The sequence below is a fragment of the Micropterus salmoides genome, unplaced genomic scaffold (assembly GCF_014851395.1).
Source record: "Micropterus salmoides isolate LMB-PRFRI ecotype aquatic unplaced genomic scaffold, ASM1485139v1 Ms_hic_scaffold_3, whole genome shotgun sequence".
NCBI classification, from domain to species: Eukaryota; Metazoa; Chordata; class Actinopteri; order Centrarchiformes; family Centrarchidae; genus Micropterus; species Micropterus salmoides.
The window spans coordinates 11,016,291-11,073,938 of NW_024042261.1; the positions used below are offsets into that span (position 1 = coordinate 11,016,291).

At 40.2% G+C, this 57,648-nt stretch overlaps 3 protein-coding genes across 3 annotated transcripts; all 3 read right to left on the reverse strand.

Annotated features, from left to right (window-relative positions):
• Positions 1–6,366: 6,366 nt before the first annotated feature.
• Positions 6,367–18,604, reverse strand: rinl (Ras and Rab interactor-like). Its single transcript, XM_038693864.1, has 11 exons — positions 18,164–18,604; positions 17,735–17,900; positions 13,661–13,772; positions 13,023–13,095; positions 12,647–12,735; positions 12,451–12,530; positions 11,163–11,394; positions 9,800–10,507; positions 9,317–9,634; positions 9,061–9,192; positions 6,367–8,449 (listed from the first exon to the last, which is right to left on the reverse strand). Coding segments are annotated over exons 1-11 (2,379 nt in total). The 5' UTR covers positions 18,166–18,604; the 3' UTR covers positions 6,367–7,982.
• A 2,089-nt stretch (positions 18,605–20,693) lies between these two features.
• On the reverse strand, positions 20,694–27,658 carry sirt2 (sirtuin 2 (silent mating type information regulation 2, homolog) 2 (S. cerevisiae)). The gene is given in 17 exon segments (XM_038693630.1): positions 20,694–21,952; positions 23,372–23,438; positions 24,191–24,258; positions 24,360–24,411; positions 24,735–24,811; positions 24,907–24,962; positions 25,218–25,277; positions 25,386–25,484; positions 25,487–25,514; positions 25,600–25,668; positions 25,831–25,887; positions 26,357–26,463; positions 26,560–26,601; positions 26,732–26,842; positions 27,063–27,111; positions 27,317–27,363; positions 27,499–27,658. Coding segments are annotated over 17 exon segments (1,146 nt in total). The 5' UTR covers positions 27,515–27,658; the 3' UTR covers positions 20,694–21,811.
• A 667-nt stretch (positions 27,659–28,325) lies between these two features.
• On the reverse strand, positions 28,326–32,300 carry dmac2 (distal membrane arm assembly complex 2). The gene is made up of 6 exons (XM_038694116.1): positions 32,231–32,300; positions 31,437–31,627; positions 30,399–30,479; positions 29,544–29,683; positions 29,217–29,379; positions 28,326–29,123 (listed from the first exon to the last, which is right to left on the reverse strand). The coding sequence occupies exons 1-6, from the start codon at positions 32,246–32,248 to the stop codon at positions 28,949–28,951; spliced, it is 768 nt and encodes a 255-aa protein (XP_038550044.1). The 5' UTR covers positions 32,249–32,300; the 3' UTR covers positions 28,326–28,948.
• Positions 32,301–57,648: the final 25,348 nt, after the last annotated feature.

Genomic DNA, 57,648 nt, shown 5'->3' on the forward strand with positions numbered 1-57,648 from the left:
GGACCATGAACAGACATTCACTGAATTTGATAAAGAAAAGTGAATTGGATTAGAATCGCTGACTGCACCTTTAATTAGTTGGTTAGTTGGTTACTTAGGTCATTTTTCTTTTACATGTAACATTACAATGCAAACAAAGAACTTTGTCTTTTGTCCCAAGCTGAACAAATAAAATCTGCCACAAAGACGTTCCCTTCATATCAAAACTAAAAGGTTTTTTTTATAATCAGAAAACTGGAAGAAGTAATCAAAAATTACATTTTACTAAAAACAATACTCTTGAGCTATATATAGCTATATATAGCTATATAGCTATATATAGCTCAAGAGCTATAACCTTTGTTTAAACGGGTAGTAGATTCTAAATAATAATGGACCTAGTGCAGAATCTTTTGGTACCCACCTGGTTATAAAATGGGAGGCTGGTGTGAAACCATCAGTACAGATCATTATCTTTATTATCTTTATCGACTTTATTTTATCCCTTTTATGACTTTATTTTATCCCTTTTATTTTACTGTATTTTACTAATTTTTTATATTTATCTTAAACGTATTTTAGTCTTTTCAATGTTTTCCATGCTTTTAGCTTGTATTGTTTTTGTATTATTGTCTCGTGGGTATTATTGTCTTTACACTTGTTAAAGCACTTTGTAACTTGTTTTTGAAAAGTGCTCTACAAATAAAGATTATTATTATTATTATTATTATTATTATTATTATTATTATCAATAATTAGCAATTAAACATATGAAACATATGAAATAAACGTCAACTTCAGTCTCACCTACATCCCATTACAACAAAGTCTATGCTCTTCATGGAGACCATTACTGCTGCCTGTTTCAATAGTTAAAGGTAAAGTACTTGAGCGTAATAGTGCACATTTACTGTTGGTTACAAATAAGGCTTTAAAGGCTTTTTCATGAGACAATTATGTTTATAATAATTTGGAGGTTTCCATCCTGTATCGCCACTGATGCCCAAATCAGTGTAAGGTATGAACCGCCAGATTGAATTGTTCTGCAATATTATACTATGCAGTTTATACTGTATACGGTAAGTGGAGTGACTCTGATGGAGACCTCAGGCTGCGGTCACAGTGATCTGGAACACAGGCTCACAGTGAAGAAAGATCTTCAATGCTTTAATACTTCACAGCACAGACCAGAGCGCGTAAATATTTTCCAGTCCACACATCATTCCTCCCTACTTGCTTATCACCTGATGTAAGGATAATATCATGTGTCATACACTTACCAAAACTTAAACAACCTCTACGTTATCCCTCCAAACTTTTCCCATCACAGCTCCTGATGTACATGGCCTTACCCATAACCTTCACCTCTTCTCTGATCTACATCCTTTTAGCCGTCAAACATCCATACATAATTTCACCTTTTGCCACCCTACATCCACCAGCAACACCCCAAACACACAACAAATAGTGAATACCCTCCTCACCCTGCCCCCATTCGCCCTGGAGCAGGAAGGGGTCAGGGGCCAGAGTTTAAACAGAGGTCAACAGGAAATGGCTGTTCTCCCTGGCACTCAGGTCCTGACCTCAGCACCCCTCTACTTTTCATTTCTCTTTGTCCGTCCACACACTCACTCCAAAGACGTGTTGGTCAGGGTGGGCCCCTCACTTTTACTCTTTCACCTCTCCACTGCCATTTTTTTCACAACATGTAACATGTCTTGTAAAACAGTGCAACAATTTCAATGTAAACCTGAGTCACATGGAACACTCTACATGTATACGGTCCATAAGGATGTTGCTTTAGACCAGTCTGATCTGAAACATCAGTCACTTAAAATCTTTCCTCCAACTTTTTTCTGAAGCAACATAATATAAAGAAAAGTTCATATCTCTCTATTTCACTTTACTTACATAGAGCTCAATCGATAAATATGCATTTATGTTAAAATAAGACTAAGGGTATCAGTTACAGCAATCCATCTAATGGTGGTCAAGACACTCAATATCACAAATGTCAACCTTATGTTTGTGCTAGATGAAAAGTGAAAAGCTGAAATGGATCACCAGAGTTATTAGGAGTCATCCACAGGGCAACATCAACATTTCATTTTTGTTAAGCTATTTCAGTCGATACCAAAGTGGTGGACCGAACGACAGACAGACACTTCATTATTTGTGTTTATCCTTAATGTATCAGTAAAATGTTCACTGACAACATTTATCTTTTTTCCCCCAACATCTATTCGCACTGGTACAGCATTATGAAACTTTTTTTATGGATCTGTTTTGACACTTGTAGCACTTGGTTATGTTTCCGGAAAGATTGTGGTCTTGGTTCAGTACAGAGAAGGTTTAACATTTAACCAAAACAATGTACTTTCCCCAACTGGATCAGTCAGGCTCTGCTTTCTACACACAGATTCTTTATAAATACAACTGAACCTGTTTATCTAGATTCATAATGTCTGAACTCACCACTCTTGAAAGATTTTCTTTTTATCTCGAGCTATTTGAAAACAAGAATCCTAAAATGTATAATCCTGCAACTTCCTGACCCAGGCAGGGACCTAAGCAGAAAAATCAACAACACATACTTTATTCTTAGATCAGTGAACAGCCCTACTAACTGCAGTCACTAAAACACAGCATAATTCATAGCCATAGCCTCAGCTTATGATTGGTTCAGATAGATTGCCAGCCTTTTCTCTCACCAACACAAGACTCCATTAGACGGTGGGAATTACGCCTCATAAAATCTGCCTTTATGTCGACAAATAAAGAGGTGCAGGGGAAAGGGAGGGACAAGCGCTTGAATGTCTTTGTGTTTCAGTATTTGTGATTTGTAGAGAATACAGCGTAGGGAAGTGGAGCTTGTTGTTTAGCCTCCCAAATCAGAGGTGTATGGATTTGGCTTGCGAATAGCACATTTTTGTGGGAAATGTATTTTATAAAATTCGCAAATGTTGAAACATTTTGGTTAAAATGACAACAGTGTGATTGTCATTTAAAATGAGCTCCATTGCAGTACTTGTACAGTGTTGGCCTCGTGCAGGATGTCTTCATATATATTGCGCTCACTGAATTGCTACACTCCTTATAATGTCTCCATCATTTCAAGAGTCCCACTGGTTTGAATTTGACCATTTGGGCAATTGAAGCAAAATGAATACACATGTGTAATGTGGAAATGTGCACGCCTGCGTATGTCAGGGCATGAATATGTGTGTGCATAAATATGTACAATGCCATTTTAACATAAAGTGTGTGCCTGTGTGTGGGAGGGGTGGGTTCCTCTGCTGGTCATTAATCATTCAATTACACACCTGTCAGAGTTCAGACAAGTGGGAGAGAGGGAGGGGGAGGGACTGGGTGGAGGGGGAGAGTAAAAGAGAGGGAGGGGGAGAGAAAGAGAAAGGAATGGAGGAATGCAGGCGAAAGGAGGAAGAGCAGGGAGGAACTGAATGAAAAAGGACCAGGACTGTTAAAAAGAGAAAGAGAATGGGTGAAAGTTTTATTGTGCTGCAGTGTGTGAACGAGCCGTGACAGAGGCAAGCTGTTGGATGGCGACAGCCTCTGAAAGGCCACAGTAAAGACAAAGACACTAACATGTATTATAGAGGACAACTGACAGATGAGGACAAGGCAGGCCAGCACAGTAAAGACACAATCAATCTCCACACTTTCTCCAAACTAATTTAAGAGGATTTCTGAGCTGTAAGTGAAGCAGCGGAAGGCATCTTTAGGGTATTTAAAGCACAATGATCATTAATAAAATCGGGCATAGAATGCGCCAGGAAAGCAGAAATTTATTATGACATACAAAAGCAAATTGTAGTTATTTTATGTCTAATAATGTGTTTGTAATGGTTACATTCCTTTACATTTTCAGAAAGAAACATGCTCACGTACTAAAAACATATAACAGTCGTAATGATTTTCCTTTTTTGTTGGGGTATACTAATACTACATACTAATCTTCGAGGTTTTACGAGGGCTTAATTTACTTGACATTTTGCATTAACAGGAAAATATACAAGATGAGATGGAGAAAGTATTGAATTATATACTTTACTTAAGTAAAATATGAAAATAATTATTTATTATTATAATTAAAGTAAATTAAAGTCCTGCATTTAACTTCAGTAAAAGTACATTGGTATTATGCATTTTTACCTGTGCATTGATGTGTAAACAACCTTTTACTGTTGCAGCAGGTTGAGGTGGAGATTATCTGAATTACTTTATGTACTGTAGTTTAATCTATCACCTTGTATCATAAAGTATATTTTATATGCAACACCTTAATCTGTACAGTAACCAGTAACCACAGCCATCATGTAGTGGAGTCAAAAGTACAGTATTTAACTAAAGTCAAATTTGTACTGTAAGTGAGTGAATGTATTTAGTTACATAATGGTTATGAAGGTTTCTTGATTTCTGTGGACACTGTGGAAATAGAGACACTGTTGTACTGCATGTGGCTCTTTGTCTCCTGTTTCTCCTCCTTCTATACAGTATATGTTTAAGTGTTTGTATATGTGAGCACCCCACACACTAATCTTCTGTGTGTGTGTGTGTGTGTGTTGCAGTCTCCATGTTTAGCTGCAGTACCTCGAATGCCCCAGGCCACAGCCATCTGTGCCCCCCCCCCCACCCCCCTCCAAGCCCCGCCCCCCCATTTCAAATACACACAAATACACACACTCCTCTTCTCTTCTCTTCTCTTCTCTGCGGACCCCCTCCTCCACTGCCGCCACGACTGCCATATATCTAATTTATGGTCGTGGTGAGTGCGTTACACACACTCACGTATGCATAATATATCACATGTGTGAAAGAACTGTGTGTGACAGTGTGCATTGGCCAGCATAGTCTTAACCACAACTCCTTCCTCAACGCCTCAAGTGTTGCTGTGTGTTTGTGTGTGTGTGTGTGTGTGTGTGTGTGTGCCCAGTAAATGTGTGATCCGGCATGTATCACTTTGTTTCTTCCCACAGATCTGACAGCACTGATAAAGTGTGAGAGGAGAAAGGGAATATGTGTGTGTGTGTGTGTGTGTGTGTGTAAAGGCCCAGCTGTTTGTGTGAGTCCGACATCCACATGCAGGCAGAATGCCAGATGTCTCATTAGGCAAATTTGATTGGCTCGGCCATTTAAAATGCAGCGACGATACGGTTCCATATGTGTGTGCACATTAACATAAGAGGCCCCGCCGTATAACTATCTACATGTGTATGCATGTTCAGTGTATGTGCATTCATGAACTATTTTGGTAACATTTGAGTTTACTGCTAACTGTTATGACAAAATGTGGTCATATTAACTATCTCCTGCAACGATGTGAACTTGATAGAATAGAAAAATGTACTGCAAATTACAACATGTAAAATAGATGAAATGGCAAAAGCTTCCACTGAAATGTTGCTACTTCACTTCCTACGAACATTTCAACTGTCTCTTCTACTCCATTTTGTGCTTTTATCTCTGACAGACGCTTGAACCTTTCAAACTGCTTCAACTTCAACTCCTTTAACATTTCATTCACTTCTGCTATTTGTGTCCTTCAACCTCAACTGCCAATCGTTTTTAAATGGTTACTCTGCAACTATCACAAGTGCTTCAACTTCAGTCACTACTTCAACACCTTTTATTGCTTCATGCTCAACGGCTAACTCATCTTCTCATGTACTTTCACCTCTTTTGTTGCGTCACCTGTTACATATAGTAAAAAAGAGCAGGAAACAGAGTGCATTAACGCAAACAAGAGCTGCTGGAGATGCGGCCGTGATCACCAAGTGGCTAAATGTACCCTTAAGACCGAGCGAAAACAGTGTGAAAAAAAAGCCCCTTGAGGTTTTCATGAGATCCATATCAGCCAAAATGCTGCAGCATCTGCTAAACCCAAAGCGACTGAAGAAAGCACTTGCTTGCTAAGTTTCTTCTCAGAGACACTGTTCCTAGATCGGCCAACAGGTGGCAGCCATGTGTTACTCGAGTTAAGTCGTGTTATCCTCCAAAGCGGCAACAAAGGTACTAGAGACGTGCGCTATAGTGGATGATGGTTCAAGAGCGCATCATACGCTGCTCATGCGCTGATCGATTAGGCCTGCACGAGGAAGCTGAAGACCTGGCACTCTAATTTCAATTGCCAATTCAACTTGTAAAAAAGTGCTTATTACTCCGCTGTAATTAAATTTCAGTGTTTCATCTTGACCTGCAACTTTATTTGTGTTCTGTGCCTCATTTGCTGCCTACTGCATGTTTAACTCATTCAGTTGCTAGACTGCTTCTTAAATAATTTTTTAAGTTTTTCAACCTCAACTCCCCTCGGCACAAATTCTATTAAGTAAGGCTCACAGTGACATAAAGAAAGAAAAGAGCAGACAATTTAACAAAAACATAAAATATGAAAATGCATTTAATAAAAGGAGGGAGGTAAAATGATAAACATGCATTTCAGACTCATTTACAGTAACTGACTTCAGCTACTACTTGACGTTCAAATACTTTAACAACGTTCGGTGCTTCAGCGTTAACTTCCCTTTCAACAAGATTTTGTGATTCAACTTCAACTTAATTGCTTTAACATCAACTTTAACTTTATCACTGCAACATCTTTTAAAATCTTTACACTGCAACTGGCATTGCTACTATCAGCGCTAACGTGAGGAACCACAACTGCTCGTTCAACTCCTTTAATTTCAGCTGCAATTTTATATTTTCAGAGCCTTAACTTTATCTCCTACACGTGCAATCCTGTTCCTACTTCGAGGCAGCCTTAAACCTACTCCATGTGAGCTACAGTATTTATAGTATTGTGTGGGTAATGCATGCAATGTCACTTTGTGTGTGTGTGCGCATTATGTGTGAGAACAAAAAAACATCTGCAGGGACCCACCAGCTGCACAGCTGTTGCTGCATGCAGTGACATTGTCTCTCAGTATTTTTGAAAATTCCATAAACCAATACAGATTTTATATATTTTTTCTTTTTACTATATTCCCCAGTAAAAATGCAGTGCTATCTTATTCCATCAATTAAAAATCAATACTGTGTATATTCTGCAAACTGTAAATAAAACTTTTAATAGGCTAAAAGCTATACATCTCACAGGAGGTTTAATGCTGCCCTCTAGTGGTCCAAAGAGGAAAACATGTTTATGTTTTGAGATTTCTTGTGAAGCACAAAGTGAGCTTGTCTTTGTAAAGTCCTGATGCACTTTGGCTTTATAAATAAAATTTCAAAGATGGAACAGTGTATAAATAAAAGAGAAAAGCTCAAGGGGTAGTTCAACAGCATTATATTCAGTCTTGGTAAATCAGAAAGAGCGTCACTGAGTTAGAGAGGAACAGAAAGACATGCCCCTGAAGTAAAAGGCTTTATAGCACTAAAACAAAGATACCATGATATCCGGCAAAATAGGTAACGATTATTTTAAGCTTAAATTATTGATTTTCTGGCCACTTTCAGGGCAGAAGAACGCCACGTCAAGCCGAAAATACACACCTATCAGATAACTAATGTGTTATGGCTAACATGTTAGCAAACAGTAGACACAGAGCAACATATTCTCTCTCCTTTTTAATCTGCTTTGGTCTCCACCAACTCCTGAGGGAAATATCTGGCATTTAGCAGCTTTAGGTGCTAAATGCAAAATAAAAATCTCTTCATCCCTTTAAACAATTCCTTTAAATTTATCTTAGGACCCCTGGAGGACTCCTGACCCCCAGGTTGGCGACCACTAACTCAGGCAACAGTATAATGAGTACCGGCATGTTCATAATATAACTGAGACCAGCGTGTTAATGACACTGATCAAAAGCTTTTCTTGCCCTCTATAGAAGATGAATCTGAGCATGACATGTTTATGGGTTATGTGGCAGCTTTTGGGAGGGTTTGTCTGAGAAGATTTTGAGGTAGCCTAATTTGACATTCTCTAATTGGATCAAAAATGTGTGGCCGCCATTCATTGCTTGTCAGGTCCATTCTTCTTCTTCTCTCCATTACAGTCCTCTGTGGTTCTCTTCTCCTGCCATACATAGAGCCTGTCTCTCCTCCTGTTTGCTCCTTATTACGTCTTGCTGATTACAGTCTGATGCGAGAGTGGACGTCTGTGACTCGTCCTCAGCTCCTTGTCCATTCTCTTCCTTCAGCAGCTGCAGAGCCTCTTTGGGGCTTTCTGTCTGCTGCTGTGACTCATCAGTACTAACAGAGTCAGATTGTTTCCCACTTTCCCCTTTACTCCCAGTTTCTGTCTCAGAGTTCTCTGTAGCCCTCTCCCGACACGCCTGCCTGCGAATGGTCCGTCGGTGATTGCTGCGGCGGGATTGGTTGCAGTGCAGGGTGCGCCTACGGTGCCATTGGTTAAGAGAGTTTTGGGCTTCGACGCTGAGCTGACGAGCGGCCACTCGTGGCTGGAAGCTGCTGATGTAGTAAAGAGAGGCGTATAGAGTTGTAAGGTAGTAGCCACCTGTTGATATGGGGAATGCAGAAAAGGAGACGGTCTGTGACTTGTAATTAAACAGTACTTAAATCTCTAAAATCATCTACTAAATGAAGTTGGGAGTCAAACTCATTTGGAGACGAGAACTGAGTTGCACCAGCTATTCATAGATCCTTCCTAAGTTCTTCCTCAGTTACTACAAGCTAGTTTCAAACTAGGAATTTACTTAATCTGGAGGCAATTTATTACACTTTGTGTTTTTGTACATGCATACATAGAGAGTGTGTTTTGTTGAGATAAAAGTATTCATGCCGTTTTGAATGAGTGGGAAACATCCGATTATGTTAATCTAGCTGATGTTATTTGGTCATTTCAATAAAGGTTATTGGGATATTGGTGTGTTGTGCTATTTTCATGAAATGTAACAGAACTACAGGTACACCTGGCAGTGACTGGGTGAAAATATTTAGTTACAACTAATCTTTACTTAAGAACTAATTTGTGCTGTGAAAACTGTTTTAACTGAGTGTTCTGTAAATCTCCACACAAGTGCTGGTGCAACAGGGTCCAGAAAACAAGGCAACTAAAGAATCAGCCAAACTGCCCACGGCAGTGTGTTATTATTGTATCTGCCTTACCCTCTCCCTGTAGCTGTGTGGGGTCCAGCAGCTCCATCATGTAGTCCGTGTCTAGCTGTAAGGTGACAACGGGGCTACGGAGCAGCACCCACGTCAGGCACGGCAGGAAATCATCTGCTCCAAATACTGTACCTGCAGGAGAGGAGATGAGAATGTGAATTTAAAGGTCAATTAACAGACAAACAAGGTGCCAGTCCAGACAGCCTTGCAGCCGAGCTAAAGATATAATAATCATAAAAGCAAAACGCCTGCCTACCTGAGCTAGCATTAGTGCTCATGCTGTGATAGATGGTCTTGCAGACTTTGAGCAGGATCTGGACCTTCCTGTTCGGGGAGTAGGCCTCATGTATACTAGTCCACCTCTGCTGGATCCGCTCCAGGGTAAGAGATTCGGGAACACCAACTCCAGCCGAACCCCCCAGGTCGTCTATCCCTTTCCTTTCCAGCACACGCAGGTTTCTCTGGAGGCGCTCAAAGGTGCCGTCGGTGGTCCGGGAGGCATGAATGCAGGAGTAGAGGTGTGCTGAGACGGGCTTCAGAGCCACCTTGTGGAGGGAAAGCTCTACCAGGGAGTCTACAGGAGGGTCGAGAGGTATGGAAGGAGAAATTAAAAGGAGCTCTAACCATTGATCTACTGAGCTGCAAGATAATGACACATTTTCTGTTAATTATGTTAATACTTCATTGAATTTTACAGTTTTATTAATCTATTGTCAAACCTCACTGTCAGCTCACTCACCGATATCTGAGTCATTTATGTCAGTAATGCTTTCCAACAATGTCTGGATGTCTGGATGGTCCAACAGTGTCTCCCTCAGTGACGTGAGCGATGACCTCACTTCCTGTAAGAATTCGGTCCCCCTGACCCCGTCGGGATCAGTCCCTCTCTTCAGTGTCATCTCCACAAATCCTTTCACAGCCTCTGCAAACGCCCCACCTTTGCGCTCGCTCAGCTCCTGCACACGATTGGTTAGTCTTTTCCTCTGACTTACCAGTCCACCAAGAGCCTGACCAACCGCTGAGAGCCGGTGTATGACCTTGTCAGCCAGCCGTTGCGCCGACTGGTGGTGCGTGGTAGGGCTTGATGTTTGGGACTCCTGCTCTTCCTCTATGCTGCTGATTGACAGCGAGTCGAGCTCTAGTGATGGGGGCTGGAGTAAAGAGGAAGGCCTGGGCGGGGGAAGCCAGACTCCATCTTCTATCCAGGACACCCTGTGAGGGGACTGAGGCACGGGGCTGCCATGGCGAGGCGGCTCAAACAACGAGCGATTTGAACTTTCAGGAGTGGAGGGAGGAGATGGAGGAAGGCTCCCCGTGCTCACTCTGTCAAGGTTGCTGGAGCCAGAATCTCTGCTGGGCCTCCTGAGAACCACCCCTGCTGGAGTAGCTGGTGTTGACGGGGTGGGGGGACAATGTGGTGAATCAGCTGACTTTGCTCGGGTTAGACCTGGACAAGGAAAACATGGATTATGAACACCATGTTGGCAATGAATTCAGCTGAACCCACTTTAAAATCACTTATGGAGCATAGTGAAGACAGACGGGACCCACTTTTACCACAATAAAAATACCCCACATAGTTTCAGGTGAAACTGTGTGGGTGAGTTTGCCGTTGCGTTTACAGGGTCAATTCAGAATTACACAAATACTGACTTTTCTACTCTAGTGGATCCCTCTCCCCCCGGTTTTTGTCTGGGTTAAACAAATTAGATAACCTGTTAATTAGCTAGGCTAGCTGTTTCCCCCTGCTTCCAGATTATATGCTAAATTAAGATAACTGACTCTCTGGCTGTAGATCTATGTTTAAACAGAAAGTTATGAAAATGGAATCAATCTTCTCACCTAACTCTGCAAGAAAGCAAATAAGCGTGGTTCCCAAAATGTCAAAGTGTTCCTTTAAACTGTTTTTCACTTGATTTTTTTAAAGAGCACTGGACCTCATATACCCAACATATAGAAGCAAATATCTCAAAACCTGGGAAAGTGAAATTAAAACTGCATTGTCAATCATCACTACTGGCAATTGAGAAAGTATGTTTTTCATAATTTTGGTGAAGTGGCCCTCTAAAGTCAGAGTAGCAAATTTCTCAACAAATTCTCACCAGAACTCTCAATACTGGCAGCAGAGGGTTCCTGTTCCAGCGAGATGGCTCGTTTATTTTGTAACGCCGCCCCTGTCCATGTTCTGCTGGTGCTGAGGCGTCGGCCTTGTCTGAGAGTTGATGACTGGGTGGGGCACTTCACGGCAGTCGGCCTGTTGGTCAGCCAATCATCTCCGTGTTCACGTAGGTAGAGGGGATTGATGATACACAGTGCCCCGTTGGTGGAGGTCAGCTAAGGAAAACACAAAGGCAAGGCAAGTTTATTTGTATAGCACATTTCAACAACAAGGTAATTCAAAGTGCTTTACATCAAACATAAAAGCAACACAGGGAAACACATTAAAATATAATTTTGAAAAGGGTGAAATAGAAAATAAAAACAGGATAATAAAAAATACAGGGTAAAACAGGACAGTAAAAGTTACAGTGCAGTGTACAATCAGGGTTAAATAAAAACAGGCTGAGGGGTTGAGCAAATAGCTGAGTTACAATTATTTTTTGTTTTTGAAAAGAGAATAAGCAGAGAAGTATCTACTCTCTCTAGCTAGTCTGTACTCTGGTCCATAGCAATATTTGGGTCTACTGAGTTTGGTTATGTCTGAGGCTACGCGCTGAAAAACCCAACTTATCAGCTAGAAACCCCATAAACCTTTGGACACCACAGAGAAACCAGGACATGTCTGTCCGCAGGCCACTTTGATCCAGTTATACTCTGGACCCACTTGCGCGTTTACAGGTGAGCAGAGGGTCGTGCAAATCACACTGAGATTTAAGACCACTTCCTTCACTCTGTTCAACCTTACTCTCTTTATCTTTTCACTCAATTACCTACTCATTTCTCACCGTGTAAATAGTGTTCCCTGAAAATCTAAAAACAAAGAAAAAGAAAACAGGACGTTACAGTGCAGTGAAAGTTACCAATCTACGATTGATTTAACTGAAGGAAAAGTCTTCAGTCTTAATTTAAAAGCACTGACAGTTTCAGTAGACCTGCAGTTATCTGGGAGTTTGTTCCAGATATACGGGGGATAATAACTAAACGCTTCTCCATGTTTAGTTTTGATTCTGGGAACAGAAAGCAGACCTGCCCAAGATGACCTGAGAGGTCTGGATGGTAATAGAAAGAAATAGGATGGCGTGAGGGAAACTGGTAAATCTCTGTGGTTTTGACATAGTGGTTTGATCCAATGTTAATATTGAAATAAATTAGTGCAACTTTAAAGTCCTGAGACACATGCTGCATTTTTGCGCACGCACACACACACACACAGTGTCGCACAGTATATACCTGTATGGAGCACATTAAATTGCTTGTCTCCCCGTGGGTCATTTCATCAGTCTGTTGGTCAGGTGGTGAGAGCCAAGTTTCTGCATTAGAGAGGTGTTATAAATAAGTTTTTGAACATATCTTTCTGGTTTCGTCTTTCTGACGTAACTTCTGGGAGAGGATATGAGACAGAAAGTCACAGAGATGGAAGACTCACCCGGTTCAAGTTGAGAGAGACAATCTTTGCTCTTCTCGGTTACACTGTAGATCCAGTGAGGAATGGAAAGACAAACAGCCACCACATCCCTGACAAAGAGGAAGAATAAAATACATTTGGGTCAAGAGGTTTGGCCACAGTTCAGTCAACGTACAAGCATGTGTTGCTCAGGATTTCAACTGAATATAAAATATGAAAATCAAAAGGTTTAGGAGTGCCATGCACTGTTTACTGCGGAGGATTGTTCACTTGTTAGCTCTAATATGCAGTAATATGGTTATTTATGTATCTGCTGACAAAATGGTAGAGAAGTTTAAATGAAAGTTCAATCACACACAATAAACAAAAAGGCCTCAGTGATACAGCAGGTTCTTACCTGGTCAGAGAGTAGAAGAGCACGAGCTGAGCCAACTCAGAGAAAGACAGACGAGACTCAGACAGCTGGAAGACTGACACAGTGATATAGAGAAAGAGCAGGCAGAATTAACTATTGAATTATACATTCCTGGAAACACACTGATGCTTGAACCAGGAAGATTAAAAGGGGACTTCTAAAGATAAGGCAGTGCAACCAGTTCATACATTTTATTTTCACATTAGCTTCACTAGCCATCAAGTCTGATATAGTGTGGTTTCTAACTCTGACAGGTCCAAAGGGTTACCTGTCTCTTCTCTCTTAGTAATAGTAGCACTAATTCACAGTGTAAGGAACCAGTTTTTGCAGTTTGAAAGTGACCAGTCCGTATCTGATTACCTCCGCTCACCTGTAACAACTTTGACCTGTTTGTACTGCTGGTACATTCAAGCTCAACAGCAGAAAGTTTTACTACTAACATGTGACATTATTGAGTTACCGCCACAGTTTATCAGTTGATCTGTCAGTTTGACTTAATGATTCATAGAATAACCCCTAAAAGTGAAAACGTAGTGACAGAATCATACACATACACACACAAACACAGAAAGAGAATGAAGTAGGTGGTAGAAGTAGGTTACCATGCAGTTAGTCCATACCTGTGCCTGTGCTTCTGATATTGTAGTCAAGAACTGCTTCATTCTTTCCTCCAGCAGACACGCACAGCAGGCTGGGCTGAGACGTTACAGAGTCCCGCACAACCAGGAAACTCTGGAGAGAGAGACACACAGTGACTCATTTCAGTGGCTGAAGTGTTAACGGAAGCATGTTGAGCAGGAAGATGGTTTCTCTTAAATATTAAGCTACTTCTAAAGTGAGAGTAACACTGGGTCATTGTTTCTACGAAAAGACTGGATTGATCTGATCTTGAAAATTGGTCATGATGACAGGTTGTAACCAAACTAAAAGTCACGTCAACAGCAAATTCCCCAGGGCTCGCAAGGGCTGATAAGTGCTGCATAGCCTTTTGTTCACTCACAACACTGATATGACGCACACATACGCATACATTCAATGCTTTTGTCAATGGCTCTTGATGATGTTCGTACCAACATTTCATAGCAGGATTTGATCCATCTTCATGATATTTCCATCTGCTGATGAAAACTATGTGATATAATTTGAAAGCTAGGAAAAAAAATTCTGAGTGGACCTTGAGTAGAGATCAAATGACTAAATCCAAGTTCAAGAATGACCTTTGATGCTTAGGATTTGGACAGTTTTTCCAAGCCTCCATGCAGATACTCTTAAACTCTGTATGATTTGAAGCTGTGAAGTCTGAAGATTTTCTTTATGGCCCACCTGAGCTCTGTTCAGCGTCAACACCCAACAACTGTACTTTGTTGTTTAGCCCTAATCAGCAAATGTTAAGCATGTGCCCAGGCTATACTAAGATGGCAAACATGATAAAAAATTATACCTGCTACACAGGAGCGTATTTGCATTACCATTGTGAGCATATTAGCATACTGACATTAGCATTTAGCACAAAGCTGTTCAGACTCACAGAGCTGCTAGAGTTGTTATTAGCTATTGCTCTTGCATTCAGGTTCACATGCACATACCAAACTCCCACTGTCTCTGATTGTGACTCATGGGTTTCCTTTCCATCATAATGGCATGACTAATGCAGTACTGCAGAGATATTTGTCAATCTGTATTTGAATTTTAAATACATTTGAAAAGATTCCTCAATCATTAAAAGCCCTAAAAATGTTTCCCCCACCATCTTCTTGCTATGACTAATCAGGTGCAACATGAACACGCAATTTTAGCCAAAGTTGGAACAGTTTTGGTTATTTCACACAAACGATTTCTCTGTTTTTTGTTCCTGAAGTAGGCAGGGCTTTGGAAAAAGGTAATGCCACGTATTTCCATTTACATCAAAGTCAGATGCCAGTAAGTGTGCCTATGCTGTCAGGCCACTGCCAATTAAATGTGATTAAACCACACCAACAGTCCTGATGATGCAGAGTAGCTGAGCTTTTATAAAGAAAAAATGAATACCTGAATTCATTTATAACATATCATTTTCAATTATACATAAGACATAAAAAACATAAAACATATTATCAACAGCCAAAACACCATGCATTGTTTTTTTACACTGACAGCTTTAACTGCATAGATGCTCCATCTGTGGAGACTACAGGTCTGATCACACTGCCTTCTTTGGAAACAGTAACTACAACAGAAGAGGCAGTTTGCTAGTTGAGACATACTTAACTTGGGTAAAACAAAGCAAACCAACGGTTCAGTCATGTAGCTACAACTAAATTCAGAGGTGCTCTCAGACGCCACCACACCATTATACACACACGCACACGGGAAGTGGCTTTCATGCTCTGTGTGCACAGAAATAGAGACAGAGACATAGATGGAGAAAATGTTCACTCCAAGTCATTACACTTTGAAACACAGTCACGCAGCAGGGCGTTGGAGATGTTATATCAATAAGCTGTCTGTTGGTTCACAACACCAACATTTAATCACTCATGCATTTGATTCGTGGAAACACATACTGGAAACCATTCAAGCAGAAATGAACAAATTAGCATTTTTGTATAGCATTTCAAATCAATGAAATCCGCTGGCCTACAACCACCATGAGGTACCATGTTTCACCGGGCACTGTTTTAATTTAATATTTATGAAACGCTTAGCTTTTCTGTGAGACTTTCTGTAGTAAAAAACCTTCCCCATGAACAAATACTCACATGTCAATGACTTGTTGCTGCCAGTTAGAGTTTTGCATGCATATTCCCTTTGATATATAGTTTTCTGACCTACTCACATTCTCTCTCTGCCACAGAGGTATCCACTTAGTAATGTCATTTCCCTGATAGGCGCACGCTTTTATTCAACACTACTTCTGCATTTCAATAAGAAGTGCTTGTTGTATTATCGGATGTCAAATAAAAAAGGAACTACTTTCATGTCGCAGAGATATGCATGTCAGTGTTCAGGCTGGCTAAGTGACACATGCAGACATTCCTACAGTGAGGAAGCCCGAGAGGATCAGCCATAGGATATGCAGAGAGTTGGGGAAAGTAGAAAGACTTATGGTCAGAAATGGAATTAGATGGACACAAAAAGATCCCCTCAAATTTGCTGAAAGAATTTTAAAAGTAGAAGAACAGCAATATGTCAAAGAGAAATAACACTGTAAGTAAATGTACAACTCTTCCTGGGAATCAGCATCACAGAGAACATGACATGGTCATCTCACATCTCCACGCTGGTGAGGAAAGCTCAGAAACAGCTGCATTTCTTAAGTAACTTAGGAAGGCTCAATTCCTGTGCCAAATTCTTGTCAGCTTTTACAGAGGAGCAACAGAAAGCATCCTGACTGGAAACATCACAAACTGGGCTGTTCACGGCCCAGGACAAGAGAAGATCAGAAGATCTTTGATACACATTTTCTGAACATCGGTGATATCGGCAGAACCCAAGGGACACTAAAAGACAGCACCCACAAAGCCACAGCCTGTACACCCTGCTGCCATCTGGTAAGAGATAAAGAAGTATCCGCTGTCGTACCACCAGACTTCCTCTCTATGCTCAGCTGAGGCAGCTCAGGAGCGCTTTCAGCCACAGACTCATCCAGCTCTGACTCTCAAAGCACTTAGGAGGCTCATTTGTGCCATCTGCCATCAGACCTCACAACGCCACAGCACCCAACATCTCTCATCTCCATCCATCTTATTCCGCTTATCCGGGGTCGGGTCGAGGGCTCCCATCTCCACTGATAGACTATTTCAGTTCTATTCATCTGTATTTTTATTGTACATAATTGTTAATGTTATCATTGCTATTTTATTTGAGTGTATATAGTGTGAATAATATAGAATCTATTCGCTCATCTACGTAGAATGCTAACTGATTCTACAGTGGTTTTATTGTATTTTGTTCCTCTTTCTTTACATTCCTCTATACTGCTTAATAAAGGAATAGCTTATCTTAGAGCAGCTTCTTCCCCCAGGCTGTGAGACTAGTTTTATTTCTTGCTTATTATGTATTCACCTGTTTATTGCATATCATTTTGTATACAATGTTTGCTTTTGTGAGTAGCATAAAGGGAACTACAACTTAATCTTGTTATACAACCCTGTGTTGTGAAATGATAAATAAATCTACCTTACAAGTCAATACAGTTGAAAGTAAATATATTCACCCCTTGTTTTGCTGCAAGATATGTGTCAAAAGGTAACAAATAATAAAAATAAAGCTAGTGGACAAAGCCCGAGACAACTGGCCCATTTAGGATCAGCAGATTAGATTTAGGTGATTTCTGTCATAGTAATACTAGTTAAGTTAAGTCCAAAATCTGGGATTTATTGCATGGCGATAAAAATATAACCAGAATGGGGGCTACAGCTTTTTCCAAAAAGGAGAATTATTCATTATTGGAGGAGGTTTGCTTTATACCCTATTTGCTAGTTAAACAATCTTACAGTTTTTTTTAGTTTAAAGGGCATTTTGAACATTTGTAAAAGCCATGGATTTCCTTGAATGTGTGGATCAGCGATCTGACCTGCTTCAGTGAATCCTCTAAACAAGTAAAACATTATTAGATGTAATTCATCATACTGACAAGTTGATGTAAAATTACACAATAAAAGGTAAGACTCCTTGACTGATTGATTTTTTCAGTGAGGAGGAGGACAGCTCACCCCCGCAGGTGTTCCACAGAGAGCAGCGTGGGCCCCCTCTCTATCCCAGGGTGCCCCGGGGCACCAGGCCTCCTGACATCCCCTCAGCTGCTGCAGCAGCGACAGCCTCCTCCTGCTGCCCTTCCACGGGATGGCCGTTGTCCCATTAACTGAACTGTGAACCGCCCTGCACGCAAACATATGGACACGTTTATGTGCATGTACAAACATCTAAATGCACATAAACAGCAGATCAGTGTGTAATTGCTGCTGCTGACGCCCTCATGCTCAAAGATTGAGACAAAGTTGAGGTTAGAATTATGATCTTTCTGGTGGACATTTTGAGTTTCTTGTGAGATTAGGCTTTTTGAACATTCATTTTCAATAATCAGACATAAAAATCAATAAATATTTAGAGAAAGACTTAAACACAAGCTTGAAAATACTTACATGTGTTGGTTTGGTTCAGTTAGTTCATGTAGATTTTCTGCTCTGCTCTAGCTTAGCACATATCTCCGCATGATGCAATGTTCTCTCCTTTGAACTCTTCCTTTCTGCAGGGCGCAATATGTTGCTTAAGAGCTCAAAATACCATCAGGGGCACACACACAAAAAAAGGAAGCTCACTTGCTGCTCAGAAATACATCCCCAAGACGTTTCCTGTTGCCATGTGCAGAACAGTTTGTTTCAAAATTCAGGTAACTTGTTGTAAGGCTGCCACATATGACTTCATCTGTCACTTGTGCATGCTGGCCTATAATACACTTTCACTTGTCATGTGAAACTGCTCAGCTGATGAAGGCAGCTCCCCTCCTCCGAAATCTGCATGTGGTTAACCCGGCTCTAAAAGACGCTGCCTGTTTTCTAAAATGCTACATGTGCTTATTTTCTCTCTCTGCAGCACCGTCTCTGACTCCTGCTCAGAAATTAAAAATGGTAAAAGTGAATATTCTGAGATTATCTGTGTTCTTAAATTTTACAGATTGTATCTTGCGGCTGTAGAAGAAATGAGATCCATACACTCTGGATTACAGATGTTAATATACATAAAAGTTAGTAGAGAGACAGAGCGGAGGATGCATGAGGGGGAGGTGGGGGGGTTGTCTCTCATGTGTGCGCGCGTTGATTTCCAGGCTGTCCAACTGTGTTGCTTTCACGGAAACTACATCAAGGTGTTGTTGATTGGTCAACATTTCCATGGCAAAATGACTCATGGTTTTCTTTTAGCATGAAGCTCCGTCACGTCTGTTTAAACCATTTCCTGCCAACACCACGAGTTATACAGTGGCAATGACCTATATGGCTGGCACCAATGAAGCCACATTAAGATGCCAAAACCAACTAATGGTCAGTCAGTCGGTCTGCTGTTGGACCCCTTTGATCCAGAATGGAATATCTCAACAACGATTAAATGGACTACCATGAAATTAATTCATGACAGTCTATTTTATGGCAGATCATTCAAACATTCATGATCCTCAGACAACACATCCTTCTGACTTTTCTTCTAGCCTAACATTTGGTTATGGGTTTCAGTGAAATGTCTTGAAATGAAAACGATTTGATGATCATGAAATCTGGCACACACATCCATGTCCCCTCAGAATAAATTACCGTAAAACTTTAAATAATAGCCTGGGATTTTTTTTACTCTCACCCTGCCTACATTTGAGAATGGTGTCTATAAGAGACAGGCTTTTAATGCCTTTCAAACAAAACTCTTGGTGAGCCATAATGGGAAATAGGCTACTATGAAAATGTTTATTTCAACCAGTATTACTTGTTGGGCTTTTTTCATCTCTTGTTACCATACCGGTAATTCAACGATTGAATCCAACCGATCTTACGGTGGTACATTTCAGCAGACATCTACGCAGCTTGGATCTGGCTCAAGCTGGCGACCCGGTGGGATTAACGTTTTATAATAACTTCTGTAAAAATCTGACTATGCTTCTAATTGTGGCCTGCGTTTATTTGTCAAAACGTGGAGCCACCCCAGGCCAGTAAAAGGGACAGGCGTGTCAAGTTTTACAGTATAATCAATTACAATCTGCCATGACTTTTCTTGTAGCACCATCAGGTTAAACATGTCCAATTCCTTGGTTAATGACTACATTAATGCAAAACCAATGACTGTCCCATCATCATCTTTACTTTGTGTTTAGTGCTAATTAGCAAATGTTAGCATACTAACATGCTAAACTAAGATGCTGAAAATGGTAAACGTTAAACCTTTTAGCTATGTCATTATCAGCATGTTAGCATGTCAGTGTCCACATTTAGCTCAAAGGCACAGCTGTGCCTCTTGTTTCTTTATCAAATGTATGCAACGTGTTTATCAGGGCAAAAACAAGGCTGAGACAAAGTAATCATTGTTTATGTTAATGACTTTGGTCTTTACAGACATTTGAAAATCTGGAAAACATGTAACACTACACTCACATTAAGCACTTCAAACACTAATTTAATGTTAGCATATTCCAGTGAATATAAATTCTGAGCCTGAGGACCTCAGCCAATCTGTTGACAACTTTCACAACTCCACCAGATTTCTCAAACTTTCCACTGTGAAGCTACTGTAAGTGGGAATATTTGATGAGAGGAGTACTTCAGATGGTGGTGCTGTGCATTGGTGTTTTTTTTTTCATTTCTCACTGGTTTAAAGTGGGCGACGCTCAGTTGGAAAATGTGATGTTATTTCTTTTTATGCACCAATCAGAGCAATATTTTAATCTAAAAAGTTGCGGGGGCTGCATGCTTATGTTTCCAAACCACTGTCAAGCGTAAAAAGCGTAAAACAGAGTAATTTGAACGGACTTGAAAATGGGCTTTCAGGGCTCTTCTACATTCACTTTTAGCCTGGTTTTACTTTAATTTTGGACCATCACAAAGTGGTATAACGTCATGCCAGCTTACCTCATAACCACATTTGGTACATGTGTACAATATATATCTGACACAGTCTCAACAAAAGTGAACATTATCAGTTTTACAAAGGTCAAATTTATTGCAGGATTGGTTGTATTGATTTTCATTATTATGTACAGATGGTAATGTAATTGTGTCCACCCACTATATTTTTGTATTTCATGGTGTAACAATTCATGCTTTTTCAGATACTAAAACCCAAATAGTTTCCTATGAAAATACTATTACCGGTAGTATTAACTGTATTGTACTTCATTATAACTTATTTTAGCAACTATTGTCTGTTTATCCTTCTTGTGTCTCTGCAGCACTTAATCTACCCCCAAAGTCATCAAACTCAACCAACTAAAGTCCTGGCTGCAGAAAGACAAAAAATGTATTAATATTTTGTGCAGTTTGTTGTTCAATAAACTTCTGAGAACAGTGTGTTAAAAGAAAGGAAAAAATCAATCAAACAGGAGCAGAAGGTTAATCTGAAAAGCACTGCTAATTTAAAACTTCTACATAAGCAATTATCCTATTGTTATATTTACAACTACCAGGAAGTACTTTTAAGAGGTCAATGACCAATCACGCCAACATATTTTGGCTCGAGGGAAAACATGACAGAAAAAATACAGACAAGCTGGCTATCTTATGTGTAAGCTTAGTCTGAAGAGAGTTGAGGTGGCTTGACCCAAGTCACTAAATTAGATGTGTGCAATAGTTGGTTTGGGGACAATGTTGTAGCTTGTCCTATAATGCAACAAAGTCATGATCACACTACCAGAGTATGGGAGATCTTAACAAACTTCCACACTCTGTGAGATCTGCAAACACATGTTGCTGAAATACAGGCATACTTGTCTACTGCAGTAAACTCTGCCCATGCATAAACTGCCTCAGGAAGAAATATACAGTTGAAACAAATGTAAGTCAATGCAATCAAATCTGGAAAGTAGGTTTAAGTGCAAACAGCTGATATAAACAGGAGCATTAAACACAGGGACGTCAGATGTCCTCCGAGCTTCTTCAGGAGATTAAATGGCCGCAGATGGAAAATGAGAGTGTGACAGACACTCGTTGAAGCCTCACTTCCAAACTCACACCATGGTATCATTATCTGCCAACGCCAAACCGCCACATCACTCCAGTAGCTTTTCTGGCATAAAAGGCAGCTTTTTTAATTAGTTACTCCTCCTTTGTGGTCTCTGGTGGCACTGATGCAGAGCTCGCCTTGGCTGCAGCTTCTTTGCTCTCACTGGTCTTCCCTTTCATGTCTTGACTGTCGATCCGGGCGTGCTCCTGCTTCACCAATTCTTCCAGCTCTGCCTGGAGAGAAGTGAAAGCAAACTTACAGACTCGACATGATGGAGGACAGACTGGTGAGCAGAAAGGTGACTGTAAGAAAACCAGATGTCCTTCCTTAGTGGTGACTTGAGACCACAACATCACACAGGAAAATCATAACACGTTACCCTGACATTTCAAAAGCTCTCACCTTTTTTTTTTTTGCTTCTGCTGCACCTCTGCAACGACAAGACTTTGTCTACTGCAGGTGCACCTTGTACCAAGTTGTTGTACTGTCTATTTAAGCACATCAGTGTGGTTCCATATCTCTAGATGAGTTCTATGGCCAATAAGTTGAGCTCTTGAAACTAGATAATTTACAAGCCAAACATCTTTAGTTTTCACTGAACATGACGCTCATTCACTTCCATTCTGAGACTTTGATGCGAGGATGGACACCACTCTCATGTTTGTATGAAACTTAAGCCAGCCAGTGTTTAGCTTAACTTAAGGTGGGAAATAGCTAGCCTTGGTCTCTCTAGAGTTAAAAACATAGCCAAAGCTCATAGATTAACACACTGTATCTATGTTTAATTCAAACACGATGTAAAAACATTTTGTGGTTATGTGATGCAGCATCTCTGCTGGTTGTCACAATAAGAACAAGACTCCAGGAAGTGGCTGTGTCAAGCTCCCTCAAAAAACAAAGTGAAAAATATTTCTATTTTTATACGGATTAAACAAACTAGATAGATCATGTTAATTAGTGAACTTTGGTGTGCTGGTAGGTAGAGGCAGCTTTTATTTCTTACAATGCTGAACTGTCCCCTTAACCCTCCATGGAGATGACCGTGTGAGTGGCAACAAGTGAGCAAGCTATTTGTTTTTAATTAAAGTACACATACAATATGGTGTGGTTTGCAGAAAAAGCTGTACCTCTGGAAAGAGAAAAAAAATCTCAAGATGATTTGTTAGTATGTTAAAAGCACATCTCGTGTACTCGATAGTATGGGAAGAGTCAAATAAGAAAATATTAACTGGAGCTTTAATCATACAGTATTTGAAAGGAGGGAGAAAATCTATGTTGCAGGATATGGTGAGAGCTTAAAGTAACGAAAATAAGAAATGCACCTTCAAATAAGAATCAAATGAAGTGAGAGCGAGAAAATGAGGAAAGAACATCTAACACAACAGTAACATACCATCAAAAATAAGGTTATGTAAAACTTGAATGCACTCTATGAAGGAAACAGTGATAGTATGTTCTGTTTGAATTACAGCTGTGGTTACGGTGGCCTCATTAGCTACAACCTGAAGTGATTACAGAATTCATGCACTACAGTCCGAGGCTATTTATCCTCACAATAATGTGCGGTTGTTCTGTGGTAAATGGACTGTGCTTAAAGACGAAGTACGGCCTTAACTGACACAGGATGTATGAAAGATGACTGTGTAACTTACCTTCCATCCCAACAGGTCAGCTAGAGCCAAACAGCCATCATCACATGTGCTAATGTGAGCCACATCTCTGGAGAGAAGAACAAAGGACACTAAGTTAGAACCAGGACATGGCTCAATACCAGTTCTTCATTTTCATTACAACACTGACTGTCAATGCCAATACAATATACATCCCCATTAACCCATTCCATACAATCCATCCCATTTTCAGTCTTTAACATCTATTAAAATCTTAATGTGCACTTTGCTAAAGCTATTAATCTGATGCAGCGTTTTGAATATTCTTCATCAGATGTTACAATGAAACTGTGTGAGACTGTAGCTTAACTTTTGCAGTTCAAATGTTCAGTCCATTTATTGTGCTCTTATATTCATGATATCAGACATTTGAGCATCAAACTGGTGCCTTATAAAATTCACTCAAATGAGTTGAATCACTCAAATGATCAGTATAGCACAAATGTAGTAAAGCACACAGTCTCTCAATTAATGATCATCATGGTAAATGCTTTGGCACCCCCTGGTGTTGAAAAGGCAAAGTGCATGATGTCTGTTAAAACACAGACTCCATGCACCTGTTTAATATATCAAATAGTTTATTAATACTTTTGACCCAGTTAATCATTCCAAAAACCATATTCCCTGTTATCTGATCTATATGTAACATCTTATACTGGATATTGGACTGATTCATCTGTACTGGATTCATTCAGATCATAATTTCTGAGATCAGATCAGTTTAGATAAAAGTTGCATTGAGAGGATAAAAGTAATATACTAATACAGCTGGAGGGCAAAGTAGCAGTATCTCTGTATCACCTGTACGCCTTCTCTGAGTCAAAGTCCATCCCTCCTCCAAAACCGAGTAAACCGAACAGAGGATCAGCCTGCACAGAAACAAACACACAAACAATGCTGCACATCTATGGCAGAAAAAAAAGAGTAAGGAAAAAAGCAAAAAAAGGTGGATGGAGGGGTAAAGGCTCACCTGCCCTGTCTTCTCCATGTTAATCAGCAGTCTGGGGCAACTTTTTGAAACCCTAAACAACAAAAGAAACACAGGCGAGAACAGAAAGAACAGGTGCAAACAAACAATTACTTAAACATTACTTTAGTAATTCAGCTGAAGCTCTAAATCAGAGCAATCTACAGCAAGTTCCAAAATGTGGGTAAGTGGGCCATCAGCATCTTCCTCACAGAGACTTCAACAAAACAAAATCATTACTGGACGCAAGCCTGAATCATTTTATAATGCAGAAGAGCCTCACTCGCTGCTAGACTGCTTCATAGTGCCAGGTTATTACTGCAGCAGTGTCTGTGGTCAACAGAAGATTTGGGGGAAATGAAACTGTATCTGCAGTACCTGCTGACTAGACTTGCAAATGGTTGGACCTGCAGAGACGTCCCCATTATGATGAGAAGATCACAGCGAGGAAAGTCCTGACAGGTGGATAAAGACGGTGAAAGAAGTTTATTTCTGAAGAGGTGTTGCATCACATTCTCTTCAATGTGCAAAAACACCACCATGTGCTCACCATCTTCATTGAAGTGAAGAACCGGACAGGTAGATTCTCTCCAAAGAAGACAATATCTGGGTGACAAGAAGCAGGAGACAGAGTCACTGAGATACTGTAGATGGCGACACAATTATTTGGCAGGTCATGTTTGTAAAGTTAGAGATAATAATAGTGTAAGAAAGTTTAAGAAATAGTGTGCAGAAAGTTTAGTAGGCCTTTTAGGAAGTGGAATTAATAAGAAAAATACATGAGAGAACTAAGAAAATGGTGACAGAACTAAAATGACATAGAAAAATAAAAACAAGACAAATAGACAAAGATCCACACACCTGGCTTCACCAAACTGCTGCACTTGTCACATCGGGGAATGTCATCAGAAAAGATTTTATCTACAAAGCAGAGGGAGGAGGTTCAAGTCCATTTGGCTGAAATCACAACAAGTGAATAATCCTGGGCTCCTTTTGTAACATCAAAAAAACACAAAGCAAAAAAAACACCTTTCATCCAGTCCAGGTTGTACTCCGTGCGGCAACAGAAGCTCACACAGTGAGACGTGTAGAACGTTCCATGAGCTTCAATTAGATCCTCACCCTCGAGCCGGCCACACGCTCCAGGGTGTCAATGTTCTGAATGAACACACATATTAATGTAAAAAAACAGTAGAAAGATTCATTGTAAAGATGTGAGAATCTAGCTGGGGTTTTTTCCTACCTGTGTGTAGCAGCGTCTCAGGTGCCCCTTGTCCTTCAGCAGCTTCATGAAGTAGTGACAGACTGTCGGCTAAACAGCAACAAAAGTCAGCCCCAAGAACAAACACCTGTGAGGCAGCTGATTGTTATCTGGAGTTACATTTTAGGCTTAAATGTTCTGATATATTTTAGATTTCACTACATTTTCAACAATGAATATGAGGACTACAAGGCAGCAAGACGTGTTTTGTACCTTAAACTGTCCTGGGTAAAGCTCTTTGGCCAAGGCGAAAAAAGGCTCTGGATGTTTCTGAGATAGACGTTAGAGAAAAATGTAACATTTTGTTGTAGTGACCAGACTTCAGCAAGCACTGCCTCAACTCACCAAACAGGATGGTCTTCAGATGACTGTACAAGGGCATACTAAGCAATTAGCCATATTAGCAAAGACATTTGACATGTGGAAAATAATATATGACTGAAAAATAGTCTGAATTGAACATGTTCCTGGGTTAAGGTTAAGGTCCCACCTAACTTGACTGTTAAACGACTTTCAGAACCTTTTCTTAAAAGTGACAACCTAAAACTGGCCCATTTTTGACATTTGGCAAAACAGAAATCCACAAGACTTGGCTTCTTAGTTAAAGTGATCGTGTTCTAGTATTAATAATCTAATTTAAATTAGAATAATTCAAACCTGTCAAAAACGTTTGAGCCCCCCTGAGAAAGCTGATAAGTGTCATTCTTCAAAATTTCAAACACAGTAATTTTTCACACACCTTAAAGTAGTCTATCTGGAAGATGGCCTCTGGGTAAGGCAAGTTATATTTTTGCAAGTTTGCATACAGGCCAGTTCCCGGTGAGCGGAAATCAGGGATCCCAGCCGCTGTGGATGGAGGGTTACAGATTAAAAATCAGACACACATAAACATAAAACAATGCTTATGGAACACTTGTCCTGTGATGTTAATGAAATACTCACATGTGGATATTCCTGCTCCAACCATGCAGATGATGTTTTTACCTGTGTGGATGCAGAGAAACTTCTGACTTAAATCAATAACGACTGCATTATGATAACAGTCTTTTTAACATTAAACCAATCAACTATGGTCAGCCACAATGGATAGGAAAGAAGCAGGCAAATGACTCACATTTTCCACTCTTTATGTAGCGTGCCACTCCGTCCAGAGTCAACTCATCCAGAACTTTGTCTGCTGAGCCAAGGCCCATGGTGCTGGAGAAGAGATTACGCAGGAAGTCCACTGGCGGGTACACAGAGGAGAACCAGATGATGTGTGAATAAACAAAATACTATGCATCCTGATGAATAATAATAGGATAAAAAATGTAAGCAATACATCTACAGTATAATGGCCTGTGTAGCAGAGACATGTTACATAAAACAGAACATATGACAGTGTAATAATGTACTAGATGGGGTATGAACTGGACAACAACAATTGAACCATTGTTTTCACATACTCTCTGTGTCTCCTGTAGCCTCTTCCTCACTGCTGTCGTCGGATTGCTCCTGCAAAGGAAACAATAAGTTACTGAAATTAAAACCGATGTCTTTCCGAGCAGTAAACATGTGAGTGGCTGCTTTGTTCATCTGAAATCTGCGTTATTAAGAGCTGCCATGTCAGAAGAGGACTGATTGTTCTGATATTACAAAGCTGACAACCAGCTACTTAGCAGCTAACATTCACTAGCTACAAATAAACTGTTTTTCTTACCTCTGGTTCAGGCGTAACCTCCTCTTCTTCTTCTTTTTTAGGAGGTTCTACAAAAGCAACATTAAATACCAACGTCAAAGTCTGCCTCAACAAATATTTCTTCGTGTGAATGTTAATATTATCACATAGCTAGCCAGACTAGGTAGCTCGGTGTAGCACCGTCAGCTTTCACGTCCTCCTACCTGATGTATCAGACATTTATCCGTCTACTGAAACCCTTCAACCACAAGAATCCGGATGACAATTTAAATCCCAGATTTTACGAAGTTACGACAGGTATCCTCGACAGTTTGCGCCTAGCTTGCCCGTCTTGTTGTTGTCCGTCAGAAACAAGGTTCGTGTATATTGTGACCGAATGTCCATGGCATCATTGGTTCCTACCGCAGATCTAACCACTTGATTATCCGTTAAGTGTCCCCTTTAAATCTGTATATTTAACGAACTTACTGTTAATAAACAAGGGTAACATAAGAAATTATTTTTAAAAGTAGGCAATACTACCCAACATGGGGTGTGAAGTAAAATTAGCTCATAAAATCATTTTCATCAGTAGGTATCCAACTAGGTTATTCTTCCTATATGACTATATCGTTTTAACCATCAATATGGCAGATACAGTATTACACAATAGAAATATGCCAATGTATGGTAGATGAAGAAACTTGCATATTTATTGCTTTCAATAAATAAGAATGTAACGCAGCCAGTGACCAGCAAAGGGGTACTAAATAACGAGCCGTTTGGGAGATGCTCCCTTCAAAGATCCCTAATTCCCATCACTATAAATGATATATTTACATACAAAAGGAGCAGGGATTATTTCCATTAACTGTTGTCTCCCAGTCTTACTGCTGTCTTCATCTGACCACTGTGGGCTCATACCAGGTTTAATTTCCTCACGTAAGCTTCCCCAGTGAAGATTAGAAATACAGATACTATGATGTGTTGCAACATGGCTTTCATTGTCTGTTAAACATGACTTGTGGATTCACAGGTAAAGGTCTAATAATCATGATATTCAACAATAAAACCTTTATTTACAATCATATTTACATTTCAGCAAATTAAATCATTACCACATAAACAGACAAAGTGTCATTGGCTTGAGGCAGACATATTTTTACATGTGTTTTGATTTACATCAGAAATGTGCTCACTCTTGACAGTGAGTGGATTCTTGTGGGAAGAAACACATGCAGACTGTGATAACTTATACCATAGATGACAATGCCAAATAACCAGCCAACTTGAGGAAGTACATTCTTCTTTTCCACATGCTTCTATGTAACTGGATGTTGCCAGTGTCCAATCACCTTTGAGCTGGTTCATACTGGTGGAGTGTGTCGAGTCTTATGCAGATGTCAGCTGAATAATCCACATTTTTCTCTGCTGAATCTTCTCTGTGATAACCAGACTGGTTTGATCCAATACTGAAAATAAGCTGTGACGGCTGTACTGCTGCAAAAATCAGACTTATCACCTCTCTTATGCCAAATGTCGCCTCTGCATGCTCTTTGTTCCACAAGCCCCCTTTATGTCAGACTGTGGTAAAATGACAGCAGAGCTTTCTCAGAGGACTGTTTCTCTTTCTGAAGTCCCTTGATTCCTCAGATTCCCGTCCATGCCCATTCCCTACCTCTGCCCATGCACACGCTCCTCTGTCCCCTCTCTTCCCTCCTGCCTCAGGCTGAGGTTGTAGCCAGTAGCGATGATCTGGCACTGTGGTAACATCTCCTCCAGCAAGATAATGACCAATCCAGGGCTTGAAATCCGAGGGAGGGACGACACGTCCAGACGCCGCAGTCCCCTGCACACACATAACACAAAGAGGGAGTGACTTAAAACAACAGCAGTGTTTAAGTAAAAATAACAACTAGGTTGTGAGTGTTTGGATCATTACTTGAGATTCCTGAGTGCAGCCAGGCCGCCTGTAGTGATCCGTGGACAGTGAGAGATGTCCAGTTCCTCCAGAGAGTCTTGCAACATATGGAGCCTAGCCAGGAACCAGTCGTCCACTTCAGGACATCCTTGTAACGACAGAGTACGCAATGATCGCTGCCCCTCTGAGGAAGGACAAAGCAGATCAACAACACTGAACTTAGATGCCAAATAGCATTCAAGTAAATTCACAGTACAGAAAGAGAAAGAGAAAATGAGGTTATAACAGAAGAAAAGTGATTTTCAAAGGAAAAAAGAAAAAGAGAAATGCTGAGTTAGAGCTCAGTACCCAGGTTCGCCAGTCCTGTGTAGTTGATGAGTGTGTAGCTCATGTTAACTTCCTCTAGAGGTGTGTCTTTGTGATCCAAGAACTGCCAATTAAACTTGCCCCTCTGGTCTGCACGGAACCACTCTGGCTGCCCAACAAACCTGAGGACACAACACAGATGTCCACATGAAAACTGGATTACACCGGCACATTTGAGACATGACTATTATATTGCCATCTTTGCTGCATTAATACAAATTATAGGCAAATACATTACATTACATAAACGAACACTGCACACAAATATCGTAATATGCTAATAAAACAGTCAGAAAACGTGATAGGCCAAAGAATCTTTTTTGAATGTTTTCAATGCATTTGAACTAATCTGAAGACATCAAATGCAAATATGCAGAGTCCTGACAGCCAGCTGATTGCATACTGGAAGTCAATTAGTCGATCAACAGAAAATCAATAGACAGTTTTAAAAATTGATTTTTTTTGCTGCTTCTCTCTGTTCATATCATTATAATTTCTATATCTTTGTTTTTTTTTACACAAAACAGTTATAATTGATTATTTGAGAAAATAATTGGCAGATTAATCAATAATAAAAACAATCATTAATTTCAGATCAACTTGAATTAAATGCTTGATGACCGTCAACTTACATGAACTGAGTTCATGCAGAAAAAACAGATATCACAATGCCAAACGCATGAACAGGTTCAGGAAACAGTAGCAGGTAACAGATCACCTAACAGCATATTTCCAATTAGAGCCTGAAGAGTCATTTTAAAACATAAGAAAGAAATTATCTTAAATCTACAGTGTATACATATGTAGTATGTAACAGTGAAGAGGCAAGGCACTTACCTAAATCCTCCCTTCATACTCAAGATATAATATGCTGCTGCTATGTCTGGCCCATAAAACCTCTGAGTGTAGCCATAGTAACTGTGAAAGACAACAGGGAAAAGTCAGAGATGGTCGTCTCGTCACAGCCATTATTTTAGAGCACTAAGTAACTGTATGATTATGACGATTCTTATAAATTTTGTATATATTGTCTCCTTTGTTCCAGAAGGAAACTACAAACTGCATTTCATTTTACAACCCTGTTATTATATGACCGCTAAATTTATCTTCTACCTTAATTAGCAATGCTTATTACAGGCAAGTTCTGTTCTTAATATATAAAAAATGTGTGATGTACTCAGTGGCAATTGTGGTGAACTTCTCCTCTGGGGCACTGTTTTTTAATTGAGCTATAATGCATAAAAATGTGTATTTATCAGTTACTTGACCATAGCTTTAAACTCACAGTATGATGAGGGGTCTCTCACATCAAACTAATCACGGGAGTTGTTGTCTTCATTGTCAAACAGCTGCCATTGCTAATGAAAATGTATCTGACGTGACCATAGACTGTATAAAGCACGTGACTCAGGCAGAAATCATGTTCACGGATGAGGTAAAGTTTTATCAACGTTAAGTTTAGTCACCGCTCTCTGTCTCTCACTTATCCCATGTTGCCCTGAACGTTATAGCAACTAGAGGAGGTAAAGTTATGTTCAGTTAAAAAAAAGGTAGAGGTAATATGAGGTCATTGCCAGACAACCAAATGAAATACACCGTTACCTTGAATAAAATTTTGGTTTTCTGTGGGTTTGAACATTGTTGTGGAAACATTTGGGATAATGTCACTACACAACTCAACAAAATAACATAGGTCTAGTAATATTTAGACATTTTAAAGTGTAAATGTTACATATTACAACTCAGTCAATCACACCTGAGGACTGCAGCCTTTCATTCACCCTGTTTTAACGAAAGTCTACAGAGCAACAGATACCAGCGGCAGCACTGTTAGGGATGCACCTCGACGTTCAAGTCAGCCAAAATGTTGCTTACGCATTCTTCTTTTCAATCCCCCTCCTCCTCCGCTGAAACCTCCAGCTCAGGAGCATCTCCACATCATAGAAACGCTGGGTGAGGAAGAGGAGAAGCCTCGTGTGCAGAGGAGGCGGAGACGCCGAGCTGGAGCTCCATGCTCGCTTAGCAGCCACGAGGAGAGCCCACCGCTGGCAACATCTGTGTACAGACTGTGCAGAGAGACATATTTCATATATATTGAGTTTGTTTTTGTCTTTCTTTTTAAAAAACAAAATCATTTTATTGTTTTTTTTTTTTTTTTATTGTTCACGTGTGACTTTCTGCTTTTGCATATTAAATTGACGGATCTATTTTGCTATATATATTGTTTTAAGTTAGTTTTTTTATTGTTTATATTTATATATTTTTATAATTATTTATTTGTGACTTTCTGCTTTGGCAACATTGTTTAATTGAAATGACAAGAGGTAGAGATTGTCCTCCTGTTCCTGTCAGCTAAAGTAGAAACACGAGCTGTCTGTAAAAATGCGAGAGATACCGCTGTTAGAAATTCTGAAAGAAAAGCTAGTGAATGGCAAACTAAACTCCAACGGATATCCAATTGGCCGCTTTACTAGGTAACAGTGTTAGTTCGCAAACAGTAGCTACATTCAGCACGTTGACTCAGTAAGTTACAGCCTTCTAGCAGAAACAAGCACAACGTTACGATATTACCCTATCAACTGACACGGCCTTGTAACATGCTATAACCTGCCAATTAAAACGAGCAAGGGAAATGTTCTTAATTAGTCGAAATTTCAAGGGTAGCTTACCATGAAGGGGGCCGACATGACAGTACCGTTCAACAGAAAGTCGTAAGGGACAAATGTTGCACTTGCGCGTTTGCGGTCTGTTGCAGTTCAACATCTCAACCGCAGCGTGTCGCTCCATGCACGTCTATGATGCTGACCAGATGAACCTGAGCTGACCTGAGATCCAAACCCAGGAGTCACAAATAAGAAGACAAGATGAGCAGTGGTGTAGCACTAATATCTACCCCATACATAAGCAGCCTCACTGGACCTCCTTTCCCTTTTAATGTATCCATTGTCACGCCTGAATCAGCATATGCATAGAGATTATTAGGGTCATCAGTAGCCTAGTAAAGTCTTCCGTAAAGCTATGTTTTATAATATAATAAATATAATGATATTTCAAAATTTTAGTTAAAAACAAAGTTTTTAGCCAGTGTCCAAGCTTTTTGAGTGCCCTTCACTAATGTGTACTACTGCTACACAATAGACTCTTTAAAGGTTTTCTGTGCAGAGTAATCAGGGAGGAAGGCAGAGTTGTACAGTGCAATTAAATGTTCTTTGCAATCATGGCACTGATCTACTGTAGATTGCGAGAAAAAAAAAATGGCCATACCACTACTGAAATGATTTCCCCTTAAAGGATGTAGTTTTAAGCGGCCACTAGTGGTGTGGTTTTAAGATTGCAACCAGGTGTGTGCTTGTAGGCGTGCTTGCTTGAACTCATGAGCGAGCATAAACCAAAACAAAACTGCTTTCATACAGAGATCCCACAATAAATGCAGAATCACTGGTGTGCCGACTGTGGCTTTTCACAAAGACACATTCAGGCTCTGTTACTTCAACATTCCCGGCTCAGAGGCAGATCAACACCAGCTCGAATATATAGACATATATATCCATCCATATATATATATATTAATCTTACACTAACTGAATCAACCACCCCATGGTGGCAGTCTACAGCCTCAGTCTCCAGGTATTGCTTGTTTATTAAATTTTCCTCCAAGCATTCTCTGGATTTTCTCTTTAATACCACAGGGACAGCTTGAAATACCACTCGTCTGACAGATGTCACACCGAAAAACAAGCAAACCAATACCACACCCACTTTGCTTCTATCACTGTTACACACACAAACATGCATACAAAGACCTCCACAAGCTCCCGCACTCAGTGAGTGAATGTGATGTGACAGACGGCTCACACCTGCTGGTAAAAACAATTAGCAAATGAGATCATTTGCGCTTCTCCTGTGTGTTTGCAGAGGATTGTCGCAGAAAGGAAGCAACAGTGGATTGTGAGCCGAACAGTGGTGGTTTAGTTTGATAGTCATTATGTTGAGTTTCCAGTGAGTAGTCTATATAATGCAGCAATGGTCAACATAAACAAAACATACTGTCAGAATTGTTTTCAAATATTGTTGTGTAACTTGTGTACATGTGTGACATTTAAAAGGTGGGTAACTACATGGTAAATACAAAGATGGGAAAACAGTTTACAGTTCATTAGTTCCTTGGGATTAGTAAATGCGATTGACAAAGGGATGAAAAGATGGAGGAAAATGGCAGTGAGACTTTGAAAGAGTCAAAGTCAAAGCAAATCACATTACTGAAGGGTTGCTAGAATAACCAGATGGACCAGTGAAGTAAAGGGTGACTGGCAGAGGGAATGAATGAATTGATTAGAGAATGGATGGTGGAGTAGATGGATTGCTTACTGAACCAGGATTTCAATGCGTCAACAGAACTGCCAGATGTTTGCATTGTCCTCATGGTGCCTACGTGTGTGTTTCTGTGCAGGTACGTTTGTGGGTGTTTGTCTTGGCTCCTGATCTGTTTGTGCTTTAGAAATTAAATATTCTGCATGCAGCTCTGATTGGAAACATTTACAAAACAAATGACAATGAGATGACATTTTTTTTTTATATCAACCCCCCAGAGAATATTCATGTTTTCAGATCAAAAGCATTTCTCTTTGAACTTCAACCTTACTGTATTTTTGATGGAATTTTTATTCATATCATTTACATGTGGTTTGATGCACTGTATTCATATATATTCATATGTTTGTTTATACTTGTGAATTTTTGATTGTGTCTTAATGGACTTTTGAAAAGCGAACCATGCAGTAGAGTTGTGTTTGAGGTCAACAAAGCGTAATATACACACATATAGATGGCAATTCTGTGCCATAAAGAGAAGCACTGTCTCTTAAATGCTGACATAAGCAAAAAGCTTTAATGCAGTAACTCTATCATCTTAAATATCACCAACAGTGTTGTTCAAAAGCCAAGAATAGTGGTGTTATATCAAATATGGCTTTCCTATCCTTTCCTACATGAACAAAAAAATATATATTGAGTGCTGAAAGACTATAGGGAGTGGGTAAATGTATTTGGAAATGTACGTACATCAACATGACATGCACATGACACCTCAGAGCTGTGGCACTTACCCACATCCCCGTGTTAACATGATTGAAAAGTGTTTTCCTTTTCTCTTGTTTCTCTCTGTGATTAGGATTCATTTTGGAGAAAATGTATGGGGTAAAATCACTGTCAATATCACTGTAAATGCATAGACAATGAGTCACAAATATACTCTACAATTTGTAAACACAAAACACAATTTACCAATGGATTCAAAATTCACAAACTCAATGACCCACAAATAGAAATCACTGACTAGTATCCTATTTATATGTCTGATTTAAACACTGGTTTACCACAGACAGTATGAATATAATCCACAAATGTAGTCAGTCAATCAGATGGATTGCTTCTTTGTGATGCCATGTCGCCTCAATAAGCCCTTCAAAATAAGAGCTGAAATGTGTCAGAACCAATGTATGTGTTTTGTTGTTTTATCCTTATCCATGGAGTTTGTGTTGGAGTCTGTGTTGTGCTCATCACTATGACTATTTTCTTGTAAGCGGGAAGAAGCAGCACTGCTTCCGCAGATGAAGTCTGAGGTTTCCTAATAGCAGCTTCCCTTGTCTCTCCTTATGTCTTACTATGAGTTGCAGTCAGTGATGACCCTGTGGGAAAGCCATTATCCACTCATTCTTTTTCTCTGCCCCCACTTATTCCCTCTGTTTCGGCAGAGATGTGGTAAAGACACACACATACATGCACACATACATGCACAAACCTCTGCAGTGTTCTTGAGACTGTTAGTGGCTGTCAGCATTGTTTTGTTTTGACCAGCTCCCATAAGGCCAGTGGAGTCCGTAAATCTTTACAGTCTTGGCAGGAAAGCCATTAGCGGGCGGTCATACTGGGCCAGTTGCTTAATGCTCAAACTGAGGAACAGTCACTGGGAGGGTGACTGGAGGGCACAAAGGGCACATCAAGCAAACCAACAAATTTCCTTTTACATACGTTTACCTCACTATTTCAAACATAGTTGCAAAATCATTATTAGTTTAGTATGAATATCTGACATTGCAACAATATCCTGTATATATGACAAAAAATAAGGAAATGCATAGTTGGTCCCCTTTAAGTTAATCACAATATATCCTAATTGGCTTCTTCTGTTATGCATAGCATTGCTGGATTATTAGTGTGGTGTGTCCTTATTTATATTTTATACATTCGCTCACCATTTAGATACCTTTGCATCATGTGCGTGCATGTGGGCCTGCACAAGAGCATAGAATCATCATCTTGTTGTCTCTCTTTTCCAAACATCTGTACTAATTTCCATTGACAGAATTAATTACCATGGTGATGAACAGCACAACGACCCAACCCATCATTATACATACCGAGCAATTATTCAGCACCATTATCTTGTAGGGAGATGTCACTCAGAATAGTACGTCAGCCAAAAATAGCATACGCTGGCGGAGCATGTCAAAGGAGGGAGACTGTGTTGACTGTAAAATAATGATATACCTACAATCACTGCTTTTCACTCAGATGTTCATGTGGCGTTGAACACACGGACTTTAGTATACAGACAAAATCTGGCTCGTGCACATGCCAACAGATGCAAACTCCATCAAATGCTGCTGTTTCGGAGATCAGTACTGTCCCTTCTGTGTGACTCTTGAATGAGCAGCTCCCCTGTGGATGTGGACTAATAAATAAAACAGCGAGGTTAGAGTTGGATTTTACATTATGACTTCACATCAGAAATAAAACGTTCCTGCTGGCTCTTCCAAATCCACTGAACAAGCATGTACACTCACCTAGACTAATTAAACATGCTGTGAATTGTGCTCTGTGTATTAGATTTATTGAATTGATAGGAATTAATTGCTAAACATAAATCCCACACACTATTTATCATGTAAAAAGAGCTCTCTAAATCTTTCTATCTCTCATATCTTTCTGTAAGACAGTGGCTGTACATGCTGTGTGAGGATTCCCACTGTGTCGGAGAGAGTTTTCAAAGTGTCAGCTACATAGCAGCAGATAAATAATGCAAAGGAAATAAAAGGCTTGTTTCTGCACGGCAGCTACATGAGCTATGATACATCGGATGTAAGCTATAAACCTCAAAACATCTGATTGTTTTGGCATCTCTGTTTTGTGACTATAGAAAGACTTAAAGACCCTTGCCTTCACAACAGTGATGCTTCAGCTGTGTATGTTATGGGATGTTTTGATGGATCACTTCACTTAATCGAGGTAAATAAAAGCCTGTATTTAATGGAGATCAAATGCAGGGGGCTGTGTTTCACATTTATTCACTGCATTTTACATTCAGGCTATACATAGATGAGTTAATATATTATACATTTCAGTCATTTTATATCCTGTCACATTTTTTTTCATTCCTGTTCTTTCTTTACCCATTTTCTTTAACTTTCACTCCTCCTTTGTTCTTCATGCACTTCACACCCAAAGTCATCTTTCCTCCCTCATTCCTGTATGCTATAACCTCTTTCCGTAACATGCATGTCAGGTTTTTTAATGAATAAATTCAGCTCATGTGTTATCATTTCCGTTCACGTTCTTTCTTAATCTCTCCATCTCTGTCTTTGTCAGCAGAAATTTGTTGAGTTGAGCCTGTGGTGTGTAATAACAGCTCAAACACACACACACACACACACACACACACACACACACAGACAAAGAGCGAGGGAGCGAGGAAAAAGGAGACAGAATATTCAAAATGACTTCAAGATTGAGCTGCAAATCATGAATAACTAATAACATGTTCATTTTCTGGCTGTTCCTTCATGGTGTCATCAATCACGGCCCTGTCTTTTCACTTCACTTTAGCTTCATTAAGCAGATAATGGACTCTGGGCTGCATGTCAACCAGGCAATATCTGCTTCTATTCAAACTATGATTAAATAACCTCCCTGATGGGTCCAAACTAACTCCGTATTGTGTTTGCCACCATATAATGTAGCTGATAAATGCCTTTCATTGCTACATATATATATATATATATATATATATATATATATATATATATATATATATAACCGGGCCGGATCCTCACACTGTAGAAAACAAAAACACGTCTTTATTAACTGATTTTGGTGAAACTGGATATCTGATGGAGAACAATATTTTCTGGTTCTCCCTCTGATGTCCCTTGGCTGCCCTGCCTCAACTATATCTGTGATTTCCGGAGTTTGCTGATGAACAAATAGCTTTACTTGTTGCTAAAGTAACAGCTAACTGCTACTAGCTGCTGTTAGTTTGCTCAGTTAGCTGTCATATTAGCGGACTCTGCCTGGACACGGAGCTTGGAGCACTGGGGGAGTGTTAGTGTTTAGTGTTACACTTCTAATATTACTCAAGCCATGGAGGTTTTCAGGCCAGGGGGCTTAATAGTCTATGGCCAGGGGCAGGGAGTGATGGTGAGTAGCGGCCCTCGGAATGAACCAGGCGGGCAGGCAATGAATCCTATTAGCTGACTCCGTCCCAAGGTTCCAAGAGCCAAACCCGGCAAGAAAACCACCTCGGTACCTATACTCTCTCGTCAAACTGGCCACTTGTCTGTCGGTCTCGGAGAATATTGGTCCGGGCTGCCGTTTTCACTCGGCGGGTGCTGGAACTAGTGATGGCAAGTTCGACTCTTTTGACAGACTCAAATCTGCAAATCTCGTTCATTAAAATGAACTAATCTTTTTTTGAGTCATTTCGTTCATTTGAACTTAGGCTGGTTATTGTGGCGCTGCAGCCCTAAAAATAGGCAATAGGAAGGCTGCCTTGCTTGCTTTAATTGACGAAAGTATAATACACAAATTCACCTCTTGATCACTATCATCATTATAATCACCCCCTTGGGCCCACAATCAAATTCAAACCATGTATTAGGGGAGAGCCAGGATGATTGAAACGCGGGACGAATGAAACACAGCGATTTTCTCGGAGCTCATACAAGTCTGATATGCCAAACTACCTCAGCACATACAGTCCACAGTACTTAACAGAACAGGGAAAAATCAGGTGGATACATCACACTTTCACGGAGTTATACGAAAGAAGCTGTTTTCAATCACGGAAAGTAAATTCACTCAAGCGATCTTTTTTTTGGAATGATGAGTTGTGTTTATTGTTCCATGGGCCATAGTCATGATCACATAAAAGATCAGTAAGTACTTTAACACATCCTGAAGTTTTACATGTCAAAGTTTTACAATTTAGAAGCTGGTGAAGTTTAAACGTCAAGAGTCACTGTCGGGATGATTGAAACAGATGTTTCATTCGTCCCGACACGCAGCCATTCTACCTTATTTAGATGGCGGGATGGGGGGGCAGAGTCCACTAGGCTGCAGGCTGGACCACCAGGATGCTCACAGCCAAATAACAAGATCTCCACAGTAGACCAGGAAAACAGGCTGCAGATGATCATAAAAAGGACTGTAGGGACGAATGAAACAATGCGCACCTTTCCTTCAAAGTGATATTATACTGAAGTCGTTCCACATTTTAACAAGATAACACCTGGTATTAATACAACACACATGTGAATTGTTGATGACAACAACAAATGATTTCTGTCTGTAACGTTATATTTTAAAATGATATATCTGAAAAGTGTTTCATTCGTCCCGTCTCTCCCCTAACCACAGAAATATGTTGTCTGTATGCAATCCACTACTCTACTCCGGCTACTCCATATACAACCAGACCAGCCATATAAAGGCTTATGTATATAATTACTATAATTATCTCTAAAGTGCTCAAAAATACAGTAGCCTAACGTCCCTATCCATGAGTAAAATATTAATATCAGATTTGCAGTAAATATATTGAAGTAATAAACTCGATACACTATATGAATAAACACACTTTTATTAATTACCAATTTAATAATAATCTGGATCAAGCCACCAAGTTCTTAAAACGGCTCTGTTGGTAAATAAAAAGTAAAAGTTAAGTTGCGTTCTCTGGCGGACCTGGATCAGCTGTTAGCTGTAACACACCACAGGGCTAACATTAACAGCTGTGTTCTAATGTTTTAATGACCGCGTCGGTTTGTTTTGGAGACCTCTGTGGTAATTCAGCTCCCGGTAGAACCGTGTCAGGGCACTGAAGTGGAGCGGACTCAGAACAACTCTCATCAGCTTTTAGCTGTAAACACTAGCAGGACTAAAGTTACTGTGCGGCTGTGTTAAAACTATAACTTGTCTTAAACTAACCGATTCCGTTTCCTGTGCTGACGGAGCCCATGCAGCTGCCGTGTGATGAGTGAACGTAAGAGGCTATTCACACATGCGTGAAAATGAACGAATTACTCACTGAGACAACCCGTTCCTCCCGAGTCATACACACAGGTCTTATGAACGAAGTCTGAATGACGGGGTGCGGACGTAACGCACATTCAGCGCCATTGGCTACTGCATTTGCGACAAGTCCCTCCCTAGCTTTGTGTTTTAACAGGAAACTTGTAAATATACAGAAGCAAATAGCACTCCGGTTTCCGTTTCATGGGAACAAGCCTGGTTGCTGGTCTCTCACTTGCATTAAATCTGTTATGGAAAGACTGAGCTATTACATGATCCACCAATCTTTGTCTCCTCCAGTAACCCTGCCTCCGCTCACCTAAACCGGGACCCTTTGCTCTTTCAGGTGATAAGCTGATTATTGAGATGACAGCCTCCTGTCACAGACAGACAGACACAGCGGGAGGTCTGATAGAGCTGAGTCAATCCCCTGTCTAAAGTACTGATTGATTCTGATGTCTACCACACACAAGTCTGAGGATTGAGTTGAAGATTGTCCTACTACAAATTTTCCAAAATCATTTAAATGTTGAGATCAGATTCATTCTCGGAGATGCACTCAGTAAGCACATGCATGTCTTTGTATAGATTAAACTGGCAGTAATCCTAGATCAGTGATTTCCATCCAACACTTGTTGCATATAATAATATAAAATATTCATTATTGAATAATAAGAAGACCGACTGAGCTAACTAACAGTAGCTTGTAGCAGGCCACAATCAACAACCTGATCAACTATATGCGAAGGAGATGTGTTGCACTCAGTGAGGCAAATGGTGGTCACACCTGATACTGACAGGTTTCCAGACCCTCCCAATACAGTGAATCTGCATATTTTCGAGTGGCCTTTTATTGTGGCCAGCCTAAAACACATCTGTGCAATCCCCATGCTGTCTGATCAGCATCTTGATATGCCACACCTGTGGGGTGGATGGATTATCTCGGCAAAGGAGAAGCGCTCACTAACACAGATTTTTTTTGATTTGTGTACAATATTTGACAGAAAGAGGCCTTTTGTCTACATAGAGAAAGTCTTAGATCTTTGAACTCTGAGTTCAGCTCATAATGAATGGGGGCAAAAAGTGTTGCGTTTATAATTTTGTTCAGTGTATATTCTATACTACATGTATGTACCACATGAAGTCCATCATTTGAGGTAAATTAACCCTAATTTGATGCAGATTTGATTATGTACATTTTTTATCTCCACATGACCAACTATCATCATACAGCTCAATAACTATTCATTTAAATTTGTGAGTTAGTCTGGCAGCCACCATCTGGAGCTGTCAGATGGCAAGAATGCTTGAGCCATAACTGCCTCGATGTTTCTCATCTCTACTGCCTCTCTTGTAATGTGACTGTAGGATCATCTCTCCAGAAAATTCCCAAAACAGCCCGTAAAGAGCAGTGAGACATTGTCTCACAGACTGGAAGTGACGTCATTAAAAGCCCTCTGAGAAAAATTGTGATTTTAGGCTTTATAAATAAATAACACTGTCACGTGTCAATACACTTCTGCTTCTTCACACTGACAAGCCCTTTTCACAGTGTCACAGTAGGGTGAACGCAGCTGCAGCTAATGAAGGAATGAAGGATAAATTGGACTGGGATGGGCCAATTACAAAGCACTGACAATGATGTTGACTACAGTCAATTTTTGTCACTCATTAAACTACCTAAATCAAAGTATTTAAGAAATTAAGTTATTAGCTGCAGCTGTGTTTTCTATGCTATGACAGCTCTGTGAAGAGTCCCTTGAGAACAAATATAATACTTTATAGTATAGTATATTTTTTTATGACTTCTCTATATCCGGGGTGATTTGTTGTTGGTGTGACATCAGTATTGTGGGTCATTAACTTGCCATTGTAACACTTTATTCAACCTTACTGCGCCGCCTTTATGTCACATTTTACACACTATAACTGCAAGCATCTGTTTCACGTCAGCCTCTGAGTTGTAATTCCAAGTCAGAGATACCGAGAATTTCTGAAAGCCATCTACCACTTGGCGAAAAGATCTACCAGTGTCAAATAACCAACCGCAAAGCCACCATCTCTGGCAGTTGCAGTGCAGATAATTAAAATCCCATATTAACACAATTCATTCTAAAAATAATTCTAATAAAAATAAGCTATATACTGTTTGAATCTGACTTTAGTTGTCAAAATGTTAAATTTGCATTCATTGTGTTTTTAAGCCACTGCCATACAAAACAAGGACTGACATATTTTCACCTTATAAAGTTGGTGAAAGTTTTAGCAAACAGTACATCCAGCAGCATCTAGCACCCAGTAGTGTTTCTAGCCATGTGACAAATGTAAGTCCAATATTTACTTTTCTTTTTGAACTGTTTTTGTTTGTTGTGAGGGAAATATCTGGCTCGTTAGCTGCTAAATGCTCCAATATGTTCACCAGCTGGTTGCTAACTTTTACTGCTGTTTGGTACCAGGCACGCATATGGATATATCTGAAGTCTTCTGCTACTAATAGCTTACTGTTGAAGCTGAAAAAATGGTAATGTTACAGCTATACTGCTTCTAGCATAACACACTTGAACCTCGGCAGATCGTGCTTCATCCAGCCAGATGGAATACCGAGAACTGCATGAACCTCCAAATACTGCTTTTAAAAGCTATAATATGTGGGGTTTATATTTTATTAACATTTAGAAGTTTAACTATTTTAAGGCAGACAGAATTCAGCACAACACCGGCGAGCTGTGAACAGTTGGTGATTGTTGACTCTGGCTGGATGAATTTTAGCATGATCCACGCACTACTGCAGCTGGGGGCTCTCCGCAACGCAGCGCAACGCAGCGCAGCGCAACTTTCTAAATTCTTCCCTCTCACGGAGAAAAGAAATCAAGTCGAAACAAAATTTGCTTTATTGGCATGAATGTTAATACAACAGTATTGCCAAAGCTTTAAGGAAAATACAAAAGAATAATTAAATTCATATAGTTCATTGAATAAATAAATTAAAATAATTGTATTTCTATGTATTGGATATAGAATAATATCTCCATCCATCCATCCGTCAACGGAATAATATATAATAATTTTAATTTCTCTAGGTCTTCTTTCTTTACGATTGTGTTTCCTTCTCCAACGATAACAGCAGCCATCTCTGCGCAACACTTGGCGCAACACCTTCCTTTCAAACGTATTAAATACAGATGCTGTTGCACTCACATGAAATTGCTTTTAGGCTTGTTAGATCACATTGCGTCTAGTAAATAAATGTATTTGCATGTTACCCTCCCATTACTTTGCACAATAAAACTGAGACAGAACATGAGGATAAAGAAAGTCTTATCCAAGAGGGGATCAATTTGTTATTTTTACTCTTCAAGAAATGTTCCATGTCATTTTGTGATTCATTGATTCTTCATGTGACTGCTGCCTGAACGTCACACAAAACATAATACACAAAATTAACGTTTTTAGATCATACAGTGTATCTCAGGCATTGTGACAGAAAAACAACTCAGCATCACAACATTACTCATAATGATGGTTGTATATGATTGGCCCGCTGCAAACAGATAGTAGCATAAACAAAGTCAATCTTCATGTCTGGCACACACACTCTATCTTCTCCCATTTCCCAATATGTTTATCTGTCTGTCTGTCTTTGCCCTACATACCCATCCCCCACAGTTTTATCACTGTGCTTTCATCCTCTTCCTCTGCTCATTTATTCCCTCTGACATGCCCACGATGTCGCTTTAATTTCCACTTTCACCCTTCACCCAACCGTGCACCCATCCATCCATGCAGCTCAACCTTACTCATCTGTTTCACCCTCGTCTTCATCCCTCTCACTGCTTTGTGCTTTCATATCACTGAAGTCAGATTCATTAGAAATTCACTTTAGTCTTGAGTATTAACAAAAAAAGTAGGCCTTCAAAATCGCTTACCAGCTTCTCTTTCTGTCTCCCTCTATACAGCTCCACTTTCTCTTCATCCCACCCCTCGCATGCTCCACCCATGCATGCTATCCGAGCTGACTTCATCATGCTGAAGCACCGAGGTTGAAAGCTAATTAACGAAGCTCATTCTTACTACAATACGTGCACAGCCATGATTTTCATGTCATGTGAGTCTGACAACAGAATGGAAGAAGCACATATTGCAGCTCATCTTTCTCATCTTCCTCTACATGATCCTCTGTCACATCAGCCTGTCCTTGTTCTGTCAGTCTTCAGAGGTTGCATTATTTATGTGCTCTCTACTCCTTCCCCCCATGTTTCATTTTTTCCAAAAACAAAAAAAATGCCATTTTATGGTTTTTAACAATAATTCATACACACATTAGAAAGCAGTCGTATTTATGTACTGTATTTAAATGAGGATGTTTTCTATGGCAAAATTCATGAATGAAAATATAATTAATTCCTACTGGGGTCAGTGGCCTTGTGAAGATCACTGAAGGTCAAGGCAGATGCACTTTTTGATTGCATCTTCCCCTCCTAATCAACCATTTTTTCCCTCTTATGTCATCTCATCCCTCCTGCAGGATTGACCATGCAGTACAAAGGGCTGTTTGGACAGATAGAATGAGCAGTATATGCTCTTCTTTTCATAGATGCTGTAGAAAAAACTGACATTTCTACATATGGAGCAACCTCTTCTTTCTTGCACCTTTATGTCTAAGGTAAATCTATCAATCAAAAGATGAGCATGAGACAAGAGTTCAGAATTTCAGCTTTTATTTCCTGGTATTCACATCTAGATGTGTTAACAACTCAGGACATATCACCGTTTGTATTGGACCACAGCATTCTTAGGTGAGCAAAAGTAATGGAACAAATAATATTAAAGTAAATAACATGTAATATTTGCTGGCATAACCCTTGCTTGCAGTAACTGCCTCAAGCCTGCGACCCATCGACATCACCAAACTGTTGCATTCTTCATTTGTGATGCTATTCCAGGCTTTTACCGCAGCTTCTTTCAGTTATTGTTTGTTTCGGGGTGTTTCTCCGTTCAGTCCTCCTCTTAAGGAGGTGAAATGCAGCTCTGTTGGGTTAAGGTCAGCTGATTGACTTGGCCAGTCTAAAACCTTTTCCCCCTGATGAAGTCCTTTGTTTTGTTGGCAGTGTGTTTTGGCTCATTGTCCTGCTGCATGATAAACTTCCTCCCCATTAGTTTCAATGCATTTCTCCGTAAATTGGCAGACAAAATGTTTCTGTCCACTTCTGAATTCATTCTGCTGCTACCATCATCAGTTACATCATCAATAAATATTAATGAGCCTGTTCCAGAAGCAGCCATGCTCGCCCAAGCAATGACATTTCCTCCACCATGCTTCACAGATGAGCTTGTATGGTTCGGATCATAAGCAGTTCCTTTCTTTCTCCACACTTTGGCCTTTCCATCACTTTGCTAGAGATTAATCTTGGTCTCATCAGTCCAGAAGATTTTGTTCCAGATCTTTTGCAACTCATCTCTGTACTTCTTTGCAAATTTCAATCTGGCCTTCTGATTCTTCCTGCTGATGAGTGGTTTGCATCTTGTGGTGTGGCCTCTATATTTCTGCTCTCTGAGTCTTCTTCCAACAGTGGATTGTGACACCTTCACCCTGCACTGTGGAGGTCGTTGCTGATGTCACTTACTGATGTTTTGGGGGTTTTCTTAACAGCTCTAACTATATTTCTGTCATCAACTACTGTTGTTTTCCTTGGCCGACCTGTTGGACGTCTGTTGCTCAGTACACCAGTAGTTTCTTTCTTTTTCAGGACATTCCAAATTGTTGTGCTTGCTGTGCCCGATGTTTGTCCAATGGCTCTGGTCGATTTTCCTTCTTTTCTCAGCTTGACAATGGCTTGCTTTTCTCCCATAGACAGCTCTCTGGTCTTCATGTTGGTTTATCCTCTTTAACAGGAAATGCAGTCTTTATAGGTTTGAACAAAGGATGAAAATTTAGACTAGTCATGCAGAGCTATCTAATGTTTGGACAATCAACCTAAAGGGCAACACCTGGGCAACAAGAAACATCTGTCAGCCACATGTTCCAATAGTTTTGCTCACTTGAAAAATGGGTGTGTTCAAACAAACGGTGGTATGTCCTGAGTTGTTTAACACATCTAGATGTGAATACCAGGAAATGAGAGCTGAAATTCTGAACTCTTGTCTCATACTCATCTTTTGATCTTAAACCCAAATGTCTTCAGTGAACAACAAAAACAAAGGAATTTACCTTACCGTCCCAATACTTTTGGAGGGGACTGTATATATGTATGCATTTACATAATGGAGGAAATTTCTTTTATCAAAGCAAGCCAATTTTCTGTTGGTGAAATTTTTTTGCAAGAACATGCATAATAGGTTATATTTAAATTTCCTGCTGTACATCAAGATTTGGATATAACACTACATTATACAAGAAGGACATGCTTGCTTTTCACCATGTTTTCTGTTTTTCACTAGTGTTCCTAATCATGTTTTTACTAGTTCATTCTTGTTTTGTTATTATTTTGATTTCTTTATTTTGTTTTCCATGACTGCTGAAGCTGCTGTGACTTCCCGTCATTGCTGCTGCCCTCACTGCCATCTTGATAGCCCTTCTCACCACTATAGCCACAGCTTCAGCAAATACAGATCAAGGTGGGGTAAGCAATTCTGAAGAAAGATTGTTGATATTTGAACTCAACAGCAAAAGTACAGCAATGTTCAGTCTTCCCTCAGCTTCCCTCAGAAGCCCTGCACCCACATTCATGGACTTGCCTTGACGAGGCAACTGCACAATATGGCAGAATCCAGAGCGTCGGCTGCCTGGGGGTAGCTGAAGCAAAACAAACATAATGTAAAACATCAATTGAACAGAGACTGTCCTCAGCAGAAAAACAAAAATATACAGTAGGTAATTCATGCAGCACGTTTTCATGACCCATATGCCTATACCTTTTTTAGTGGCAGCGACCTCTAGTGGCCGTACAACAGTAGCAAACTAGGATAGGCAGAAAGTCCACATAAGATGGCAGGATGGGGTGGTTTGATGGGTCAAACCCTGGGCTTTTACTCAGGAGAATGGTGTTCAAGTCCTGAGTGAAACCAAACAAATGTTGAGTTATTTTGAGTTTTAACTTAAATAGCCTTACTGACTGCGGTCACATAACTTTAACACAAACCACAAAGTTTTCCTAAACCTAACCAAGTAGTTTTTGTTGCCTAAACCTAACCAAACTGCAACCTTTTAACAACATTAACCACTTATTTAATGTAATGCCTTAACCTAGTTATTGCTCATACGTATGTGTTGTTTAGGTTGGGGGACTTCCTGAATGTATGACATGCAAGCACACAAGCAAAGCATCCAAAACACAACAGAGTGAAAACAAGAGACAGTTCGTAGTTTAGAGTTTGTTTTTACAAGACCACAATAACCGAAAACAGGGCCGAAGGTTTGTAGCTAAGATAACAAGGAAGGTAACATTAGCACAGCATTTCAAATTGTGCATCACACTGTGCTAGCAAACTTGTGTTTGTAGGTCTTTGTGGCAATAAAACCATTCGAAGACATTATACGGACAACATAGAGTGAACAATGATACAGCAAGAAGGGCCTAATGTAACTAACATTAGCTAGGTTGTGGGTTAACAAACTGTCTCTACAATTGCTACTGTGAAGCTAACATGCAAAGAGGACGAGACAGCATGTGAGGAGATAGTCCCTGAATTTGAAATAAAGGTATATTCGATTGGAATTATTGACCACACCTTTAATATCTCTTCACTGAAAAACAAATTTCATCCAGCACGTAAAGACTTTATAAAAGAAGTGGACATAGTCACCATGACGTCACTCATTTGTTTGTGAAAAACAGGCTTAAAACAAAACGTACTTACCAGAGAAAATGAACAGGCAACTCCTAATAAGCTGGTTCAATGGCACTAGTCAACTCTACAATACTCTACAATACTCTATTTTATCGTCTATTTTCCTCTATGGAACCAAAATTTACTAAATTATCACCATGCCGTACTGAAGAAGACTTGAAACGAACGATCGAGATCATAAAGTCATTATGAAAGTGTTTACTGAGGTAACAAATCAAGTGAGAAGTAGGGTCATTTTCCCATTATTTCCAATAGAACTGGATGCAACCAGTGTAGTCGCCCCCTGCTGGCCGTTAGAAAGACTGCAGGTTTAAGTTACATCTGGATTGGCTTCGTTTGTGAGAGCCCGAGGTTGCCGCTTGGTACAGCATTACAAACAGCAACATACTGGTACAGTACCACATATCATATTTGTCTATTATCATTTTAACATCAAGAGCTGAATATTGCAGCTTTAATGTTGCCAGACCTTGATTTTCCCATTATGACTGTCTACCCAACTTTTATACAGTCTAAACAGTTAGAAACATAAACCTAGACAGAGCTGCCCACTACCCCACAGATGATTTGCTCTCTCGTATCTGTGTATGTTTTGATGTCAAACAAGAGCACACTCAGTACAGTGACTTCAAAATGAACCCGGCTGAATCCTATAAACATCACTTCTGTTAATAATGCATGATGAGTGGACATTTGATGTTGGAATGTAATGTAAATTTGTAAAATATACATGATAAAACAATATTATAATCATGTTGGTAATAATAGCGCAGCCCACGTTGATGTATGCAACCATGCATGTAAACCCAGATCTCCAGCCCTTTAACTTCTCTCAGACACACACACACACACACACACACACACACACACACACACACACACACACACACACATCTGCTAGATGAGCAGACACATGCTGAAGGTGTACACTTGTGACTGACAGTAAAGTCAGACTGTGGTGCTGCATTGTCCTTGCTGATGGCCTATAGAGTGTCCCAGTGACTCAGAAGAGGCTGGAAGGTAGGCATACGATGGAGTAGACTGTACTGTGAAATTTAATCATTTATTCCTGCTACTACGTTATATTATCTGTTAAATATCAAACGTATGTACATACTGTATACACTGTTCCAAAACAACGCAATGTTCGGTGTCATTTCACTCAAGTGACACATCTTTTGTTCTCATATTTGACAAAGATTTGGAAATGAATATGCATAATGTGTATGTGTACTGACGTGTTGCCTGAGTAATCTATGTGGTCTTTCACCTTCAACTCAGAGTTCCAGTCAACCCCATATAGATCTCATTAACAGTTCTCTCAGTTCTTCCTGACATTCAGCGTTTTCCTGTTGAAGAGGCAGCTGACTCATCTGTCCATCTGTCTGCCTATTCAGTCTTACTTCAGTCGCCCTTAAGGGGAAGAATTATTGATGGCACTTTGGTTTATAGCGACATCCAAAGTCAGATGACTAACAGCTGATGCAGACAGACTAACTGTGAAATTACAGAGAGGGAAAGTGACAGCTAGTTTCCTTAGCATTTTGAAATTATCAGGAGAAACCATTTCATTCAGATTACAAACACAATCACCACCAATCACTTCATTAGAACAATGATATCTGAATATCATGTACGACCTTCAGTAACAGATACAGAAGATTGATTTCAGCTTGGACTGCCAAGTCTTTATGCACTTATAAATTAGATATAATGTGTTAATCAGAGAGTTTTAGAGGTTCTGGTAGGTGGATTTTGTTACCTTTGGACAGAGTCAGGCTATTATTATATCTTTATGTTAAGCAAAGCTAACCGATTGCTGGCTGTAGCTTTGTATTTATTGTACAGACATTAGAGTGTATCAATCTTCTCATCAAACTCTCGGCAAGAGAGCAAATAAGCGTAATCCCCAATGGTGTCAAACTATTCCTTTTAAAACTGAGAAATGATTTGTGTTTACCCATCAAACATGATCAGGTGACACATCCATGTAATTAAAATGTGTGACCTTTACTTGATTTTTGTTTTATGCTACTTTCTACTTCTACTCAGATTAAGAGTAGAACAAGTAAATTTATAAAATACAATACATTATTAAATTCAAAACCAGTGGTTCCCAAGATTTGGCTTGCAATATCTTACAAAAAAAGCAGCATCTAGTGTTAAGACTGTCATCCCAAGAAAAACAGCATCAGCTGTTTCAGCAAGTATCCCAAAACGACACGTTTATGTTCAAGTGACAAAGAACTCTCGGTTGTAATAAAAATGATGGGAGGAAAGGAGGAAGTCAGGTGACAGTATTATAGAGTGACAAAGTTACACAGGGTGAAGGTCGGGTGGAGAGACAAGAAAAGATCAGACTTTACACAGGAGACTGTGATTTCTAACTCTTAACAGTAAGCGTTGGTTTCTTTTAAACACGACCACAATCTTTCCCTTAACCTAGGTTATTGTTGTAACGGTAACAATGACTTTTACATGTTATGAAGGCCACACAAAAAAAACTTACCCTGATGGTCTGATGGGAGGTTGAAACTAAAAGGTCCAGTGGTGAGGGATTACCCTTCAGGTTTTTGTCTCTTTGTTTATTACTGCACTGTGTGAGTAACGTCATGAGAGCAACTTTCCTGGAACGGTAGGTAGTACCAGCTTATAAGATATTTTTGCCCGTGCCACATCCCTCAGCTTACTCTAAACAAAGTGGCAGGGGCTTGAGATGCTGTAAAAGTGACAGATTGGACTTTAAAGCCTCTGTAATGATCTCTAGTGGCGAGGATTATATAAGGAGAGTGTTTCATGTAGTGGAATGGTGGATCTCAGTGGTTTGTGTATGTGTGGAGGAGGGTAGGTTCAAAGGGGACAGGGATGGGTGTGTGCACGTGTAGTTGCGTACAGATATATATGTCTGTATATGCTTGTACTGCATATGTGTGCTTGTCAGTGTAAGTCACCTACCGCTGTCTCTCTGAAAGCACTTAGCAGACACAGTCCAGTGGCCCTGTAAAGAGCTCCTGTCTAATGTCCATTTCCCTCTGTTCCTGGGCATTATGTAAAGAAAGACTGGGGCTTTATTAATGAAACATGCGCTCTGACTTTATCCTGCAATCATTTCAACAACTGAGATGGCAAAAAAATTTGATGTCAAGATGTCAGTTGCAGACATGCTGTACTGTAGCTTGGGTAAGGCTCAAATTAGTTTTTAGCTTGTGATTGGTGACTAAATATGAAAGCCATCTAGATCCCAAACATAGCAAAACAAGATTACAGCATGTGAGCTCTTCTGGTAGCAGAGTGGGAAGAAAAGAGATGAAAGGCTCTGCAAAAGTCTATTAAAAAGACCAATTTGGCAATAAAAGCTGTAATTTAAGTTGGCTCTGTGCTTTAAATTGCTGTCACATTAAAAAGTTTTTTAATTAAATCATAACCATGGGACGGATTAAGATTGTAAGCATGAATTAGAACACTTTATCAATGAGCCCCATTGTGTATAGTCCCTACAGGGAGGTGACGGTACGATGTAAATGGTGAATAATTCATTGAGACACAGAAACCACTTTTTTCCCCATCGGTTCAACAGTCATAACTAATATATATCATATAATATCCATAGACGCAGTATGGTTTAAATTCTCAAAAAAAAAATAAATGGCCAGACAAGGCTCTTAAACCACAGGAATTTATTCTTATTCATGACTTTAACAGTATGTACTTTAGGTGCCTGCTGGAGACATTTAGAGTCAGGCTGCTTTAAAGGGCATGTCAGGTTGAATATGCCATATTTGTGCAATGTATCAAAACCTGCCATTTGAAGCTATATAACACTATAAAGGTCACGTGAGAGGATTTATTAAGCTATGCAAACAAAAAACCTTTTTTCATATACAATGTACGACATCATATACAATATACAAACCAGGCACCAGAAGTGACCATATTTGGACGAGACGGTTGCACTAGCAAGCTTGGTTAACAAGATGATTTTAACTGGGATGCAAATTTTGGCAAAAAAAAAAAAAGTGTTTAAACAAAATGTACTGCGCTGGTTAACTTTACACAGTACAGTGGATAGATTCACTCTAGCCTGATTGACAGATCGCCATGGTAGCAGCTTTTCAATCGCAAGGTAGTCCCGCCCTAAAGCATAGGCTGCTTTGTCGTCTATTTTCCTAAATGAACATAATGCTGCCTTGAAGAAGACTTGATACTAATGATAGAGTCATTTTACCATTATTTCTAATAGAGCCTGGCTATTAGAAATAATGGTGAACTACCTCACAAGCTAAAACCTTATTCTGTAGCCTTCAGTTAATTTCGTTAACTGTTGTCACTGAATGCTAACGCTGAATGAGTAGGACATTTGATCGTGTGAGGATAAAAACAGTTGTTATCCAATTAGCATTAAATTAGGATTTAATTACCCTAAATTATGGAGTTAAGCAGAGGCAAACATGTTTGTTTACTTATATATCATTGCTTTTACAGAAGTACAAGATGAGAGGTATGAGCATTTAGCGCATCAAGCTGTCCTGGTTAATGTGTTAGCAAACACCTGCTTTTTTACACATGTGGCAACCAAGCGGGGAGCTTCCAGTCCGGTGAATACATCCTGAAAAAATGTTTGTTAGCTGAGCTGTGTTTGCAAACGACTGGCTAGCTGAGAGATGTTCAGTTTACAGGCTTTGAAGCCTCAGCTTATATCAAGAATCACTGTTGGTGATACAGTAATGATCTTTATTTACATAGCACCTTTAAAAAACGGACCAAAAATCCAACCTCTTCCTATCTGAAGTGTTACTTCGGAAGACTAAACTATTCAAGAACATAAGTTCTAGTGTTCATGGTAGGGTTAACTGTTGGCTGTGGTCGGTTTTAACCTTAGTGTGTGATGTATACTTTACTCAAAGCTCTGATCACTGTGTGATCTCAAGTAGCTATATGTTGCATAGATTGCATGCATGAAGTGACAGGGACTGTTGCTCAGTGGGGCTTGAGGAGCAAGCCAGACATCGCCTGACACCGTGTCATGCCACTGAGGGCCACCAACTGACCTGTTTGTGTGTGTGTGGAGTTCCACAATGATCTTGCCAGTCCTCTATTTTGTAGTGTATATTAAATTAAAGTGTGCAAAGCAGTTCCAGGATTTCCCTGACTGCTTCATAATGTCTGCGTGTGTGTGCATGCGCTGGTAATGTATGTGTGTGTTTGTGCTAGCGGTCAAGGAGGGCGCCTGGGAGGACTGGTGTTTGATTGGCGCTTGCTGCCGAGATCTGCTCCTTCCTGTTAGCCTACGCATCACTTCCTCTCACCCTGCCCAGAGCTACTGCCTCGGCGTCTCACAATCACTCTGACACGATTCCCTCTCTTCTCCTTATTTTTTCTTTGTCTTCTCGTGACTTACTCTCCTTCTTACTTTGTCTTTTCGTTGTCTTACCATTCCATCTTTAAGTGCCTCCTGCCTCTCTGCTCCCATTTCACTCTTTATTCTCTTTCATTTTATTTTTCCTTTTTCCACTTAGCTTTGTTTTTCTATCTTTCTTTGCATTTTAGTTCCACTATCATAGTGCTCCTTTTCCCTCTAGTCTTTATCCATTTGTCTCTCTCTCTGCTCCCTTAACTCTCAAAAGGCCACTTTTGTTTTAACAACTTGACAGCCAGTTCATCGTCCTCAATGAAGCATTTCTTCGCCTCTTGGTCCCAGTTTCTATCCCCTTCAACCCCTCAAATTTCTCTCTCTCCCTCGCTAACCTCTTTCTTTTGCCATATATGCTCTGTATTCGTTCCTAAAGCAACCCGCTTCCTCCTCCTCCCCCTATTCCTCACCCTCTTCCTCTCCTCCTCCTCAGCTGCTCTCCCTGAAGACAGAGCAGATGCAGCCAGGCAGAACAGCCAGCATGTTCCCATGTTCTCTTACTCCAGCGCAGCGGCTGCAGCAGCACTCTTAAACCTCTCAATTTCTCTCTCCATTGCCCCTCTTTTCACCCTCATACTTAATTTTCCTCAACACGCGTTATGTTTTTCGCATCCTCATTCTCTTTCTTACTTCATTGCTTTTGTCTTATTAATTTCATAATTTTCATCTCTTTCCTTCTCCATCCTTCCACCCTTGCACTGAGCTTCTCCTCTGCCTCCTTTACTTTCTCTTGCGTGCAGGCTTCATCCTTGGTCTTTGCATCACTCTCCTATTTTCCATTCCTGCTAACCATTGCTCAAGGCCACTCATGCTTCTTTTTTCCTCAAGCCTTCTTCTCTACTCTCATTTCCCCGTGTTTCTACCATTAACAGTATGGCTTCCAGGCCTCCTCCCTCTTTCTCTCCATCTTTATTCCTTTCTGCTCATAATCGAACCAACTCTTCGCCAGTCCTCCTCTTTTCAGAATTCAGTTTTTATTTACTCCTTGATTCTCATCATCTCGTCCCTCCTTTCTTGTGCGGTTGCCATCAGAGTCACATGTGGGTTCATGTTTATGCTAATCACTTTGTGGCCTCCTTACTTTGCCCACAGTCCTGTCACACCATGTACAGCAGCACTTTGAGGGGCAGTGGAAGAGTTAAAAAAAATGCACATTTAAATAAATACACCGACGTGTGGAGTTAAGTGTGTGATATTTCAGTCCTAATGCTGTTATTGGGCTGCTGACTTGAACTCCTTTCTGTGTCTCTTCAAAAGTCAGTGTCACTGTAAACAATATGCAGCACCCAGTATGAAGTCATTGATCTTATCTAACCACAGTCAACAATTACCCTGCTGCAGTGCTAAATAGCTACTGTGTGTGCTCTAAGGTTTCCAATGCCATATTGGTTTTTCACAAAATAGACATGAATCGTCCCCAAATCCTAACACACTATAAGGGTTCATTGCTAAGTGCCCAGTCACACCAGAAATCACAGCAAAATCACATCTCCTGGTGTGGTGCTGGAAGCTTGGTGATGCGATGCAGTGGCTGTTGGTTGTGGAAGAAAGCGCCGCTGGTGTTGCTTCATATTTGGCAGGGCATGGTTGTATGAATTTGGATGCTACAGTACATCTAATAAGATTGATTTGTGATAGTGAGATCTGGAGAACATGACAACAATAGTTATGCCACCATATACCCTCTCATCGTTCTGTCTGTTGAGACAAGGAATTGAGCTCAGAATTGCCCGGTGTGCATTGATTACCTCATCTATGAATTAATTATAGCCCAAAATATTGTCATTTTAACCGTAACCGATACAAAATGCTGACCACGTAATCAAACACAAATATTGCTGTGTTTAATATCCATGGTAATCAACTAATTAGGGGAACTCCACTGCACATAAAATGGACTTCGCAGTGAAGCCGGATCCATCTTGTGTCCTGCAGCAGTTAAACTTTTTCATTGAGCCATACAGTATTTTCACATTCATGGATCCTTGATTTGTCACTAAGGTAGAAGGTAAGGTAGTTGTCATATCATTTCATGCTCAACATTTTTATTCATAAACAACAAAAGTCAATAAAAAGAAGGGAGCGCTGAAGACAAAGATTTCATATTTTTACATATTTTTTATCAAACAAGTATTGTTGCATCATACTCGGGGAGACACAGGACAAGTCACCTGCCTGCTTTATGAATCACCTTGTTAACCCTCATCAGAAGCTTGTTAGGGCAATCACCACCAAAACCACACACTTCTGCAACAGTAGATCTGAATCCAAACCTATACAGGTTAAAAATTCACAGTGACTATCCACGCACATTGTGCTTTTAGCTTTCACGCTGCTCTAAGCTTATGGGAATTCTCAGGAAAGTAAATCAAGAAGTCTTTGTATGGGAGAGATGCAGACCCCCTGAACCACGAATTAAGGTCCTGCTTCTATTATCATGAGGCCGCGTTGATGAATGAAGGGAAATGCACGCAGAGGCCCACAGGGTGATTTAACCACCTCCTGGAGTATCGATCCCTGTGGGATGAAGGTGGATTTCTTTAATGACGGTGGTGATTTAGATGACAGTGGTGGTAATGGATATGATGATGAAGAAGAGTGGTGGCTGTGGTAGGTAAGGAAGAGGATGGTCATGATGAGGATGATGAGTGATGGTGGTGACGATGAAGGCTGCTGCAGTAATGATAATGCTATAGATGATGCAGCCAGGGTGGATGGCTTCGATAATGATGCTGGCGTGAGGAAAATAATTGTGTTCTTTGTGTGCGTGTGTGTGTGTATTGTTGCATGCCATGAGAAGTGAAGGTCGTGGAAATAAAGGATATGAGGACAATGATGATGAGGAGGATGAAGATGGTGAATATGAATCCTGTGTGTGTGTGTGTGTGTGTGTGTGTGTGTGTGTGTGTGTGTTTCAGGAAGTGATGCTGAGCAGCCAGCCATCTGTCGGCAGATTAATCCTGGCTGTGCTTAGAGATATTACCAGCTGGTTTATCACCGTGGCAACAAGCCTTCAATCCCAGTCCAGCGCAGCCACCATGTGACCTTGCTGAGGAAGGTGGGTGGGGGTTGGACACACTCATGCATGCGAGCGCACACACTCACATACACACAACATGCACACACCAAAACACTCAGATGTTTGATAATGGGATGCATATATGCATTTACAGTATATAGTTAGCACACTCACACTGCTGCATGCACATAAACTTTGCATTTAATGAGAGGGGGATTTAAGACACACACACACACACACACACACACACACACGCACATACATGCTCTCCTCTCATCAGTGCCATGGTCTAAAGGTTTTAATCCTGCTGAAAGGTTTCAGTGTCACCTATTGAGTTCAGAAATGTCATTATGCCAAACCAGCTGGGCTGCAGTCAGCTCTCTGCAAATATTGTTTTCAAGCAGCTATATATAGGCCTGTATCAATATGAATTGTTACCACCTTTGTTCGGTTTTCATCACACCACAGGCTTTTTTTATTTCCTAAATCCCATCACTCCCACATGCTCAAATACCCACCCACTCACGTTTTCTATACACATCACACTGCACGAACCAGCACATGTATTCCACGAAAACATGCGCTTGCAGGTCATAAATCAGCAGGCACGAGTCCAGTTCAGGCTTAATGTAACATTCAAGGTTTTATTTAGTCTTTACATACAGTACACCAGTCAGAAATATACAGTGAACCTTCAGCAAAGGTCCTTCAGGTACACCATAAAATCTGCAGTCGGAAACAACAGATTTTTAGATGAAGATTACAAAGAGTGTGTTTATTTCATCATTCCTGTTTTTAGTCTGTGCTTTTACATTTGTACAGATGTCACAGTAGAAGCTATGCTGAAGAATGCAAGTTTCTAGGACTAAGACAGTTAACTGTTTTCCCTTTCTGAGTCCTTAAATGTTGATTACCACTATAGGGTGCCAAATATTGGCTAAACTTGACATTGCTTCCCCGCTCACATTGCTTCCCCACTTCCCTGACACGTCACACTTAGGTTTCATCCCTCTCTGTAACATCAGCTTCTCACACGGTTTACAGACACACGTCATGACGTAAAGGTGACCTGGTGTCTGACCATTAGGGGATGGTCTCGGAGGAGTGGTGGAAAGGTGGACCCAAAGTATGCTCTTCTGCTTTCCCACTTTTTTATGATTTCCCTTTTTCCAATTTTAGCTCTTTAAATCGTCAATGTGGAAATAACTGAATTTTAGAGACACAAACTGAAGCTATATCAGGTCTTAATCTCAAACCCATGACCCTGCTGCCAGTAGCTGGTTGCAGTGATGGTGAGAGATTTGGTCAAATCCGGATGGTACTTTCAATTCCTCTCTGCCTGGATCTGCCACTCACTGTAATTAGATGAAGTAATCACGATTGATATTATGACAGATTAGTGAGAGGTCCTTCTTTGAACCCTGAAATGGTTATAATCTAGCCCACAGGACAGCAGCACCAGT

Bases quoted from the DNA above. Each gene is read 5' to 3' on its own strand.
- rinl (XM_038693864.1), bottom strand. The intron at 12,736-13,022 runs GTAAGAACCTGC...CCTCTTTGTCAG, and splicing joins CTCTTCTACTCTCTGACCAG to GGATGTGGTGGCTGTTTGTC. The intron at 9,193-9,316 runs GTAGGCAGGCGT...CCTCTCCTGCAG, and splicing joins GAGCACTAATGCTAGCTCAG to GTACAGTATTTGGAGCAGAT.
- dmac2 (XM_038694116.1), bottom strand. The intron at 29,684-30,398 runs GTAAGTGCCTTG...TTGTGTCCTCAG, and splicing joins AGTATGAAGGGAGGATTTAG to GTTTGTTGGGCAGCCAGAGT. The intron at 29,124-29,216 runs GTAATGATCCAA...ATGTGTGTGCAG, and splicing joins GCTGCACTCAGGAATCTCAA to GGGACTGCGGCGTCTGGACG.